This window comes from Heterocephalus glaber, unplaced genomic scaffold (genome assembly GCF_053883595.1).
Source record: "Heterocephalus glaber isolate CG9 unplaced genomic scaffold, H.glaber_assembly_v1.0 deba00001689, whole genome shotgun sequence".
Lineage (NCBI taxonomy): Eukaryota > Metazoa > Chordata > Mammalia > Rodentia > Bathyergidae > Heterocephalus > Heterocephalus glaber.
In genome coordinates, this window is record NW_028258414.1 from 147,679 (window position 1) to 219,767 (window position 72,089).

The 72,089-nt window shown below is 37.3% G+C and overlaps 1 protein-coding gene across 1 annotated transcript; it reads right to left on the reverse strand.

The window, feature by feature from the left end:
• Positions 1 to 1,030: 1,030 nt before the first annotated feature.
• Positions 1,031 to 36,093, reverse strand: Mns1 (meiosis specific nuclear structural 1). The gene is made up of 10 exons (XM_021237190.2): positions 36,074 to 36,093; positions 35,477 to 35,698; positions 32,085 to 32,212; positions 22,807 to 22,909; positions 10,066 to 10,295; positions 9,280 to 9,496; positions 9,073 to 9,180; positions 6,402 to 6,659; positions 3,149 to 3,274; positions 1,031 to 1,458 (listed from the first exon to the last, which is right to left on the reverse strand). The coding sequence occupies exons 2-10, from the start codon at positions 35,600 to 35,602 to the stop codon at positions 1,384 to 1,386; spliced, it is 1,371 nt and encodes a 456-aa protein (XP_021092849.2). The 5' UTR covers positions 35,603 to 35,698; positions 36,074 to 36,093; the 3' UTR covers positions 1,031 to 1,383.
• Positions 36,094 to 72,089: the final 35,996 nt, after the last annotated feature.

Below are 72,089 nucleotides of genomic sequence, written 5' to 3' on the forward strand. Positions count from 1 at the left end.
GGGACACCAGGCAGACCAGGCTGACCTTTGACCAATGCTGAGACCCAGGCAGAGCTCCAGTGAGCGTGGGACTGGCCTAATGCACTGGGTGGTTCTGGGCCACTCAGCCGATGCTCAGATGCACCTTGGATGTGCAAGATGTGGCGTAGTGCAAGATGAGACTCCAAAGTTCCCAGGGACAGGCAGGGTACCTGGCACTGAGTGGGGACTCTGGTAGGCCCAGAACACTGGAGGGACACTCACATGGGCCTGGGGCTCCCCATGGACTGGTGTTGGACACCAGACAGAGTCCTGGGCAGGTCTAGGAATGGTGAGGGGCAGTGAGCACTAGGTGGGAACTCAAGTGATCTCTGGGTACCAGGCACAGACTCAAATGATCCAGTGTCAACTCTGGGTGTCAGATAGAGGTCCTAGAGGGCATGAGAACAACTCGAAGTCCCCAGTGATAACTCAGACATGTCTAGGGCACTCAGCTGGGACTGAAGTGGGCCCAGTACTGATGCAGGGTAACATATAGTGACTCCAGGCACAGGCAGCGGGGGATGACTGCCACTTGTTTATCCTCTTGCTTCCTGAGGTTGGGTGAGAGAGGAAGGAGCTTCCCCTGCCCTTAGTGAGTGCCGGCATGGATGCTGCAGGGTTGCAGCTTCCTCAGTGTTTGCAGAGGGGATGATATCCTGTGAGACTGGTTTCTACAGCACTCCTTGGGTCCCTCTGGCTATTTGAGAAGTTCTTGAGATGGCGATTCCTGGGGCGGGTGGCAGTGAGGCCCTGGTGAACCACTTCTCCTCTTTTTGACTGCTCCCTGGATCTATACGTATCTTCTTTCAAACTGATTTTCTATATCTGGGTATATGTCCCTCCCTGGCTTCCAGTTACCTGGGTTTTTAGTTAATCTTCCCTGAGTCCCATGTGACTCCTCCTCTATTTAGCCAGGTTGAATCCCTGTTCCAAAATGTGCTTTAAGACCAAATTCTAAGTATCTGTTTCCCTGGCCAAACTAAAGAAGTGAAGTTCTTAAACATAGAGAGCAGTTCACGGTGGCCCAAAGCCTTTATTAGTCAATGTGAACAGACTGTCTTGAGGATGCAGATACAAAGTTAGCCTCCTGGGTTTGGCCTATACTTATAGAGAGTGTGTTATAACACGAGGTGGTGTTATGGTATCCTGATCTTCAAATTATCAGTACAATAATGAAAGCTATTTAATTTTTATCTGACAATTGTTTATAAATTATGAAATAAAGGAATGTTTTAGAAAAGTCAAGACAATGGATTCCCACTGCCAGTAAACAGTAAAACAAATGTTACACTGACATCTAGTGGTTACATACAAAAGAACGCAGGTTTTACCAAATCTTGCCATCACTTCTTTTCACAAATTTCACTTCTTTTCTGATAACGCTTTCCTAAACTCTTCACCAAGCATATCAACATCATCTTCTGTTTTAAATACTCCCTACAAGAAAAATATTTTATGGGTTACTTCTAAATGTCAGAATATTTCACTAAATGCTTTTTAGACTAACAAATACACAGATATAAGGTAGTAAAATCACTCAAGATGATGAAATCTATTCAAGAGCTTTATGAAACTTTTAAATAAAAATCAGTATTTTCTAAAAATTATGAGCTCCAGGGCAGGAACTTGTGATAGGACTGTGAGCTCTTCTACTTTACAACTGCAGATACTACTGTTTGGATTGCCTAGAAAGAAAGGAATTGAATCTATTTTGTACTCTTCTTTTAAAATAGCTCTATAATACGATATGAAGAAGGTTAGGGGTGAAGAGACTGAGCTTTAGTGGATTTGTGCAAGGATTTGTTCTTCTTGCCTCAGTTGTAGAGCTAATCAGCAAATATTCAACCTGGCAGCAAAGAGTCCAGGTTCGGAGTTAAACTATTTAAACAAGCTCTTTGAAATTTTTCATTCTTCTTTTTATTTTTCTCTTCCTCCACAGAATACAGCAAAAGGCTTTTTAAAACAAAGTTAAACATAATATTTATCTTGAAATCTGTAAGATTTAAAGGAACGTAAGGGTCATTTGGGGCCACTGAATAAAGGGTTATCAGGTTTACCAGATTGTCCTCCAGCCTCCACAGTTGTTTTCTCCACAAAAAAACAAAACAAAACACTAACACCAAAGATCCTCCTAGAATTTGTAAACTATTTTATGAGATTGATCAATTACATACAGATTTTATCATTAATATATTATTTTTAATTTATTAATTCTATGTAGCCAATTAGACTGTAAGGTCCTATGGCCAGACAATTCTTACATATTTCTTTTTCTACTTTCTTAGTACTGGCCTAATACAGAGTGTTCAAATTAAAAAACCGAACAGCATGATTTCTATATGTGAATGATGATAACTTTACATGAGTCTAGATGATTATGCAACTATGAAACTCATTTTATTAAGAGTCACAATGTATCTCAGATAAACATGAAAATTCACCATTTTTTGGAATTATAGTCAAATCTTGGATTAAGAATAACTAGGTCTGTGAGTGTTCTGGAAGATGAGCAAACATTTCTAAGAAATTTTAACTCGATAAATGAGTGATGTCTTGTAATACGAGCAGTATAATCAGGCTGAATGTCACAGGATCACAACTGGTTTGTGTCTCTCTCTTGCTACTTTGATATACAAATGCTTTGGATTATGAGCAGAATGAATTACTTTCACAAATCAAAGTTTTACTAAGTACTTTTTAAAAGTGAGGCTACCTAGTACCTAGGCATAACCTTCTAATCAAGAGCATAATTCCTCTGATTCAATTCAAACATGAATTGCTCATACAGTTTTTTCATGTAGCTATTACCTCTGGTATACAAAGTATAATGGTTGTTCTAGGGTAGCTTATTTTTAGATATATGATGAAAGGGGAGAAACGAATCTTTAAAATACAAACATAATGCATCAATATAATATAAACTCCACATGTCAATGTGTAAGAACGACTCTCTTATTTTAGAGATGTTCAAATGGGCCCAGTAAGGTCTAAAGCCTAGCCAAATCCTGCTGCTGCCCATAACAGAGCAAGAAGTGTGTGACGATAACACCCTCTAGTATTCTAATGTCACCTACTTTCCACTATTCAAGGTCATGGCGATTACACCTGGAGATAAAATTTCACTTACTTTAGGGAGATATCCTAGTAATTTTGTAGCATGTTCTTTGAGAAGTTTTAGCCTTTCTTCTTCAATAATCGCATTGACACACCCTTGTCTTCTTTGCTGCAACTGCCATTCTTCAAGTTCACGTTGCTGGAAATACAAATCAAATTTTATTGATTGTCACAAAACATTAATCTTTTAGGGAAGTTTTCAAATAAAACTATTTTGCAGTGAATTACAGTATAAAATTGATTTGTGACACTAAGTTCAAAAGATATTAGTGTATATATATATAATATATATATATATATATACACACATATCTATCCCTTACCATGGCTGCTTTAGTTGTAAAAACAATAGTTATGACTGTAATTTTAAGGCGATTCACAGATATTAACTCCCTTAAGTGCTAGAGTTAGATCATGATTGGTTTATATCAAGACTAAGAAACAGATTTTTATCCTGTAAGCGTTCACTGAGGTTTAAGCAGGAGAAGGAAATGATGACATTTTTTTAAAAAACACTATTACTTAGGACTGGGGATTTAGCTCAGTGGTTCTGCTGCCTGCCTCAAAAGCACAAGGTCCCAAGTTTGATCCCTGTAACCAAAAAAAACCCCAAAAAACAAAAAACAACCCACTATAACTTGTATGACAGTTAAAAGGATACCAGTTAGAAGACACTTTCAGTAGTTGATGGGAATTCTATTGAATGTCTGAGCAAAGTTATGAAGAAGAGAAGCTGGATGTAAGCAATTACTGAGGAATCAATGGGGTTTGGTGGCTGACTGAAAGTCTTTCTGTGAGAAAGAGGAAAACTTCAGGAATGCTTCCAGGATGACAGATCTGGGTGACTAAGTGATTACATTCTTTAGCCAAGATTCAGGCTACAAGAATTAGAAAACATTTGTCTTATTATGTTCACCTATGGATACCTAACTCCCAAAGCCCCTCAAGATTTCCAACTATATCTATATCTCTGGATGCTACTTCAGATAAAAATTTCTAAGAAAATGTAGCGTAAACTTTACTCTTCTGAAGATATTTTCAACTTGCATTTCTATTGTAAACTCAACACTCCTAAACCAGAAGTTGCTATATCTTTTAACTCCAACCCAAAATATACTGTAACAGCACTTCTGTTCCTTGAGCTTTTTATATTTGAAACCTTTGAATAATTTTGACTCCTTCTTTCACTCTACCCTATATGAAAAACAAGAATCATACAATTCTTATCTATTCCTCCTTTAAAAATAAATTCTTGGGGCCGGGGATTTAGCTCAGTGGTTTCGCCGCCTGCTGCGCAAGCACAAGGACTCGAGTCCGATCCCTGGTACCAATAAATAAATAAATAAATAAATAACATTCTTTTCTTTCTCTTCCCCCCTATTATTCTTTTTATTGCCTATTTTAGGTCATCGCCTCACTCTTGAATTACTATTTTCTCTTATTAATGACGATATTATATTGAATACCACATTAGTCCATTTCTGTATTCTGTCTAATCCTCTACCTATCATTCAAGTTTCTCAATGCAGTATGTTGCCATATGCTGCCAATGCAGAACACCCTTCACCTGTCTCCTTTTATTCTCTTATATATTTCCAGGTAAACCCACAAAATTTGTCATAAATGTATTGTACAACGAGTAAATTATACACCACCAAACTCTAGCAATGTTTACAATGTACATTTAAAAATGTATTCTTAGTATATCATGGAGTTTTATATATAACCCAGTACACTTGGCATCTATTTATATCTATTTTTGGCACCAGATCAGAAGCTACCAGACATTTGTTTTGGTTACCTTCCCAACACATACAAAAATATTTAGCAGATCAGAATCTGTTGATTATAAAAACAGCCTGAGAATCTATTTTAGTCCACTTGTGAATAAAAAGATCAGCATTTTGATATTAACTTATTGATCCCAGCTCTGCTACCTATTTTCCATGAACTGTGAACAATAAACATGATTTTTCTATGCCTTATCTTCCATATCTTTAAACTAAGATGGTAACAGCACCCAATTTAAAGGGTTAAAAGTTTTTAAAAAGTTATTCTTTTGTTTATAATGAGATTAGAATGAATTATATATATAAGAGCTCAATAAAACTTATTGTTGCTACCATTTCTGTTACTTTTTTTTTACCATATGCCTAAAAACTCTACTTCTCATATTTAAAGCTCTTTATCTTTTCAAAGGACTTTCATATGATCTCATTTGGGTATTGGGGGGGGGGTGTTTGTCTGTTTGTTTTGGTACCAGGGATCGAACTCGGGTCCTTGCACTTACGGGGCAAGTGGCGGAACCACTGAGCTAAATCCCTAGTCTCATTTGGTTTTTAGTACAACCCAGAGACACACATTATATAAATATTACTTCAGTTTTATCAGTGAAACATAAATAGATAAATTACTGTCCGAAGACACAAAGCTAGTTCTCTCTCTGGCTCCTAAATCCACATTTGCAAATAGAAATCTTTATCTTTGACCTCAAAATCAATATAGATAAATAGAATTATTTACTCTCTCAAAGTCTATTTTTCCTTCTATGTATTCTTCCTTCAGGACATCACCCACTCGTTAAAGACAAAAGGAGCAGTATTACTAATGGGTAATAGTAGCCTTATGTCTTCTCTCACCCCTCCAGATGTAACTATTCACCAAGCATTATCAACTCTATATCACTAATATCTTTTGGTTGGGTCCCTTGTACACATGCATGGGTTTCATCTCTTACCACTGCAATTTAATAGCTTACTACTGGTCTCCCTGTCTCAAGTACGACTTCCCTATATTTGGTCTCAATGTTACTATTTAATCATCTTCCAAAAAGTAGATCTTAGCATATAGCTTTTCTAACTCATCTGTGGCTCCCACTGGAAAAAGTCCACCTTCTTAAAATAGCACTCAGAGAATTCATGCTGTCACATACTAATACATTCATACCTGTATAATCATAATCACATGCACGACATATCTTTATAATTAACTTTTATATCTGTTCTTAGCCAAGAACATAAATCCACAGATGACATATGGACCTAGTTGTATTTGCCTTTATGTTCTCAATATCAACCAGTTTAGCACATAAAAACCATCCACAAGTAGATTTTAGATGCTATCATAAATAATTAGAAAATTTATATATCATGTGATTGGTAAACAGATAGCTAACACCGGCACATAAAAGTTCTCAATAAATATTCAACAGATGAGTGGATGAGCCGGTTACTGTTCAATGATAACTCAAAAACATTTTTTCTTACCTTGTCTGCAAGGAACTGGTTACGACGCTCTTCAATAAGTTTTTCCACAGCCCTTCTGTGTTCCAGTTGCTTCATTCTTTGCTTCTGAGCATTCATTAATTCTATCCGATCATCTTCAGCAAGTTTAGCTAGCATAGTTTTTCTAAAGATCGCCTCTTCTTCTTTTGCAGCCTGTTGTACTAGTTCTTTCAAGGCCATTTGTTCCTCAAAATCTTGCTTCATCTCTTTTTGCTTTCTTAATTTCTCTTCTGCTTCTTCCTAAACAACAATATAGATAAAAGTTAATTTAGTAACCATTTCTTTGCAACCAATTTATAAAGAGAAAGTGAGACAGTTTGGTTAAGCATGGTATTACAATATGCAAAAATACAAAATAAAAACTTACATCTTTGGGGTTGGGGATTTAGCTCTGTGGTGCTGCTGCCTGACTCAAAAGCACAAGGTCCTGAGTTTGATCCCCAGTACCAAAAAAGAAAACTTACATCTTTTCATAACCTTTTGCCCTACCCTTTCAAAACTATTTGGATACAGCAACTGTTCTTTTAGATTGCCTTGTATTACTTATTTTTAAATTTTTAATTTATATATATATTTACCATCTTGTGGGTATACTCTTAATTAACATGAAACTATGCTGAAAAGAGCAAATATGAAAACATTTTGTACACCTAATTTTATTAATTTGTCATCTGTGATACTTGAATTAACTGTGAATCATTCTAGAATCTTGCCTGAAAGAGTTGTCCAAACCAGCATATTTAGTTTCCAACTTCCTTCCTTTATGTCTGGTTATCTAATACCACTACCATTCTCCAAAATTCAGTAAAATTTAAATAATCTAGCAATAATTAGAAGTTTTTCAGGGAATTCAAATTTACTTGAAACAGTTAAAGTACTCTCTGGCAAGCTTTATTTTCTGAACACTTGGGAAAATTTCAAACATATCAAAAAAAATAAAGAATGTGACAGTAATCACACACTTGCCTAACATAAAAATTCTACAAATTACATTTTCACTATTATTTTATTATCTATCAATTCAATTAAGACTGAAGTAAATTGTAAATCCTTGTCTTTTCTAATCTAACCAGCTTCAAACGCAAGCTTTAGGCACATCCCCATTCTCAAGGCTTCCAAAATATGCCTTCATACTTTTATGAGTTAGTGTTCTTACAGATAATGGCAACTCGGGGATTTACCACAGGCCATTTGGTGCATAAAGAACTCCCTTTATGAGGGCCAAGATGCCACAGTGATGTTTCATTATTTAAACCCCATGATGGCAATGCTACCAAAGCAACCCTGAAAGAACAGCCATTCCTGTATGTGGATACCATTTCACTTTGCTCACTGTTATCTTCACATCTCCAAAGGGGAAACACAACTATTGGAGATAACACAAGTCATATGAAGAACATTAGCTAAAAGAGGAAAATGTAGTTTTGACTGCACAGTAAATCCCCAACTTATGAACAATTGAGTTGCAAACTTTCACAGGTGTAGTGCGAACTTTTCCAGGTGTACCATGTAAGTAAGACTCACTTGTGGGACTTAGGAAAAAAATCCGTGCTGCTAACATTCTCCTAGAATGTCACTGACATTCGTAAGTTGGGGACTTACTGTACAGTCTTTATAATATGGGCAGGAGTGGGTAACAGCGTTAACTGCTCGGTTTTTGCTTCATTGAGTATTCAGCCTCTTCTTCATTATCCCCTTTCAAGCCCTATGCCCTCCACAAAGTCTCCTCCAAACAGATTAATATTCACCTTTTTTTTGTCTCTTAGTTATTTAATTTCTCCATTACTTAATTTTATTTCATATATACATGCTTTATCTCCTCACTGAAAATAAATTTCGAGAGGACATATCCTTTTTTAAAAAACTACAATCTTTAAGAATTTTGAAGATACATTTTCATACTGATTTCTAATTAATTGCCCTGTAGTGAGAAAACCTATTTGGTATGGATTTAAAGCCTTGAAAATTATTGAGACTTACTTTACATCTAGGATGGAATCTGTCTTTGTGAATGCTACATGTGTACTTGAATACAATTTCTAGTCTACGGTTCTTGGGACCAGTATTCTCAAAATGTCAAGTCAAATTTGTTTATACTGATGTTCAGTACTATATCTTGCGGTTTTGACTACTTGGTTTATATTAATGACAAAAAACGTATTGAAATCTACAACTCTGTGGATTTGTCTATTTCTCCTTTTATCCTTTTGTTTCATGCTGAACCTTTACTATTTAGGTTCACATACCTTTAGGACTTTTACATCCACCAGATGAATTTATTCTGATAAAAAAAAATGTCTTGTCCTAAAGTTGACTTTGTCTCATTAACTGAACCACTTCAACTTGTTTTAATTAGTGCTCATATGGAATGTCTTTCTTCATCTTTTGCTTTTATACTGTGTCTTCATATTCAAATTGTGTTAACTGTACACAGCATAGCTGCATCGTGCTTTTTCTGATGCAGCTTGTAAACTGCTTCCTAGTTCTAGCTTTTCTATCTATCTTGAAAATGTCTGTCTTTTAACTGTAGTGTTTATACCATCTTACATATGATATAATTCTCAAAATTGTTGTGTTTACATCTTTCTACTGCTCTGTCTCAAAATTATATGATTTTCTATATTAATTTGTTCTTTCAATATCTGAAACTTACTTTTATTTTCCTCTTATAAACTTCAGCTGCTTCTTCCTGGTATAATTCTTGTCGAACTTGTTCCAAATCTTCATGCTGTCGCAGCATTTCTTCCAATTTCTGAATCAGCTGTTAAATTTTTTAAAAACAAAAATATTTATAGGACCCAAGTTTTATAACTAGTATTTTAGAATTTTACCAGTGTTAAAGAAGTGTTTATTTTAATACCTCATTTTGAAGCTGTAGCCTTTTCCCCTCAATTTCTTGAACTTTTGCCATCTTTTCTTCTTCTCTTTGCTGCTGCATATTGGCAAACTCCATGATTTTCCTGTTTTCCTCTTCCATCTCCTCATGTTTCTTTTTTCTCCACAGAGCTTGCTCTTTCTGAAACTCTTCAATGTACTTCCGAGTTGCGTTCATTTTTTCTAACTTTTGTTGCCTTTCTCTACAAAGCAATAATGGATAGTTTTATAGTAACAGAAATAATAATGAAATAACAAAGTAATTTCCTTCTGTTGATAATAATGTGGGGAAAGACACCTTTCCTATATATAATGTATTCATTCATTAGTGCAACAAATATTTTGAATGTCTACCATGTGTCACTAAACATAATGTTAGGTATGAATATTCTCTGGGTAAAATACTACTATGCCTTCTAACCTACTGATGAAATTTTAAGCATTTTCATTTCAGAAAGGTTACACCCTGTTGACACAAACCTTGCAGCACTCTACACTTAAGCTGTCTACCAAGGAAATTCACAAGAATATGATACAGGCATATTTAAGAAAAGGGTTTAAGTAACTCAGTCAAGCATTTATTATCAGATAATTTATTAATTACCATGCTGACAAAGATGATGAATGCCCTCAATCTATGTGATCATAACTACCATTTATTGAGCATTTATTATGTATCAGTCACTGGTGCCTGTGCTTTACCTCTTTACAACAAACCTATGCTCAATGTAAAGGAAATGTTTAGTCATTTAAAAAATTGGGATAAACTTACAATTGATCTTCTTCATATATTTTCCTAACAATTTCATCAATCATGAGTTTTTCTTTCAACAACTGCTCATAAGCTTCCTGCTTTCTTTTTTCTTGCTCCTCAAGTTGTTTTTCTAAGTCAAGATAGTATTGTGCCTTCTCTTTGTTTCGTCTGTCTTCTAGAGCATTCTCCTCCTTTATTACTCTCTCGTGTTCTTCCATCATGGTTTTGGCTATTTCAGCATCACGTCTCTGATATTAAAACAAAAATTTATCTTTTCATTTTCAAATGGGAGGCAAGTATGACAGATTATTTTAAGTAGACCAACTGAATATTTTAAAGCCTGTCTCATAAGCAAGTATTTGCATCTGTGTAGGTAAAAAGCAAAAGTAGATCACTGTATCCTGAGGGCTGAAGAATGGGTGAGACCCTGGAGAGGGGAGGCTTTCCTGTTCCTTTGAGAAGCTCTCTCACAGGGCAGTTATCTGATAGGATTAATTAATAAATCCACATTGGAAAACCAGAAGTAAAATTATAAGTTATTAGTAACTATTTAACTCAAAGCTGTAGTCATCTTTTTCCTTTATTTATAAGTTGATCTTGGCAATTTTCATAGTTTTTTGTTTTGTTTTGTTTTTTTGGTACCTGGGATCGAACTCAGGTCCTTGCACTTGTGCAGCAGGTGGCAAAACCACTGAGCTAAATCCCTGGCCAATTTTCATAGTTTTTAGCTCAAGTGCTTAACACTTGCTATTTGGTATAAAGATGGTATGAGCTCTTTCATACAAGTCTGCTATTAAATGACTACGAGCAACTCAAGCTTTTATCCAGCCAAAAATTTCTTTCCTGCCATGGGCCTTTGAGTGTCCCCTTTCTCAGTTATTAAAGGCCTTGTGTAACCACTTTAACTTAAAAGGCCCACATATGTTACTTTGGCTGCTTCCCACAATCTTTAATTCACTCACTCAGTACCATTCCTGCTAAGTTAAGAGACAAACATTTTCTTGGATGGGTTAATCTCCTTAATTCTTTTGAGTGTTTTCAAATAATTTAACAACATAAGTTTTAAATGAAACATACAGGAGCAATTTTTTAAATTACCATTTGCCTTTATGACCACATACCAAATGCAGGAATAGTTTGGCAGCATCAAATATAAAGAAGAAGTAGGTTAAAATATTAATGGGTAAATGTCATTCCTGATGTAACTGATCCCTATAAAATACATCCTGCTAACATGACTTAACCAAAATTTTCTCCCTTCTTTGCACATGTTGTACTGTCCTTTTTTTAAAAAAATGAAGTGACAAAACTTTTAAATATGCATAATTACCTACTTATAGAAATGCAATGTTCTCATTTTACAAATAAGAAAATCAAGGCTCAGAAACACTGAGCCAAACTAGTACCTAGATATCCTGACACCTGATTAAGGCCTAGACTATATAGCTTCAATTTTGTGGATCAATTTTGATTTAGAAATATCACTAAATTCTTTTAGGAGTCAGATTAAAATGTGTACAATGACCCTGAATAACTTTAACTATCAGAAATAATAAAACTAAAAACCACTGGATAAATAGTAAATTGTGTTCTATTTTGTTACTAAAAGGATAAAACTATATGGGTTATGAAATAGACTTCCCACTTTTTCTGCCACCTGCCACACCTAAGGTTATCATTAACAGCATGCTATAAGCCCTGCAGATATTTCCTAGAGTAACACAAATGCACACAAACATTAACACAGATGTGCCTCTTACAGCCTGTGCCTGTTCTTAAAAATACTCATATTGTACTGCATGGGTTAACTATTATCATACCATCTCTAAATTGGACACATATGTTTATGTTGATACACAAAATGTACATATATGTATACACACAACTGTCTCATCTTTGTGTGTGATAACGAAGCTCAAGGAATGATGTACAACCTGCAGTTGAGTGTTAACTTAGTAAAAGCTATTATATATATATTTACAATGTATAACACGACTAACGAGCACATCTGAGACACCTTTGCCCAAGAGCATTCCCTCAAAGCAGCTCTAAACCTAAACCTAATCCTAACACTAACCATAACCCTAAGCAGCAGGACCAAATTCCAATACAGATATACTGGAAATTCGACATTATCCCTAACACTCACCATGAACTTACGCTAATACTAAATTTCCAACACACACTTGAGGACACAGGCATTTCAATTTCAATGCTATCTATCACCGTAAACCTAACCACAAGCCTAACCCTAACCCTACCCTAACCCTAACCCTAAACCAAAACCTGATCCTAACTCTAACACTAAGCCCAAGCATCAGGATCAAATTCTGATAACTTGGAACTTGAAATTCGACATTATCTCTAACCCTCACCATGAACTTAAGCTAATACTAACTTTAAAACCCACACTTGAAGACATAGATATTTCAATTTCAATGCTATCTATCACCCTGACCCTAACCCTAACCTTAACTCACCCTACCCTAACCCTAAGTCATTTTCAGGTACCTCAATTTCAGCACTATCCATGACACTTACAAAAAGAAGAACCCTAACCCTAAAAATCATACCCACACTCCAAACAGCAGGTACATGAATTGGAAGAATAAACATAATCCTAAACCTAACCCGAACCCTAAGCAGCAGGACCAAATTCCAATACCCAGGTACCTGAAATTTGACATTATCCCTAAACATCACCATGAACTTACGATAATAGTAACTTTCCAACCCACACTTAAAGACACAGGCATTTCAAATTCAATGCTATCTTTCACCCAAATCCTAACCCTAACCTGAACTCTAACCCTACCCTAACCCTAAGTCATTTTCAGGTACCTCTATTTCAGCACTATCCATGACACTTATGAAAAGAAGAACCCAAATGCTAAAAATTGTACCAACATTCCAAACATGAGGAACATGAATTAGAACCCTAAACCTAAACCTAACCCCAACTGTAACACTAACCCCAAGCATCAGGACCAAATTCCGATACCCTGGTACTTGAAATTCGAAATTATCCCTAAACATCACCATGAACTTACGCTAATACTAATTTTCCACACCACACTTGAAAACACAGGCATTTCAATTTCAATGCTCTCTATCATGCTAACCCGAAACTGAAATTGAACTCTAACCCTACCCCAACCCTAAGTCATTTTCAGGTACCCCTATTTCAGCACAATCCATGACACTTACGAAAAGAAGAAAGCTAACCCTGAAAATCATACCCACACTCCAAACGTGAGGTACATGAATAGGAAAACTAGACCTAATTTGAACCCTAACCATAACCCAAAGCAGCAGGACCAAATTCCAATATCCAGGCACTTGAAATTCGACGTTATCCCTTGCTCTCACCATGAACTTGCACTAATAATAAATTTCCAACCCACACTTGAAGACACAGGCATTTCGATTTCAATGTGATCTATCACCCTAACATTAATCCTAACCCTAACCCTACCCAAACCCTAAGTCAATTTCAGGTACCACTATTTCAGTACTATCCATGAAAACTACGAAAAGAAAAAGCCTAACAGTAAAAATCATACCCACACTACAAACGTCAGGTACATGCATTGGAAGACTGAATCGACATCTAATCCGAGCCCTAACCATAACCCGAAGCAGCAGGACCAAATTCCAATATCCAGCTACTAGAAATTCAACATTATCCCTTGCCCTCACCATGAAATTGTGCTAATACTAACATTCCAACCTGCACTTGAAGACACAGGCATTTCAATTTCAATGCTATCTATCACCCTAACCCTAACCTGAACCCTAACACTAAAATAACCCTAAGTCATTTCCAGGCACCTCTACTTTCGCACTATCCATGACACTTACAAAAAGAAAAACCCTAACCCTAAAAATCATACCCACACTCCAAACGTTAGGTACATGAATTGGAATGCTAAACATAATCCTAAACCTAACCCGAACCCTAAGAAGCAGAACCAAATTTCAATAAACAGGGACATGAAGTTTGACATTATCACTAAACATCACCAAGAACTTACACTAATAATAACTTTCCAACCCATACTTGAAGAAACAGGCATTTCAATTTCAATGCTATCTATCACCCTAACCCTAACCCGAACCCTAACCCTACACTAACCCTAAGTTATTTTCAGGTACCTCTATTTTAGCACAAACGATGACACTTATGAAAAAAAGAACCCTAACCCAAAAAATCATACCCACACTCCAAATTTCAGATACAAGAATTGGAACACTAACCTACACTTAATCCTACCACTAACCCAAACACCAAGCAGCAGGAACAAATTCCAATACCCAGGTACTTAAAATTCGACCTTATCCTTAACACGCACCATGAGGGGCCCTAATACTAACTTTCCAACAGACACTTGAAAACAAAGGCATTTAAATTTTGATGCTATCTGTCACTATGACCCTAACCCTAACCCTAACCCTACCAGAACCCTAAGTCATCCTCAGGTACCGCTATTTCTGAACTATACATGACCATAAGGCAAAGGAGAACGCTAACGCTAACAATCCTATTAAGATTCCAAACAACAGGCACATGAATTGGAACCCTAAACCTAAACCGACTCCTAACGCTAACCCTAACCCTAAGACGCAGGACCAAATCCCAATACCCACGTAGTTGACATTTTATATTATCCCTCAGGCTCTCCACGAACTTACGCTAATACTAACATTCCAACCCACACTGGAAGAAACAGGCATTTCAATTGCAATGCTATCTATCACCCTGACCCTAACCCTAACCCTAGCCCTCACCCTACCCGAACCCTAAGCCATCCTCAGGGACCGCTATTTCCAAACTATCCATGACTCATATGAAAAGAAGAACCCCAACCCTAACAATCATACCCACACTCCAAACGTCAGGTACATGAATTGGAACCCTAAATCTAAACTTACTCCTAACGCTAACCCTAATCCTAAGACACAGGACCAAATCACAATACACAGGTGCTTGACATTTGACATTATCCCTCCCCCTCCCCACGAACGTACGCTAATACTCACATTCCAACCCACAGTGGAGGACACATGCATTTCAATTTCAATGCTATCTATCACCCTGACCCTAAACTTAACCCTAGCCCTAGCCCTACCCGAACCCTAAGTCGTCCTCAGGTACCGCTATTTCCACACTATCCATGACCCATACGAAAAGAAGAACCCCAACCCTAACAATCATACCCACACTCCAAACCTCAGGTACATAAATTGGTACCCTAAACCCAAAACAACTCCTAACCCTAACCCTAACCCTAAGCTGCAACACCAAATAACAATACTCACGTGCTTCACATTTGACATTATCTCTCCCCCTCCTCAAGAAATTATGCTAATACTAACTTTGCAACCGACACTGGAAGACACAGGCATTTCAATTAAAATGCTATCTATCACCCTGAACCTAAACCTAACCCTAGCACTAACACTACCCGAACCCTAAGTCATCCTCAGGTACCGCTATTTCCACACTATCCATTACCCATACGAAAAGAAGAACCCTAACCCTAAAAATCATACCCACACTCCAAACCTCAGGTACATAAATTGGAACCCTAAACCTAAACCAATTCCGAACCCTAACCCTAATCCTAAGCAAAAGGACCAAATCACAATACACAGGTGCTTGACATTTGACATTATCCCTCCCCATGCCAAAGAACTTACACTAATACTCACATTCCAAACCACACTGGAAGACACAGGCATTTCAATATCAATGCTATCTATCACCCTGACCCTAAACCTAACCCTAGCCCTCACCCAAGATGAAGCCTAAGACATTGTCAGGTACCGCTATTTTCGAACTATACATGACCATAACGCAAAGAAGAACCCTAACTCTAACAATCATCCTCACACTCCAAACGTCAGGTACATGAATTGGAATCCTAAACCTAAACCTACTCCTAACCCTAACCCTAACCCTGAGCTGCAAGACCAAATCACAATACTCAGGTGCTTCACATTTGACATTATCCCTCGTCCTCCCCACGAACTTACGCTAATACTAACTTTGCAACCCACATTGGAAGACACAGGCATTTCAATTTCAATGCTATCTATCACCCTGACCCTAACCCTAACCCTACCCCTCACCCTACCCGAACCCTAAGTCATCGACAAGTGCCGTTATTTCCGCACAATCAATGACCCATACGAAAAGAAGAACCCCAACCCTAACAATCATACCCACACTCCAAACGTCAGGTACATAAATTGGTACCCTAAACCTAAACCTACTCCTAACCCTAACCCTAACCCTAAGCCACAAGACCAAATCACAATACCCAGGTGCTTGATATTTGACATTATCCCTCCCCGTGCCCACGAACTTACACTAATACTCACATTCCAAACCACACTGGAAGACACAGGCATTTCAATATCAATGCTATCTATCACCCTGACCCTAACCCTAACCCTAGCCCTCACCCTAGATGAACCCTAAGTCATTTTCAGGTACTGCTATTTCCGAACTATACATGACCTTAACGCAAAGAAGGACCCTAACCCTAACAATCATATCCAGACTCCAAACATCAGGCACATGAATTGGAACCCTAAACCTAAACCTACTCCTAACGCTAACCCTAACCCTAAGACGCAGGACCAAAACACAATACCCAGGTGCTTCACATTTGATATTTTCCCTCCCCCTCCCCACAAATTTACGCTAATACTAGTATTCCAACACAAACTTGAAGACACAGGCATTTCAATTTCAATGTTATCTATCACCCTGACCCTAACCCTAACCCTAGCCCTCACCCTACCCGAACCCTAAGTCATCCTAAGGTACATCTGTTTCTGCACTATCCATGACCCATACGAAAAGAAGAACCCTAACGCTAAGAATCATACCCACAATCCAAACGTCAGGTACATAAATTGGAACTCTAAACCTAAACCTACTCCTAACGCTAACCCTAATCATAAGATGCAGAACCAAAACACAATACCCAGGTTCTTGACATTTGACATTATGCCTCCCCATCCCCACGAACTTACGCTAATACTCACATTCCAACCCACACTACAAGACACAGGCATTTCAATTTCAATACTATCTATCACCCTGACCCTAACCTTAACCCTAGCCCTCACCCTAACCGAACCCTAAGCCATCCTCAGGTACCGATGTTTCCGCACTATCCATGACCCATATGAAAAGAAGAACCCTAATCCTAAGAATCATACCCATACGCTAAACATCAGGTACATAAATTGGAACCCTAAACCTAAACCTATTCCGAACCCTAACCCTAACCCTAAGCAAAAGGACCAAATTACAATACACAGGTGCTTGACATTTGACATTATCCCTCCCCCTCCCCACAAACGTACGCTAATACTCACATTCCAACCCACAGTGGAGGACACATGCATTTCAATTTCAATGCTATCTATCACCCTGACCCTAAACCTAACCCTAGCCCTAACCCTAACCGATCCCTAAGTCATCCTCAGGTACCGCTATTTCCGCACTATCCATGACCCATACGAAAAGAAGAACCCCAACCCTAACAATCATACCCACACTCCAAACCTCAGGTACATAAATTGGAACCCTAAACCTAAACCAATTCCGAACCCTAACCCTAACCCTAAGCCAAAGGACCAAATCACAATACACAGGTGCTTGACATTTGACATTATCCCTCCCCCTCCCCATGAACTTACGCTAAAACTCACATTCCAACCCACACTGCAACACACAGGCATTTCAATTTCAATGCCATCTAAAACCCTGACCCTAATCCTAACCCTAGCACTAACCCTACCCGAACCCTAAGTCATCCTCAGGTACTGCTATTTCCACACTACCCATGACCCTTATGAGAAGAACCCTAACCCTAACAATCATACCCACACTCGAAACGTCAGGTATATGAATTGGAACCCTAAAGATAAACCTACACCTAACCTTAAACCTAACCCTAAGCTGCAGGACCAAATCCCAATACCCATGTGCTTGACATTTTATATTATCCCTCAGGCTCTCTCCACGAACTGATGCTAATACTAACTTTCCAATGCACACAGGAAGATACAGGCATTTCAATTTTAATGCTATCTATCACCCTGACCCTAACCCTAACCCTAGCCCTCACTATAGATGAACCCTAAGTCATTTTCAGCTACCGCTATTTCCAAACTATACATGACCATAACGCAAAGAAGAACCCTAACTCTAACAATCATACTCACAGTCCAAACGTCAGGTACATGAATTGGAATCCTAAACCAAAACCTACTCCTAACCCTAACCCTAACGCTAAGCTGCAAGACCAAATCACAATACCCAGGTGCTTCACATTTCACATTATGCCTCCCCCTCCCCCACGAAATTACACAAATACTAACATTTCAACACATACTTGAAGACACAGGCATTTCAATTACAATGCTATCGATCTCCCTGACCCTAACCCTAACCCTAGCCCTCAACCAAGGTGAAGCCTACGTCATTTTCAGGTACTGCTATTTCCAAGCTATACATGACCATAACACAAAGAAGAACCCTAACCCTAACAATCATAAACACACTCCAAACGTCAGGTACATAAATTGGAACCCTAAACCTAAACCTCCTGCTAACCCTAACCCTAACCCTAAGCCACAGGACCAAATCACAATACCCAGGTGCTTCACATTTGACATTATCCCTCCCCCTCCCCACGAACTTATGCTAATACTCACATTCCAACCCACACTGGAAGACACAGGCATTTCAATTGCAATGCTATCTGTCACCCTGACTTTAACCCTAACCCTAGCACTAACCCTACCCGAACCCTAAGTCATCGTCAGGTACTGCTATTTCTGCACTATCCATGACCCTTACGAAAAGAACAACCCTAACCCTAACAATCATACCCACAGTCGAAACGTCAGGTATATGAATTGGAACCCTAAACATAAACCTACACGTAACCCTAACCCTAAACCTCAGCCGCAGGACCAAACCCCAATACCCACGTACTTGACATTTTATATTATCCCTCAGTCTCTCCACGAACTTATGCTAATACTAACTTTCCAACCCACACTGGAAGACACAGGCATTTCAATTTCAATGCTATCTATCACCCTGGCCCTAACCCTAACCCTAGCCCTCACCCAAGATGAACCCTAAGTCATTTTCAGTTACCGCTAATTACGAGCTATACATGACTGTAACACAAATAAAAACCCTAACCCTAACAATCATACCCAGACTCCAAACGTCTGGTACATGAATTGGAACCCTAAACATAAACCATCTCCTAACGCTAACCCTAACCCTAAGCCGCAGGACCAAATCACAATACCCAGGTGCTTGACATTTGACATTATCCCTCTCCCTCTCCACGAACTTAGGCTAATACTCACATTCCAACCCACACTGGAAGAGACAGGCATTTCAATTTCAATGCTATCTATCACCCTAACCCTAAACCTAACCCTAACCCTACCCTAACCCTAACTCAGTTTCAGGTACCTCTATTTCAGCACTATCCATGATACTTACGGAAAGAAGAAACCTAACCCTAAAAATCATACCAACACTCCAAACGTCAGGTACATGAATTGGAAGCCGGAACCTAAACCTACTATGAACACTAACAGTAACCCTAAGCAGCAGGACCAAATTCCAATATCCAAGTACTTGAAATTCGACATTCTCCCTTACCCTCACCATAAACTTTCAGTAATACTAACATTCGAAACCACACTTGAAGACACAGGCATTTAAATTTCAATGCTACCTCTCACCCGAACCCTAACCCAAACCTAAACCCTAACCCTACACTAACCCAAGGTCATTTTCAGATACCTCTATTTTAGCACTATCCATGACACTTATGAAAAGAAGAACCCTAACCCTAAAAATCATACTCACACTCCAAACGTCAGGTACTTGAATTGGAACCCTACACCGAAACCTAATCCTAACCCTAACCCTAACCCTAAGCAGCAGGACCAAATTCCAATATCCAGGTACTTGAAATTCGACATTATCCCTGACACTCACCATGAATTTACTCTAATACTAACATTCCAACCCACACTTGAAGACACTGGCATTTCAATTTCAATGCTATCTATCACCCTAACCCTAACAGTAACCCTAACCATACACTAACCCTAAGTCATTTTCAGTTACCTCTATTTCAGCACTATCAATGACACTTACAAAAAGAGGAACCCAACCCTAAACATGACACCCACAATCCAAATGTCAGGTACAAGAAGTGGAACCCTAAACATAATCCTAAACCTAACCCTAACCCTAAGTAGCAGGACCAATTTCCAGTACCCAGGTACTTGAAAATTGACATTATCCCTAAATATCACCATAAACTTACACAAACAGTAACTTTTCAACCCACACTTGAAGACAGGCATTTCAATTTCAATGCTATCTATCACCCTAACCCTAAACCTAACCCGAACCCTAACCCTACACTAACCGTAATTCATTTTCAGGTACCTCTATTTTGGCACTATACCTGATCCTTACGAATAGAAGAACCCAAACACTAAAAATCATGTCAACATTCCAAACAACAGGTACCTCAATTGGAACCCTAAACCTAAACCTAATCCTAACCCTAACACTAACCCGAAGCATCAGGACCAAATTCCGATACCCTGGTACTTGAAATTCGACATTATGCCTTAACCTCACCATGAACTTATGGTAATACTAACTTTCCAACCCGCATTTGAAGACACAGGCATTTCAATTTCAATGCTGTCTGTCACCCTAACCCTAACCCTAAACTAACCCTAAGTCATTTTCAGGTACCTCTATTTCAGCACTATCCATGACATTTATGAAAAGAAGAACCCTAACGCTAAAAATCATACCCACACTCCAGACATCAGGTACATGAATTGGAAACCTAAATCTAACCACAATTCTAAACCAAACCCTAACCCTAAGCAGCAGGACCAAATTCCAATACCCAGGTACTTGAAATTTGACATTATCCCTAAACATCACCATGAACTTATGCTAATACTAACTTTCCAACCCATACTTGAAGACACAGGCATTTTACTTTCAATGCTATTTGTCATCCTAACCCTAAACCTAACCCGAACCCTAACCTAACACTAACTCTTTTCAGGTACCTCTATTTCAGCTCTATAAATGACACTTATGAAAAGAAGAACCCAAAAGCTAAAACTTACACTAATATAACAAATGGCAGGTACATGAATTGGAACCCTAAACCTAAACCTAATCGTAACCCTAACACTAAGCCCAAGCATCAGGACCAAATTCCAAAACACTGGTACTTGAAATTCGACATTCTCCCTAACCCTCACCATGAACTTACGCTAATACTGACTTTCCAACCCACGCTTGAAGACACAGGCATTTAAATTTCAATGCTATTTATCACCCTATCCCAAACCCTAACCCTATCCTCTTGTAACACTAAGTCATTTTCAGGTACCTCTATTTCAGCACTATCCATGACACTTACGAAAAGAAGAACCCAAACGCTAAAAATCATACCAACATTCCAAACGTCAGGTACATCAATTCGAACGCTAAACGTAAACCTAATCCTAACCCTAACCCCAACCCCAAGCATCAGGACCAAACTCCGATACCCTGGTACTTGAAATTAGACATTATCCCTGACAGTCACCATGAACTTATGTAAATACTAACTTTCCAACCCACACTTGAACACACAGGCATTCAATTTCAATGCTGTCTAACACCCTAACCCTAAACCTACCCTAACCTTAAGTCATTTTCAGGTACCTCTATTTCAGCACTATCCATGACACTTACGAAAAGAAGCACCCTATCCCTAAAAATCATACCCACACTCTAAATGTCAGGTACATGAATTGGCAGCAGCATATGAGGAGTTACAAAAGGGGATAAAAACACAGAAAAACCTGGGGAAAAGATTCCTTTTTAAAACAGGAAAGTTTCCTATGGACAAGTTATAATTTAAATATATGCTGAATGTTTACACTGTCATTAATTCTCCTCTCACTTGAAAGATGCTTATCTCATTGTTCTTGCTACTTTCTGAAGTGGTTCTGGAAGTCCTCTTTTGTGTTTTTATAACACTTGATAGAGAATATAGCGAATGTTGCTGTCAAGAATCATTCAGTGGAAAAGCAGGTTTGTAAAAACATTACCATATGTCTTCATCCATTTTATCCACCAGATGCTGGCACCATGCAACTTCTGGCTCTTCTCCAAAGTCAAAATGACCATGACAAGTAAATACTTTGAATCAATCCAGGCAATTGAGGCAGCCACAAGAATGCAATTAAAGACCCTCATGAAAAAGGACTTTAACTTTTAAAACTTTAAACTTTCATCATATTTTTCAAGCATGCTTCATAAAATTATCAAATTATAAAACACTTTAAAAATAAAAACATAACATTCTAAAATATAGTACTACTTGTTAACAATTAACACTATACTGTTTTGTGGAAGAATAACCAGGTAGAGGCCATAAAGAATGCTGGAAGTTACACAGACTCTGAAAAGCTTTGATAATAAGTTGAGGGAGGTTTCATATGAATTCACTGAAGATCCTCAGGATCTGAAAAGTGTACAAGTACTTGGGAAATCTAGCAGTGGGAGTTCTTTCTAGAATGTAACAATGTTAAAAAAAAACCTGTTTTTTAAAATTTTCTAAATGAAAATTTTATGTTTCTCAAAACAAAAAACATAATGACCAGAAACAATATTACCATTTGCTCATACTTAATGGCATCCTTTTCTGCAATCTGGGCTGCCCTCTCTTTATTCATGTAAGCAGCTCTTAATTTCTTCTCCAATTCTCTGAGCTCAATACTGTGGGGGAAAAAATAAATTAAATTTAAATGTGAAGTTCATAAGAAAAGTAAACTTCGCAAAAAACTGAGTTCCTTCTATATTTTTACTTTTTTGAAAAAGTACACAACTGGTACCACTTTAGATCCACAGAAGAAGTAACAATTCATTACATTTAATGGGTACCTTGGGGCATTACAGACTTAAATCTTCAGGCTAAGCTATTCTATTTTATTTGTCTATTTGTTTATAACAATGCCACACTATTTTACCTCATATAGATTATAATAGGTCTTTATAACCTGGAGCAATTGTCCCCAATTTTAGTCTTAAAAAAAGAAGCAATTCTCAGTACTTGCATTTCCATTTCTACTTTAGACTCAGCTTGTCAAATTTCACAATAAACAAAACTGGCAAGGATTCTGATTAAGATTGCACTGAATTCATAAATCAATTTGGAGCGTACTGATATCTCTACAGCACTGAGTCTTCCATTGCTTAAACATGGTATCCTTCTACTTTTTTAGGTTTTTTTGAAGTCTATCAATAATGGTTTATATTTGTGGGTTGTGTCTATTTTACAAAGCTGGAAATCCAACTCAGCCCCTCACACATTACCACGGCAAGCACTTTACCACTGGGCTACAATCCCAGACCTTTGTGTTTTGTTTTGATACAGTAATTTATATCTTTCATTAGATATTTGTTTTTTATGTTCTTGAACAGATTACAATTTTTCAGATTTCATTTTCTAATTGCTGCTGATTTATAGAAAATGTTTATATAATAACTTCACATTTAACATCCATTTAGCACTAATTTGAATTATCTGTAAATTCTTTTTAATTTTCTACATAAAATCAAGGCATCTGTGAATAATTAAAGCTTTATTCTTTTACTGCCTTATCATACCTTTTGTTTCTTTTGTTTTATTGTGCTGGTTAGTGTGTACAATGCATTAGCAGAAGTTGTTTTTCATTTTTTTTTAGAGCAAGCATCCCTTGTCTGTCAGAGGGAAAGTGTTTCACGTTTTACCACTAAATATGCTGTTTCCATAAGATACCTTTTATTCTTAGTTTGTTAAACTTTGTTTTAATCACAGTGACACTGATTCATATCCACTGTTTATATATATGTATATATATATATATATATATATTCATATCCTGTTTATATAATTGTGTTAACAGATGAGCTACATTTATTGGGGGTTTTTTCCATTAAGTTTATTGGTACATTTTAGGTATACAATACAGTTACATTCATCATTGGGATCTTGTACCTTTACATGATCTACCTTGGTTCTTATTTTTTCCCCATTCCCCTGCCCTCACTTTACCCTCTCCACCTTTCCCTATTTACAATGATTTTGTTTCCACTTTTTCCTTTTCTCATATTTTTTTTCCTTCTTTCCTTCCCCCTACCCCTCCCACTTCCCCTACTCCTTTAGACCTTTTCTATTTCACATTATCAGTTATACATTTTGATCCTTATTTACACTTTTAGTTTTTCATACCAGAGAAACTATTTAGTATTTAGAAGTATGTTCTACTTATTTCACTTAAGAGTATGGCCTCAGTGTGCATCCATTTAGCTATAAATGTCTCTAGTTTCTCATTCTTTATGGCTGAGTAGTACTCCATTTTATTAAAAAAACACATCTTCGGGCCAGGGATTTATCTCAATGGTTTCTTCACCTGCTGCACAGCACACAGACCTGAGTTCAATCCCCAGTACCAAAAAAAAAAAAAAAAAAACCCACAAAAGAAAAACCCCACTTCTTTATCCAGTCTCCAGTTGATGGTCAATTGGGCTGTTTCCAAGTTTGAGCTATTACAAATTGTGCCACTATAAACATGGGTATGTATATATCACTATGGTATGATTCTTTTAACTCTTTTGGGAAGATACCCAACAGAGAAATAGCTGGGTCAAATGGGACCTCTAATACTAGTTGTCTAAGGTATCTCCATTTGATTTCCACAGTGGTTGCATCAGTCTGCACTCCCACCAACAATGGAGAAGGTTCTTTTCTCCTCACAACCTCACCAGCATTTGTTATTGGTTGATTTCTTGATAGCAGCCATTCTTTCTGGGGTGAGGTGGAATCTCAGCGATGTTTTCATCTGCACCTCTTAAATGACCAGTGATGTTGAACATTTTTTCATATGTTTATTTGCTGCTTTTACTTCATCTGAGAAATGTGTTCATCTCAAATGCCCATTTTTGAATTGGGTCTTTATATTTGGGGGGCCTGATTGTTTTTTTTTTTTTTTTTTTAGTTCTTTATGTATTCTAGATAATAGACCTTTGTCTGAGGAACAGCTGGTAAAAGTATCTTTCCCGGGCCAGGGATTTAGCTCAGTGGTTTCACTGCCTGCTGTGCAAGCGCAAGGATCCGAGTTCGATTCCTGGTACAAAAAAAATATTTTTCCCACATTGTAGGTTGTCTCTTAGCTCTGTTGGTGGTTTCTCTTGCAGTGCAGAAGCTTTTTAATAAGATGAGATCCCAATTGTTGATTCTTTTTGCTAGCATTTATTGGTTTTTAATGTTAAACCAAATTTACATTCCTGAAATAAGTTAAATATGGTCAGGATGGGTAACCTTTCTTATATGCCACTGGATTTGATATTAACTAATACAATATTTCAGAACATAACTGCAAAATTATGTAAAATTGGTGTTGCTTCTTCCCAAATGTTTAAAATTCATCTCCACCTATAGATTTCTTGGCAGACAAGATATAGATACACTATCTTTAAAATTTATAGGAATATTTAGGTTTCTACTTCTCCTTGTTTTCCTGAATATTCCTTGAGTACTTCTTGTTCTATTTGCTCTTGTTTGGTAAAATGTGGTGTCTAGCAATTTATTCCATTTAATTTTTCAAGCATCTGCATAAACTGTTCATCATATTCTGCTATCATCTAGTAAATGTGTCTATGACCTATACTGCTATCCCCTGCCCATTCCTAAAACTGTTATTTTGCATTCTCTTTTATTCTTTATCATTCTTGCCAGGAGGTTATCAATTTTACTAGCCTTTTAAAAGACATAATTCTTGGCCTTTGTTTATTCTACTTTACGTTTGTACTCTAACTCCTTTATTTCAGCTTTTATCTTTATCTTTTCTCTCCTCCTACATTCTTTCTGTAATCATTTCAGAAGGGAATTTGCTGATTATTTCCTAATTCCAACTAGCACATTTTCTAATGTAGTCATTTCAGATTAAAAATTACCCTACCGGAACAGCTTTAGCTACATCCTGAAAGATCTAGGGTGTACTTTTTTAATCCTCCAACTTATTTAGTGTGAAAAAATACAATAATGGGAAAATTTTCATTTTAACTATTTCAAGTATAACATTTACTGGTGTTAATTACATTCACAATGTTCTGTAACCATCAACAGTATTTCCAATGCTTTTTTCATCACCCATTAAACAACTACTCCCTCTTCCATGCTTCCCCTGGCCTCTGGTAATTACTAATCTACTTTTTATATCTGCCTAGTTCAAGTAAGTGGAATTATACAATATTTGTCCTATGTCTGGCTTACTTAGTGTAATGTGTTTTATATAGTCATTCATGTTGTGGCCATGAACTAGAAGTTCATTCATCCTTATACTGGATGATACTGCATTTGTGTATCTGCCACATCTGTTTACCCACTCATCTGTTGATGGATAGATACTCAGCTTGTTTCTACCTTTTGACTACAGTAAACAATGCTGCACTGAACACTGGCACACAAGAATTCATTTCAGTCAAGTACTCAATTCTTTTGTAGATAAACCTGGGAGTAAAATCTTTGGGTCATACGGTATCTGTTTAACTTTTTCCACATTTTATTTTCATACTGGCAGTGTTTACAGGTTCTAATTTTGCACTTTCTTGGCCACACCTGTTATTGTCCACTTGCATCAACAGGTGTGAAACAGTTTCTTGTTGTGGCTCTGATTTGTATTTCTCTAATGGCTAATGATACTGAATAACTTTCCATGTACTTATTATCACTGTGTATTTTCTTTGGGAAAATGTCTATTTAAATGGCATGCTCATTTTTGAATTGGGCTATTTTATTATTGAATTGTAGCTATTTTTTTATATATTCTGCATATTAATCCTTATCAGAGCTACAACTTGTTCTTGCCTTAGTGAGTTCTTGCTAGGTGAAAACAATCTATCAGTCTCAGTGCTCCACAGAGGTGGTTAGAACAGACATATACAAAAGGTGTACACTGCTTCCTCCTGAGCCAGGGACCAGGGTCTCAAACTCAGAACAGAACATGAGCTGCTATCCTCAAGACTGCTTAAGCTGAGATGGGGGTCCCACAAGAGCAAGGAAAACCACCACCTTTTCTTGATTCAGCATTTGGCTGGTTACTGTCACCTTTGGGTGTTATCCAGGGTTCTTACACAGTTTGTTCTTATAGTTTCTCCTTGGTTGTTTTTGTTTGTGTTTTGTTTTTATTATTGTTGTTTTACTGTTGTTTGTTTTAATGTTTCTCACAGGGAACAGGGGTGGGGAAGGAAAGGGGCCTTGAGCTGCCTACACTGCTATTTTACTGACATCAACCTTACAACTTTTACCATGAGGTGTTCTCATTTCTATTCACTTAAAAATATTTTCTAATTTAAATTTTGATTACTTTTTGGCCCAAAGGCTATTTAGAAATGTACTTTTAAAATCTTTAAACATATAAAGAGTATCAGTTGTCTTTGGTTTCTGATATCTAGTTTAATTCCACTGAAGCCAGAGAACATAGTATGTATGAATTTGATAATTTCTTGATAATTTTATTCTGGTACAACATATCATCTATTTTGGTAAATGATTCAAATATGTCTACTGTAACAACTAATATAGTTAAGTTTAAATTTACAAACTTAGTACCTTCTATTTTCTTTTCTCTCTTTTTGCTTCTTTGGTGGGGTACCACAGCTACCCTCAGTTTAGATAGCTCACTAGGAGGACGCACAGGACTCAGCATATGACTATACACGTATTCCACTGAAAGAATAGAGACCAAAAGTAGCATAGAAAAAAAGGCACACAGGCAGAATTCAGAGGAAACCAGGTGCAGGCTTCTGAAAGACCTCTCCCAGGGGAGTTACGCAGGACACACTGGATTCACCAGTAATGAGTTTTGACAACCTTCGGGAAATGGCGTCTGCCAGGGAAGATCCCCAGGGACTCAGTGGCCAAGGTTTTTATTGGGGGTTGGTTACTTAGGCACCCTCTACCTAGCACTACCTAAATTCCAGAATCACAGAAGAAAAGCAATGTTCAGAATAAAGTATACTCTGCTTTCACAAACAGTTTAGGCACAAGGAGTCACTCTTAATTAGTCATTGTAATGTAAACTTACTTAAAATCCTAGTTTCTAGAAGCCTACCAAGAAACAAACTGAAGAGATGGACTTTTTAAGGCAGATCTCAAACCTATTATATTAACTGTTTTCTGCACAGCCTCCTTTTGGACTCATCGTTTTTTAGTTTTCACATTTATTGCCCTATATGATTAATTTGTTATGTATTTTCATACTTTTATGATAGAGATTACAGCATGTTCTTTATTTCAACTCTGTTGAGATTGATCCATTATTTACTACACAATGAAAGACTCTTGACCACTGAAACTTTATTCATGCCCTCTTTCACTTTTGTTATTTTTTTAATTCTTTACATATTTTAAATCCAAAAAAAGGTTATATTAGAAGTTTATACATGCAAATTTCCTTAAATTTACTACACATTTACCTCCTGTCATTCTGAAATTAAGCTTGGGACAGTTTTTTCTTCTTTTACCTAAACAACTTGAAGTATTTCTTTTAATGCAGGATTCTTAGTGATCAATACTGTTTTTATCAAAAAATGTCCTTTTGTGTTGTTTTCTAATCCATCTCATCTACTTTTTATGAATTAACAGTTTGATTATCACTCTGAAACATAAAGAATCTGTAATGGCATTAATAAGAGAAAACTGTCTTTCTGAGCTGCTTTGGCTGAATTTAAATACAAATCATATATGAAGTACCTGTTTTTGCTTCCACAAAGTTATTTTTAACTACATAATAAATATATGGTAATAAATATAAATAATATAATCATGCGATGAATATAGTTATGAATTCTGCATTAACTATAATAAAAAGTTAATTGGTTGTACAATTAATTATAATTATTGATTAGAGGCATCATTAAAATAGGATTCCTTAAAATAGTTTCCCAACTCCAGTTAAAACTAGTGATTAAACTGTCTTTAAATATTTTCTTAGATTATAATATTGTGCTCAAAATAGATAAGTCTCATAACTTCTGAACTTCATGAAATATTTTCAAGGGCCGGGGATTTAGCTCAGTGGTTCTGTCGCTTGCCTTGCAAGTGCAAGGACCCGAATTCTATCCCTGGTACCAAAAAAAAAGAAATATTTTCAAAATAAAGATTTGAAAAATTTATCCTGGGTTTTAAAAATTAATTCCTTTTGGGCCGGGGATTTAGCTCAGTGGCACCGTGCCTGCCTCGCAAGTGCAAGGTCCTGAGTTCGATCCTGGTATAAAAAAAAATTAATTCCTTTTAAATTTAAGGAGTCTAAACTTAACATAGGTGATTGTGAATTACTTAGGATACATTTTAAGTGTCACAGCAAACAATTCCTTGAATTTAGGCCTGCCAATTTGTAGTTGAATATACCAATCTAAGAAAGTCAATTCTGCATGTCATCCAAAACATTAGCATGACTTATGCAGAAAATTTATAAAATCTTGGCAATTTTGACACTGCTGAGAGGCAGTAAATTCATTGTGAAATACTACTAAGATTGCTAAATCGAGTCACTTTGCCTTAAGTTTGAAGAAAATTCTAGCAAGGTATAGAATTCTGCATGGGCTATAATTTTCTTTCAGCTCTTTAGATTCACTTATTTATTTATTTATTTTTAGACAGGGTCTTAACTATGTAGTCCAGGCTGGCCAATTCACTACATAGCTCAGGCTGGCCTCCAACTCATGGCAGTCCTTCTGACTCAGCCTCCTGTGTTCTGGGATTACAGGTGTGCACCACCAGACCCTACTACTTTCAATTTTTACTGTTCCTATTCAAAATTCATACTCCTTCATGTTGTTTCTTTGAAGCTAATATACTTTTTCTCTAGCTGCTTTATTGTTTTTATGATTTTTTTAAAAAACTGGATTTTATAAACTTGGATTTTGGAAGTTTGATAAGGATGAGTTTAGGTAGAGTATTATTTACTGAGTTTCATACCTATGGCTTTATGTTTTTTATTTTTATTTTTTTTGGTACCGGGGATCGAACTTGGGACCTTGCACTTGCGAGGCAGGCAGTGGAACCACTGAGCTAAATCCTGGCCTTGAATTTTTAATCATTTTCAGAAAATTCTTTGTCAGTGTCTCTACAAATAATTCTCTGCATCACCCTCTTTCACCTCTACTACCAGGACTAAAATTACTGTATATAAATCTGTTATTAAGGACTGAGAATTTAGCTCAGTGGTTTTGCCGCCTGCTGCGCAAGCACAAGGATCCGAGTTCGATCCCTGGTACCAAAATAAATAAATAAATAAATCTGTTAATAGCTTCCACCCTAGCCCATAACTCTTTTAAGTTCCCATCTGTATTTTTCCACCCATGTGTCTTTCCATGCTTTCTACTGTAGTTTACACTAACCTATCACAAAATATCTATTCATCAACATCTTATCTAATAAAACAAATCAGATTACTGGATAATATATACCAATGTGCAGAAATCTTACATGTAAAGCTTGAAGAAAGCTATGAAACATGTTAGCCATGTGCTTATTGGCCAAGTGCTGCCTCACATAAGTCAGCCATACTTTTAGAATCAGCAGAAACCTCCAGGAGAAGCGCAGCCTCCAATGCCAAGCTCATCATGCTAGTTTCCTTCCCGTCCCAGTTCTTATTTTTGTGTTTTCTTCAGATTTTCTGTTCTCAGAGGGAACATTTATCTGAATCAGTGTATAATGCTCTAAGTGGAAATTCTATTGAATTCATCATCAGTGAATTAGACAAATGAAGAAATATTTATTTCACCGTCAGAATACATAAAATCATGAATAATAAATAATAATTGGAGAATTAAGAGTCCAAAAGGATATTTTGAGACCAGAACAATATGCAGATTTTAGTAGTACTTTTATTTTTCTAAGGATAATTGCTTTGAGAATCTGATTAAAGTTGTAGACTGAGAAAAATACAGTGGCTGTATTTACTACACATATACAAGGAAACTCCAAACCCCCGAAGCTCTTCCATGGCTCTATAATGTTTTTCATAAGTTCTACTCAATTAAAACAAGGTAGAACAATTATCAAAGTAAATCTCCAACATATTCAACTGTACATATACAGGATGGGCACTTACTTGGCCCTTAAGTGTGGATCAACAGTGTGACGTGGCTGTCCCTGGGAAGTAATTCAGTCTTGGGGATTGTCTGTTTCTTTTTTCATTGCTGAGACAAAATATCTGACACCCACAAATGAAAGGAGGAAAGGTTTATTTCAGCTCATAGTTTGTAGAGGTTTCAGTCCATTATCGGCTGGCTCCAAGGCAGGGCAGCATGTCACAGGGGCATTGCAGAAGAAATAAAGTGCATGGCAAGGCAGGCAGAAAGCAGCAAAAGCAGCCTCCCTTTTCCTTTTATCCCATCCAAGCTACAAACTTTTTGGGTAGTGCCACCCTTACCCAGGGTGGGCCTTCTCATTATCCAAACCCAGAACTATGCCAGACCAATCAGTGGACAGTAGCACACACTCTTATTCCCAGGATCACAACCCCTAGATCTAACCAGCTCTGAAAAGCCCCATCTATGACGGCCTGAGGCCTTAGGGGGGACATCTAGATACAAGCCACAACAGATAGCATTAATAAATATATTCCAGGATTCCATGAGTCTGTTTTTTATAGTAAGGGTAAAAATTTACACTTACGGGAAAGGGCAAAAGGGACTGATATTTAATTTTCACTATAAATATTTATGCTACTATGAATGCAACTTATTTTCAAAATTGAATATTTCTGGACTAAAGCCAGCATTTCCAGGCAAAATAGTACGTAATAGTATAAACAAAGAGATTTTCATTTTCAGGTATTAAGGATTACATAATATTTATTGATAAATACTAAAGAAATGAAAGTAGTAAAAACTAAGATACCTGTTTTCTCTTACTTGCTGCCTCATCTTTTCATCCTTTAGATTTTCATGTTTTAGTCTTGCCAGTTCCAGAGCCAATTTTTCTTCTTGTTCAAGCTGGAGTTCCCTTAATCTCTTGTTTTCTTCTGCCTGAATAAAGAATATAACTTAGTTATTTTTTCTCCAGAATCAGATTTTCTCTATCAATGTTTGGATTTGTTTTATAACAAGAAACTACATATTTTAAGAGCAAGAGTCAACTATTTAACTATTTTTAAATATAAAATATTATTTTAACAAATACTTTTTCAAACATTTTATCATGGTAAAAATTTTAAGCATCACCAACATTAAGAAAATATTAAAATAAACCCTCCCCAACCACTGATCTTTTTACTGTTTTCCTAGTTCTGTCTTTCCCAGAATATCATACTGCTGGGATCACACAGAATGTAGCCTTTTCCAAGTGACTTTCACTTAGTAAAATGCATTTAAAGTTCCAACATGTCCTGGTATCTTATGTCCCATCCACACTGTCTAGATGTGCAACAGGAATGGCCCAATTCTTCCAGAAGATACTTTTCATTTATTTTTTTTCATTCTTCCATGGCTACCCCAAATGCCTTGCAGCTGGCCACAGCTATGGCAGATGCCCCATGGCCACTCTAGAAGACATGTGCTTCAGCAACTGCAGGCTTCAATCACAGGTCTACCACAGATGACCTCACCCTACAGGCGCTCTGGATGACTCTGCCTCTCTGTAGCCATCCTTAATGAGGTCCATGAGAAGCAGCCCCCACCCATGATTAAAAAGAAAGTCTGACACTGCGCATGCAAACATCCACCCTTTTCTTCTAGATAAGCAACTTCCCCCCATATCTCCAGTGGGTCAGTCCATGCACTAATACCTCTTATGCTGCACAGCAAGTCCTAATAAAGTCTCTTTTGCATGGCGTATTTTTCTTCATTCATGCTTTCTACCTCAAGGAGAGCAAGCTGAGTTGTTCTACTAAGAACTGCTAACACTAAAGGCCACTGGCACCAAAAGCAGCCAGGAGTGGAGGCTGGTAACACTGAAGGTAGATAGCATACAGAGAACAACGGAGAACAAGAGACTTGCCTGGAGCTGCTATCTTTGATGGGCAGAGGAGTCTCTCAGGTCTGCCGATAGCTGCTGACTCCAAGTGGTAAAGATCACTAAGCCTAAGAAATTACAGCTACTGGCATTCAGAGATCAGGGCTGTCAATACTAAAAGAGCTGCACTTTGCCTGTTTATAATTTTTATTTGCACTGAGCAAAAAAACTTTAAGCCAATGAGTGACAGATGTAAGTTTATCAAGACATCTTGATTGCTTTCAAGTTTTGGCATTTACAGATAAAACAATTTATAGTTACCAAGTGTTATAAATATTATGTATTGGAAGATATACTGTAGATACATGAAATATGATCAAAATATACAGTGAATGTTTAATTTTTTAAAAATAAAAAAGTTATTGCACATGTGTAAGACACATTACTATTAATCCACCTCCAACTATTTCCCCTTGCTTAAAAATCCCTTATCTTATTGTTACTGCCATTTTCTGAAGGAATTCTGGAAGTCCTCTTTCATACTGTGATCAAAGCAGATGACATGTGATCAAAAACAGTGAATGTTGCTGAGTGCCATCCAACAGAAAGATAGGCTCATGAAATCATGACGGTGGTCCTCATCCACCTTATTCACCATTCTCTGGTACCATAGCACTTCTAGTTCTTCCTCAAAGTGAAATGGCCGTGAAAAATAAATAGTTTGAATCAATTCAGGACATTGAAGCAACCATAACAGCACAACTAAAGACACTCATGAAAGAGATCTTCCAGAACTGCTCAGAACGTGGCAAGAATGATGGGATAAGTGTGTTCATAGGGCAGGGAATATTTTTGGGGAAAACTGATAGCAATGTGTCCTTTACTGTAATAAATGTTTCAATTTAAACATTCACTGTATTTTCAATCACACCCCATAAATTTTCAACATTCCGGAATGTTTACACTACTTCAAAAAGAAACCTATAGAGTACTTGTTAATATCACTTGGCATTCCTCTCACCCACCCCCTTCTGTAACACCTGGCACAGACTAAACTACTTTCTGTCTTTATAAATGTACTTGTTCTGGACATTTCATATAAATGAAATCATACAGTATGTACCTTTTTATGTCTTTCATGTAACATAATGTTTACCAGGTTCAACCTCGTTTTAGCATATATCAGTAATTTGTTGTTATAGCTCTATAATATTCTCTTGTTTAGACATAACATATTTTGTTTATTTACTCATCAGCTGATTGGCATTTGTTTCCACTTTCAGGATCTCATAAAACTGCTATGGATAATCATCTGTATGTTTTTATGTGCTGAGTAATATAGTAACTGCACTTAACTTTTTGAGGAACTTTTAAACTACTTTCCATAGCCACTACACCACTTGACATTTCCACTCGAATGTAAAAAGGATCATATTCTCCACATTTTTACAAATAATTATTTTCCTTTTTTATTATTATAGCAATCTTCATGGATCCCAAGTGGCTTCTTGTGTTCATGTCTAAACTCCTGAACTTGGAAAGGAGAGGAATGGATTCCATTTTTAAAACCTGCCTTTGCTACTCCCCACATCATCCCACAAAATGCTGAATGAATAGCAGGCACTCAAATAATGAAATATGTGAACACCTTTTTCACATTTAAGAGAACTCATTTCTTTTGTATATCTCCTTCTTGTTTCCTTTCATCTACTACTCTGATCCCCTAAAATATTCAGACATACCATTGATAAATTTCTTCCATATTTCATGGTACCTGAATTCTTCAAGGAGTGTTTCAAAAATTAAAAAATATAAGTAAATTTACACTTAATACATAAATTTTCATTTTGTACCACTTAAGAATATACTTGTTTAATTTTAGTAATTCAAAAAGGCATCCTTCAGTTTTTGTTCTCAGAAATTTTAAAGCATGATAATTGTACTTACATGAATAAAACTGTAAATCAATAATTACAAATTTCACAATTATGTTTTAAAAATGCTTATTCTTGTAAGGCACTATTCTAAGGGCTTTATACATATTATTCATTAAAATAATCCTAAGTAGGAGGTATCATTATTATTTTCCATGTTACATATGAAGCGTAAAATGTAAAAGCAAGTTACCTATGGATCCACAGCTAAAATAAACCAGTACTACGATTCAAAGACAGTTTGGCTCCAAATAGTCAGCTCTCTACCACTCACCTGGAAGGACTCAAAATGAAGCACATTTACCTGCTATTGGTCTCTCTAGCTTCTCAATTCCAGTACTAACTTTGTCTTTCATCATTGCCAATATACAAATGATAAAATTAACAGGGAATATTAAAACTTACTTTTTGGATGGCTTCTTCCATATCCAACTCAAACTGCTCATCCTGTAATAATCTGAGGAATCTCTTGTGCTCAACACGTTCATCATTTTCATTCTGCACAATTTGGTTCCTGACTTGACTCTCCATCTTTTTTAATGCTTCCACATGCAATTTTTTGCAGTAGTTTTGATCTACTAATTTTTGATGCCTTTCACTAAAGCTCAAAATTCTCCTTTTGGAAGCCTATAATAGAAAAAAACAAAGGTATGCATACTCCAATATTCCAAAGGCTCATTTGAAAAATCACAATGATGTCTGTACCAAACGATACAAAAACAGGTTAAGTTTTGGTTTCCTTCAAAATATTAAACGTGCCTGATCAATACATTGATGAATCAAATAGGTACTAATACTCCTTATTTTATAGGTGAGGCATGAAAAGTAAAAGTATTTAAACAAAAGTACTACTAGGATTCAAAGACAGGCAGCCGAGCTCCACAGACCTCACTCTTCAGCACCACCGAAGGAATTCACCCCTCCTCTCACTCCAACCACCACCCCACCCCAGGGCCACAAAGTCCTGTTCAGAGACTGGTCTGGTGCCTAATATAAACCTACTGGGTCAACCGCTGCTCTCTCGGACTTTCATTTCCATATATTTGAGCCGATAATCTATAGGCAGATTTAATGACGTATCTAACGAGTGCAGAAGAGGAAGCGAACCGCGGAGAGAGTTTCTATAATGAAAGCAAATACAAATTTCCAGCTTCATTCTCACATTAGGCACTTCGAATCCTTTTTAAGAAGCAGGCAAGCTATAAACAATAATTAAATACACTCAGTTTAGAGTCCCCCAAGTGGCTCACCATCTTGGCTGACGAAAAGGCAGGTTCCTCCACTCACATATCGAAGCACCGGGCTTCAGCCGCGGTCGTGGTCCCCTCTCCCGCCGTAAATTCGGTGTTTACGCGGTGTCCCGGCAACGGCCGCCGGCGACCCGCGCATGACGCTGCTTCCCATTGGACGAGGCGAGACCCAATCGGCATCGAGCTTCTTCGGAGCCGCCGGAGGGCTACTTCCACTGGCCCAATAGGTCAGATCGCCCCAAGTTCAAACTAAGGGACGCGTGTCCTCCGCGGGCTGCTGGGGGGTTGAAGATTTTCCACGGACCGCCTCCCTCTGAGGCTTAGGACCCAGTCGAGGCCTGTAGAAACTATTTTCAAATAAATACTCATCTGCAGCTCAGTACTGAGGCGAAGCCAGTTCCCACGCGAGTATCCTGCTCCCTCCGGCCTCCCCGCTGGGCTGGGGACCGGTATCCCGGTTCCGTCCCAGAGCCCCAAGGGCGGCCTTCCTTGCTGCATCCCAGCCTTCACAGAAGCTGTCTGTACGCTTTGGGGGACAAATGTCTTAAGGTACGTGCATCTTTGCGCTATGGTCCAGGTGCCAAGGAAGAGAGCCAAATGCATACATAGTGGCAGGATTTGGGGCTGCTTTATTTCACTGGCAAACTCTAAGGTCCATTTTAAATGGAATTTAAGAACAAGAATGGGTCCAAAAAGTCAGATATACTGATACACTTTGAGAACTCTTGTCAAAATTAAATTTGTTTTAAAACGTAGTAGTATAACTTGATTTAATTTGTCATCCCAATTTGAAGTCATGTCTGTTTAAAGATTGATAACATGTTGGACTTTTAAGTTTTTACATGTATCAAAAGCTTGGAAGTTATCACTCTCAACCTTAAACCCAAAACCAAGCCAAAATGAAACAACCACGACAAATTAAAAAACAGTGAATTTTCTTGCTTCCCTCATAAACATGAGGTTGTAGGACAAATTACCACCCTGAAATTTGGACAGAGTAGAATCCAGAGAGTCGGAGACAAAATGTACTTATTTGAAGCAAAAGCCACTAGAACCTTCAACTAGTGTAAACACTTAAATGATGATTTTGAGAAGTTGCTGATGATTTTCTGTGGACTAGCATGAGAGAAACTACTGGGGGCATATTCTTAGGGGGGTCTTCACCCTTCCATAAATTGTGCCTCCAGGTTCAAGTAGTGAAGAACCAAGAAACATTTTCTGTGGCTCTAGTGAGGATTGGAAGAATAGTTGTGAAATACCCTCAGAGCTTTCTCATAATAAAGGCCTACTTTCAGGGGAAAAGATTTTAGCAGAGCTAATCTTATCTCACCTGGGCAAGGACAGTTTTCTGACTACAGTTTCCACTAGATTTTCTGCCTCGTCTAAGGGAGGGTGGTGGTGCAGAGCAGCTAAGAAACACTTGTGAAGGTCAGGCTCGTACTAAAAGACTGAGAATGAATCTTAAAATCATAGTAGAACACTTCCTCTTTCCCACACACCACACCTGTAAGGTTCCAGTATAGCAGTAGATTACTGCTAGAAGATTTGACTTTGTTTCCATTTTTTCCTTTTCTCATATTAATTCCATTCCCTTCTTTCCTTTCCCCTCCCCCTCCCACTTCCCCTTCCCCTTTGCCCCTTTTCTTCCTATTTCACATTATCTATTATACCTTTGAGTCCTTACTTACACTTTCAGTTTCTCACACTAGAGAAACGATTCAGTATTTACACATCTGTGTCCTATTTCACTTAAGAGTATCGCCTCAGTGTGCATCCATTTAGCTATAAATGTCTCTAATCTCTCGTTTTTATGGCTGAGTAGCACTCCATTTTATTTTTAAAAACCTCACGTTTTCTTAATCCAGTTGATGAGCAATTGAGCTGCTTCCAATTTTAACTATTACAAATTGAGAGGGCTGGGGATTTAGCTCAGTGGTTCCATCACCTGCTTCACAAGCGCAAGGTCCTGCGTTCAATCCTCTGGACCAGAAAACAACAACAACAACAACAAATTGTGCTTCCATGAACATGGGTGCACATATATCACTGTGGTATGATTCTTTTAATTCTTTGGGGGAAGATACCTAGCAGGGGAATAGCTGGGTCAAATGGGACCTCAAGCCCTAGTTCTTTGAGGTAACTCCATACTGATTTCCACCAGCAGTCTGCACCAGTCTGCACTCCCACCAGCAGCAGAGCAGGGTTCCTCTTTCCCCACAGCCCCACCAGCATTTATTATTTGTTATTGGTTGATTTCATGATAGCAGCCATTCTTTCTGGGGTGAGGTGGAATCTCAGCGTTGTTTTCATTTGCATCTCTCGATTGACCAGTGATGTTGAACATTTTTTCATATGTTTCTTTGCTATTTCTATTTCTTTGTCTAAGAAATGTCTGTTCATTTCAGATGCCCATTTTTGGACTGGGTCTTTAAATTTGGGAGGTCTGATTTTTTAAAGTTTTTTATAGATTTTAGATAGAACTTTGTCTAAGGAGCAGCAGATGAGTTTTTTTCCCCCACATTGTAGGTTGTTTCTTCACATTGTTAGTGGTTTTTGTTGCTGTGTGGAAGGTTTTTTTTTTTTATTTTGGTACCGGGGATCGAACTCGGGTTCTTGTGCTTTCGAGGCAGGTGGCAAAATCCCTGAACTAAATCCCCGGCCCTGCAGAAGCTTTTTAATAAGAAGAGATCCCACTTGTTCATTGTGCTAGTTCATGTGCAACTGAGGTTTTTTTCATGAAATCTTTTCGTATGCCAATCAGACAAAGAATTCTTACAAAAATCCAAAGACAACAACGAGCGGCAAAAACCAAGATGAGTTTGAAGTCTCTGGCATCTACAGCTACAGCAAACATTAAACAGACCCCAACGCTTGGTCATATGTAAAACCTCACGTCACACTAAAAGCCTAGGCTCATGTTGTCCAGTACCTCACATTCAGCTTTAAACAACAACAAAAACTACAAGGCTAAAGGTAATTTGCTAAAAGACAAAGTAGGCATCAGAATCAGATTGAACTATAACACATTTGAATATTGTTAGGTGGGAATTTTAAATAACTGACAAATACACTGTGGGCTGGAAAATGTTGATAATAGGGAAGAACAGATACATAATATGAGTAGAGAAATTTTAAAAACACTGTTAACAAAGAATGACTTGGGTGGGCTTATCAGTAGATAGATACAACCAAGGAATCAGTATGAAAGTATATCAATAGAATGTTCCCAAACTGAAATGTAAAGAGATTAATAGCAAGTTAGATAATCTTTCTGGGCCTTTAACTCACTTTAGACTCAAATTTTTTTGCTACATGAGAAGAAAATTTGTAAGAGATGTAGTAGAAGGGAGTTAGCAATATTTCTGTCTTTCATGGGTCTTATATGTACAGTTACCACAAATATAAAATTGACAGTAGCATGTCTACAATGCAAAACATTGTGAATCCAAGATGTAACTACTACATGTGTTTAATCCCCTATTAATCTAACAACCTTAGGAACTCTACAAAAAATGTATATCTTCTTATCTAATGTCTAGGTACATGTATATATTGCATAATGCAAAATAGGTTAAACACGTCTATCTCCTCAAACATCATTTCTTTATTGTAAAAACTTTCAAAATCCTTTGTTCTAGCTTTTTGAAATATACAGTATACTATTGTTATTTACAGTTGCCCTGCTGTGCACTCCAGAACTTCTAGTTTAATTTAGTACCCCCTTTCCCCAACCCTCCCACTCCATCTCGATAATCTCTGATAACCACTACTCTACTCTCAACTTCTCTGAGGTCAACAATTTTAGATTCCACATCTGAGTGAGACCATGCAGTACTGTCTTTCTCTACTTGATTTATTTCACTTAACATAATGATCTCCGGTTCCATCCATGTTGTTGCTGAATAGCATTCTACTGTGTATATGTACCATTCCTCACTTGCCCATCCATTAATGGAAGTCAAATTGTTCCCATTTCTTGGGTATTGTGAATAGTACTGCAATAAAAATAGGAATACAGGTGTCTCTTCAACATACTGATTGCATTTCCTCTGTAGATGTAACCAGTAGTGGGATTTCTGGATCATGTGATAGTTCTATTTTTAATTTATTGAAGAATTGCCACACCATCATGCCATTTTCTACAATGGCTGAACTAATTCACATTCCCACCAAGAGTGTGCAAGGGTTCCCTTTTCTCCTCAGCACTTGTTTTCCGTGGTCTTATCAATCCATTTTTACTGGGATTAGGTGGTGTCTCAGCAGAGTTTTGATTTGCATTTCTTTGATCAATGATGTTGAGTATTTTTTCATGTACTGTGTTGGCCACTCATATATCTTTTTTTAAAAAGAAATATCTGTTTCAATCTATTTCCCAGTTTTTTTCCTTTTTTATTGAATTTTTACAGTTCCTGATATATTTTGGATATCAACCTCTTGTTGGAGGTAGAGTTTGCAAATATTTTCTTCCATTCTGTAGGTTGTTGCTATACTCTGTTGAATGTTTGCTGTGTAAATGAAACACTGTCCGTCTGCTATGCAGATGTTATCCCATTTGCCTATTTTTGCTCTTGATTCCTCTGCTTTTCCGGTCTTATCCAAAAAAATCTTGGCCCATTCAAATATCCTGAAGCATTTTCCCTATGTTTTATTCTAGTAGTACCATCATTTCAGTACTTACCTTTAAGACTTTAATCTATTTAGAGTTGATATTTGAAACTGGTGAGAGCAGTTTCTTTCTTCTGCACATAGATATCCAATTTTTCCAGTACCATTTATTGAAAAGACTCCCTCCAATATATGTTTTTGGCACCTTTGTTGAGAATCAGTAGACTAGATGTGTTAGCTATTTATTTCTGGAATCTCTGTTCTATACCATTGGTAAATGTATCTTTTTATGGTAATACCACACTCTTGTTTACTACAACTTTGTAATATGTTTGGGTTTTTTTGTTTTTGTGGTACTGGGGATCGAACTTGGGACCTTGCGCTTGTGAGGCAGGCACGGTGCCATTGAGCTAAATCCCTGGCCCATGTAGTATGTTTTAAGGCAGGTATTCTAATGCCTCTTGTTTTGTTCTTTTGCTCCTGAAGAGTCTGGCTTATATATAGCTTCTCATAAGGTAGCCCTTAATTAAAACTTCTTCACTGGGCTGCTATCAGAAATTTTTTTGAACACTGATGTATCCCAACCAGGTAAGATAGCACTTAGCGTATAGTAAGTGCTAAATATTTGTTAAATTAACAGATGGTTGAAATAATATTATTGTGGTGCTCATAGAGAAACCTCTAACAAGAAATTACTTTAGAGAATTACTGTTCTTTATCAGTCCAGTAAAAGTTTTATCAATTTTATTTACATTTTCAAAGAACGAACTTTGCCTTTACTAATTTTCCATTAGTTTTCTATTTCAGAGTCCATTGTTTTCTTCATCTGTCATCATTATTTTCTTCTTTCTGTTTGCTTTTGGTTTAATTTGCTCTTTTCTTTAGCTTCTTTTTTTTATTACACAAGAGGCAAATCATTCCATTTCTTTTTTTTTTATTAAATTCTTTTATTGGTACATTGTAGGTATACAACACAATTACATTTCTCATTGGGAATTGTACCTTTACATGATGCATCTTGGTTCTTATTTTTTCCCCATTCCTAGCCCTCCTTTCATACCCTCCACCCTTCTCTATTTACAAAGACTTTATTTCTATTTTTTCCATTTCTCATCATTTTTCCTTTCCCTTCTTTCCTTTCCCCTGCCCCTCCCACTACCCCTACCCCTTTGGACCTTTTCTTCCTATTTTGCATTATCGATTATTCATTCTACTCATTGGTACATTTTAGGTATACAATATAATGACATTCATCATTGGAAATTTGCACCTTTACATAGTCTCTCTTGGTTCTTATTTTTCACCCTTGCCCAGCCCTCCCTTCAACCCCTCCATTCCTCCGTATTTATAAAGATTTTGTTCCTAGTTTTCCATTTTCTCGTATTAATCCCATTCCCTTCTGTCCTTTCCCCTAGTCCTCCCACTTCCTTCCCCTTTGCCCCTTTTCTTCCTATTTCACATTACCTATTATACATTTAGTCCTTATTTACACTTTCAGTTTCTCACACCAGAGAAACTATTCAGTATTTATACATGTGTGTCCTATTTATTTCACTTAAGAGTATCACCTCAATGTGCATCCACTTAGCTATAAATGTCTCTATAATTTCTCGTTTTTTATGGCTGAGTAGTACTCCATTTTATTAAAAAAACCTCATTTTCTTTATCCAGTCTCCAGCTGATGGGCATTTGGGCTGTTTCCAAGTTTTAGCTATCACAAACTGTGCTGCTGTGAACATGGGCGCACATATATCACTGTGGTATGATTCTCTTAATTCTTTGGGGAAGATCTCCAGCAGTGGAATAGCGGGGTCAAATGGGACTTCCAGTCCTAGTTCTTTGAGGTATCTCCATACTGATTTCCACAGTGGTTGCACCAGTCTACACTCCCACCAGCAGTGGAGCAGTGTCCCTCTTTCCCCACAGCCCTGCCAGCATTTGTTATTGGTGGATTTCATGATAGCAGTCATTCTTTCTGGAGTGAAGTGGAATCTCAGCATTGTTTTCATTTGCATCTCTTGAATGACCAGTGATATTGAACATTTTTTCATGTATTTATTTGGTATTTCTACTTCCTTGTCTGAGAAATGTCTGTTCATTTCAGATGCCCATTTTCGGATTGGGTCTTTAAATTTGGGAGATCTGATCTTTTTAAGTTCTTTATAGATTCGAGATAGTAGACCTTTGTCTGAGGAAGAGCAGGTGAAGATTTTTTCCCACATTGTGGGTTGTCTCTTCACAACGCTGGGGTTTTCTTTTGCTGTGCAGAAACCTTTTAATAAGAAGAGATCCCACGTGTTGATTGTTTGTGCTAGTTCACGGGCAACTGAGGTTTTGTTCATAAAATCTTTTCCTACACTGATGTCTTCAAGGGTTCTACCTAACCTCTGTTCCAGCTGGTTCAGAGTTTCTATTTTAATATTTAGATCTTTAATCCATTCTGATTTTAGTTTAGTGCATGGTGAGAGATATAGGTCTAGTTTTAATCTTTGGCAAGCTGAAGCCCAGTTTTTCCAGCACCATTTATTAAAGAGGCTATCTTTCCTCCAGTGAGGGTGTTTGGCTCCTTTATCGAAGATGAGATGGCCGAGTGTGTCTGGTGTTGTTTCTGCATCTTCTAATCTGTTCCACTGGTCGTCAGGTCTGTTTCTTTGCCAGTACCATGCTGTTTTTATCACAGTAGCTTTGTAGTAGAGTTGCAGGTTGGGGATTGTGATACCCTCTGGCATGTCTCTGTTACCTAGAATTGCTTTTGCTATTCTGGGTCTCTTCTTGTTCCAAATGAATATTTGGCTTGTTTTCTCAAGGTCCATGAAGTATGCTGCTGGGATCTCAATTGGAATTGCATTGAATCTATATAGCAATTTTGGAAGTATGGCCATTTTCAGTATGTTGAACCTTCCTACCCAGGAGCAGAGGATGTCTGTCCATTTTCTGATATCATCTTCAATCTCCCTTTTCAGAGTGCCATACTTTTCACAGAAGAGGTCTTTGATTTCTTTCATTAGGTTGATTCCTAGGTATTTCAGTTTTTTGGATGCTATTGTGAAAGGAATTATTTACCCTATTTCTCTCTCAGTGAGTCTGTCATTTGTGTAGAGGAAAGCTATTGACTTTTGTGTGTTGACCTTGTAACCAGCTACTTGACTGAATTTGGTTATTAAGTCTAGAAGACTTTTGGTGGAGTTCTTGGGGTCTTCTATATAGAGTATCATGTCATCTGCAAATAATGACAATTTGATTTCTTCATTTCCTATCTTTATTCCTTTTATTTCTTTCTCTTGTCTAATTGCCGTGGCTAATGTTTCCAGAGCTATATTGAACAGGAGTGGTGATAGAGGACATCCTTGTCTTGTTCCTGATTTTAGTGTGAAGGATTTCAGTTTTTGACCATTTAGTATGATATTGGCTGTTGGTTTTTCATAGATGGCTTCTATCAGTTTGAGGTAGAGACCATCTATTCCAGTTTTTTGTAGGGTTTTTGTCATAAATGCATGTTGGATTTTGTCAAATGCTTTGTCTGCATCTGTGGAAATAATCATATGGTTTTTGTCCTTGGCTCTATTGATATAGTGTATTACATTGATTGATTTGTGTATATTGAACCATCCCTGCATCCCTGGGATGAATCCCACTTGATCAGGGTGTATGATCTTCTTGATGATCTTCTGCATTCTATTTGCCATTATCTTATTAAGGATTTTTGCATCTATGTTCATTAGTGAGATTCGCCTATAGTTCTCTTTTTCATTTGGGTCTTTCTCTGCTTTGGGGATCAAGGTGATGCTTGCTTCCAGGAATGAATTTGGGAGTATTGCTTCCCTTTCAATTTCATTGAAGAGTTTAAAGAGTAGTGGCAGCAGTTCCTCTCTAAATGTCTTGTAGAATTCAGCAGTGAAGCCATCAGGGCCCGGGCTTTTCTTAGTTGATAAGTTTTTAATTACATTTTCAATTTCATTGGTTGATATTGGGTTGTTCAGAATTTTTAGGTCTTCTTCGTTCAACTTTGGTAATTCATATGTATCTAGGAATCTGTCCATTTCTTCTGTGTTGTCCATCTTATTGGCATATAGGTTCTGGAAGTAGGTATTGATGATCCTCTGGATTTCTGCTGGGTCTGTTGTAATTTCACCCTTTTCCTTCCTAATTGCATGGATTTGGGCCTCTTCTTTCCTTTTTCTGACAAGGTTGGCTAAGGGTTTGTCAATTTTGTTGATTCTTTCAAAGAACCAACTCTTGGCTTCATTGATTTTTTTGTATCATTCTCTTAGTCTCCATTGCGTTGATTTCTCCTCTGATCTTTATAATTTCCTCCCTTGTATGAGCTCTGGGGTTGTCCTGTTCTTCTTTTTCTAGAAGCTTGAGGTGCAGCATCAGGTTGTTTAATTGGGCTCATTCTGTTTTCCTAATATGCATATTCACTCCAATGAATTTCCCTGTTAAGACTGCTTTCATTGTGTCTCATAGATTCCAATATGTTGTATTGTCATTGTCATTTAATTGAATGAACTGTCTGATTTCTTCTTTAATTTCCTCTGTGACCCATTGGTCATTCAGAAATGTGTTGTTCAATTTCCATGTGTTTATGAAATTTTTCCAGTTTCTTTTGCTATGGATCTCCAATTTCATCACACTATGGTCTGATAATATACAGGGGATAACTTCAATTCCTTTGCACTTACTTAAACATGTTCTATGTGTGAGTGTGATTATGTGGTCTATTTTTGAGAATGACCCATGTGCAGCTGAGAAGAATGTGTATTCTGATTTTGTGGGGTGGAAGACTGTGTAAACATCTGTTAAGTTCATTTGTTCAAGAGCTCGATTGAGTTCTAGTATTTCATTACTTATTTTTTGTCTAGTTGATCTATCTATTTGTGACAGTGGGGTGTTGAGGTCCCCCACTACACTTGTATTAGTGCATGTATGACTTTTCATGTCCGTTAGTATTTGTTTTATATAGTTGGGCACACTAGTGTTTGGTGTATAGATATTTATGATTGTCATCTCTTCCTTTTGGATTGTGCCCTTTACAAGGATGTAGTGTCCTTCTTCATCTCTTGTAATCTGTGTTGGTTTGAAATCTACTTGATCTGCAAAGAGGATAGCTACTCCTGCTTTTCTTCGGGTTCCTGTCACATGGAGTATTGTTTTCCACCCTTTAACTTTCAGTCTATGAGTTTCTTTTTGAATTAAGTGTGTTTCTTGTATGCAGCATATTGTTGGATTTTGCTTCTTGACCCATTCTGCCAGTCTATTTCTTTTGATTGGTGAATTGAGACCATTAACATTGATGATTATAACTGAAACATATTGACTTGTCATTGCCATGACTTTTTCTTTTTTGTTGGGTTCTCCCCCTTTACATTTAATTTCTTGTCATGGCAGATGGGTTCATTCTGCTTTGCTTCCTGGGGTTGTGATCCTCAATGTCTGTTCCTAGGCTATTGTGTAAAATTCTTTGGAGTGCTGGTGTGGTATTCACGAAGTTCCTAAGGTGCTCTTTGTCATGAAAGTATCTTATTTCTCCATCAATTTTGAAAGATAGTTTTGCAGGGTACATCAACCTGGGTTGGAGGCTGTTTCTTTTAGGGCTTTGAATATGTCACTCCAAGCTCTTCTTGCCTTGATGGTTTGCGTTGAGAAGTCTGCCGTGATTCTGATGGGCTTTCTCTTGTATGTGATTTGTTTCTTTTCTCTCACTGCTTGTAGAACTGTCCTTCTGTTGAGTTTCTGGAATCTTAACAATTATATGCCTATGTGTAGATTTTTTTTTATCAAGGCTATTTGCAGTCCTATATGCCTCACTTTCCTGTATGTCAAGTTCTTCTCCTGTGTTTGGGAAGTTTTCTGCCATTATTTCTATGAAGAGATTTTTTATGTCATCTGCACTCTCTCCTGTTTCTTCATTGACTCCAATCAGTCTTATGTTATTCTTCTTTGCATCATCTAGCAGCTGCTGGATTGATTTCTCATGTTCCCTTTTAATTTTGAAGCAATTTTTCTTTTCCTGGTCATTAATTGCAATCTTATCTTCTATATCTGAAATTCTGTCCTCACATTGGCTCATTCTGCTGTGTAGACTTTCAGTGGAGTTTTTCATGTCCTGGAAATCTATTTGCATCTGTTTTATGGATTCCATTTGTTTCTTATGTTGAGATTCCATCATGTTCCTGAGCTCCTCTCTAGATTTATTAATCATGTCTTGCACTAGGGCCACAATTTCTCCTATTATCTGAGATTATTTCTGATTTCATTTTTTCCAGATCCCCTTTTGTTGCCAGTTCAGTGGGTCCAGGTGGTTGAGTATCAGAGTGTTCCATCTCATTTCCTTTTGGGGTTGCTGTAGGTGATCTGGAAGTCTGGTTTTGAGATCTATTTATGTGTTTTCTCATTTCAACTCGGGTGGGGGCTGTTGGCGCCTGAACGGATTGCCTCCTCTAAGCTGGGAGAGGTGGGACAGGGGCTGGGAGTAGCAGTAGGGATGGTGGCCCAAAAGCACTTTCCTGTGGGCTGGGAGCAGCGGGAGGGATGGTGGCCGGGAAGCCCCTTCCTCTGGTCCAGGAGCAGTGGAATGGTGGCTCAGCAGCCCCTACCTCTGGGCTGGGAGTGGTGGGAGGGATGGTGGCCCAGAAGCCCATTCCTTTGGGCCAGGAGTGGCGGGACAGAAGGTGGCCCAAAAGCCCTTTCCTCTGGGCTTGGAGCAGTGGGAGGGATGGTGGCCGGGAAGCCCCTTCCTTTGGACCAGGAGCAGTGAGATGGCAGCTCAGAAGCTCCTACCTCTGGGCCGGGAGCAGCGGGACTCAGTCCCATTGTCTGGTGGTCCGGTGCTCTGCATCTTTGCAGTGTGGAACCAGGTGGCTGTACAGAGGAGTGGGGGTGGGGTTCCAGTGGATTGTTGCCAGGGCGCAGGCTGATTCTGAGTGTTCCGCACAGCTCGGGACCTCGGTAGGGCGTGCGCAGACCGGCCTGTCTCTCTTTAGCTTCTTAATATGGAAGCTAAAATATTTATTTAAAACCATTTCTTTTAAGAATAAATATATAAGGGCCAATAATTTAGCTCAATGGTTCCGCCGCTTGCCTTGCAAGTGGAAGGACCTGAGTTTAATCCCCAGTACCAAAAAACAAAAATAATAAATATATAAAATTTCCTCTAATGCTGCTTTAGTTGCCCCTCACATATTTTAATATTTTGTAATTTTATATTCATCCATTCAAAATATTCAGACTACTTCTTTAACTCTTGGGTTATTTACAAGCATTTTGTTAACTTTCAAAATATTTCAGATTGTCTACATATCCTATTGCTACTGATTTCTAGTTTAATTCCACAATGGCCAGAGAACATTCTTTGTATGGCTTTAATTCTTTTAAATTTGTGGAACTTTGTTTTATTATGCAGAATATGGTTTACCCTCAAAAAATGGTCTATGAATACTTGAAAAGAATGTGTAATCTGCTATTGTTGGGGGAATATCCTGTAAAAGTCAGTAAGGTCAAATTTGTTGTGACTGTTGTTTAGGTATCCTTATAGTATTTGTATTTATTTTATCAGTTATTGAAAGGAGTGTTAAGGTCTTCAAGCATAATTGTGGATTTTCTTATTTCTCTTTTTAGTTCTATATTTTGTATATTGTAAATATATTGTAAATTTCTGTTTTTAGGTGTATTCACCTTTGATAATTTTTTGACATTAACATTTTAGAGTAATCCTCTATTTCTGACAATACTTTTGTTCTGAAATCTGTTTGTCATACTGTATCCATTCTAGATTTCCTTTAAGTAGTATTGTATAGTTTATCTTTCACTCTGTTTTTACTTTGAATCTATGCCATTATATTTAAAGTGACTTTCCTATAGAGAGCATATGGTTGGGGTTACTTATTATTCAATCTGACAACCTTTGTCTTTTGATTGGTGTGTTTATGACATTTATATTTTGTACTCATTAAGTTTATTGATATATTTTAGATATAAAATACAGTTACATTCATCATTGAGATCTTGTACCATTACATTAGTCTCTTGGTTCTTTTTTTTTTCCTCTTCCCCTGCCCTCCCTTCACCCTCTCCACCCTTCCCTATTTGCAAAGACTTTGTTTCCATTTTTTCCCCTTTCTCATATTTTTTCTTTTCCCTTCTTTCCTTTCCTCTACCCCTCCCACTTCCCCTGCTCCTTTAGACCTTTTCTTCCTATTACACAGCATCAATTACACATTTTAAAAATTACAATATCAAGATCTAGGAGACATTAACACAGATTTTACAGAATTTAAAAGGATATAGAAAGCATATTACAAAAAATCTTTTTTGAAATAAATTTGACAACTTCTAAGAAGTACCTTGGAAGACAAACTAATGAAACTAACTCTGGAGGAAATAAAAAATTTGAATAGCACCTATTAAAGGAAGTATATTCCTACCTTGAAAACCTACCTATATGCCAACAACAGGCTCATATACGTTTTAACTGATAAATTATTTCAAACATTTAAAGCAGAAAAAAGAAGGAACACTTCTCCCCTCATTTTAGGAAATCAACATTGTGCTAATCCTAAAACTGGATAAAGATAATAGAAGAAAAAAGTAGGAACATAGATAGAAATTTGTTTAATAAAGCAAACTATTAGAAGTCAGCTCTGGCAGTATGTAGAAAGTGGTTTTATTATAGGGATGGCAGTGTTGGTTCAGCATGGGAAGATCCACCCCCAAAAGTCATCATTTAAAGAGAGGAAAGGAAAAAGCCATATGATCCTGTCAGTAGTTACAGAAAAAGTATTGGACTAAATTCTACAGCTGTTCATGGTAAAAGCTATCAGGAGACTAGAAGTAGAACAGAACCTTCTCAACAGATCAAAGACATGCCCTCCATATTTCCAGCAAAAACACCTTATAGGAATGGAAAAGATACAATGCTTTCTCTCTAAGGTGGGGAACAAGGGCAGATATGCCTACTCTTCATCTGTCCATTAAACTTTGAAACATAGGCCCAAACCAAAATAGTCTGGCAATAAAAATAAACAAATAGCATAGGATTGGCAGAGTAGAAGCAAAATCTTTATATGTAGATGAAATGATCATCTACAGAGAAAATACTAAGAAATCTCTAGGAGCCCTGAGAACTTGTATTTGAATTTGGCAGGATTAGAAAACACAAGGTATATACAAAAATTCAGGTCTATGTATACTTGCTATAAATGAAGAATTGGATATTGAAATTTAAAACTTATGTAGGAGTGCAAAGGACCAAAAAAAGTAAAAAGAAAAAGAAAAAAAAACAGTGTTCGAAGACAATTATTACCTAATTTTAAGACTTCCTCTAAAGCTACAGTAATCAAGGCAGTGTTGGTGTAAGGAAAGACATATAGATCATTGGAATAAACCAGAGAATCTGGAAATAGAACCACACATATGGTCCACTGAGTTTTGAACGATTATTTAACATTAACATTTTATAGAACATAAACTTAATTCAAGAGCAGAGGAAAAGATAGTGTTTTCAGCAAATGGCACTAGAACACCTGGTATCAGTATATAAAAATTAACCTCAACCCTTTATTTCCATACATGAAAATAACTTGAAAGGATTTGTGAACCCAAATATGAAAGCCTAAGAGTATAAAACTTTAAGAAGAAATTATAAAGGAAAATGTTTATGAATTTAGAGTAGGTAAGAACTTCCTAGTATATAAAAAACATGATGTGTAAAAGAAAAAAATTGATAAATGAGATTCCATCGAAATTTAGAACTTTAAATGACATCATTAAGAAAATGAAAAGTAGTCCTTAAACAGACCATATTTATAATGCATATAACCTATGACCAGAATATATAAAGAACTCTTACAGCTCATTAATAGACAACCCAATTAAAAAGTAGACATGAGAAGATAATAAATAGCCAGTACAGCACAAGGAAAGGTGTGTAACACTAGAATCAGAAAAATACTAATCAGTACAATAACAAGATTGAATTATACACTCATTACGGAGATGAAGTTAAAAGTTTTAAAAGAACAAATGTCAGCTTCGGTGTGAACCAGTTAGAACTTTCTAATACTGCTAATGTGAATGTAAAATGATAAAACCATTTTGGAAAACAATATAGAAATTTCTTGTACTACCGTTAAGAACCAACAGTCCTATTCTTAAGTTTTTACTTGAGAGGACACATGTTCACAATAGTGTTGTACATACAAGTTGACTATCCCTTATCCGAAATTCTTGGGACCAGAGTGTTTCAGATTTTCATTTGAAATCCACTTGATCTGCAAAGAGGATACCTACTCCTGATTTTTTTTTCAGTTTCCTGTGTGACATTTATATTTAATGTCATTTTTGATGTGAATAGATTAGTATCCACTTTCCACTAGTTTTCAAATATTGCATCTGTTCTTTGTTCATTTTCTCCTCCTTTTCTGTCGTTTTATTATCAGCAGTTTCATTTTACTTTTACTATTGGCTTATTATTTCTATTTTATTATTTTATTTCTTAGTGATACCCTAAAACAATATACAGTTGTTCAAATACTGCAATTTGGTCACATTGTAAAAACCTTACGTTGCTCAGCTTATCTTTTGGTGCATTGTTACATACATTTTACTTTACATATGCTGTAAATCCATAATACATAGATTTTTATTTTTATTTTTTGGTACCAGCAATCAAACTCGGGACCTTGCACTTACAAGGCAGCCACCAGAACCACTGAGCTAAATCCCCTGCCCTATAATACATAGATTTTTACATACGTTTAATTGTTTGATATTGTCTCAGAGTTCTCAAATGCTCCTTTTTTTTTTTTTTTTTTTTTTTTTTTAGTTTTCTCTAATCTTTTTCTCTTTATGTTTCAGTTGGGTAATTTATATTTATCTTCAAATTTGCTAATTCTTTAGTGTGTCTTCTGATGAATCTGTCAAAGATGTTATTCATGTTCATTATGGTTTTTTATCTAACATTTCCATTTTACTTTCTTTTAGTTTCCAACTTCTCTGCTAAAATTACCCATCTTTTCATATATATTGTCCACTTTTTCATTACAATCTTATTATCCAGCATTTAAATTTTTCTGTCTAATAATTTCACCATCTTGTTCACACATGGGTTATATTTTGTTGATTGTTTTGTCTTTTTATATTTTTTATGGGTTTTTTTCTTGCTGTTTTGTGGGACTTACAGTTTTTGATTGAATGCTGGACATTTTGTAAAATAGGGAGGACTGAAAGATCTGTGTCTGCAAATAAGCATACCTCTTCTAACAAACTATCAATGCAGATTTAGTCAGTGTAGCCAGGAGTCGAGGCGGATTTGAATTTTCTACCATGGTTATTTTCAGTACTACTTTCAAAGTTCTCTAGTGTTATCTTCTGCTCATAACAGTTAGGACTTAACTTTCCAGAAGGCTCAGTGTTCCTGATTCTACCTTAGCTCTAGGATTTCCCTGTGTTCCTGCATTTTAGAGAGTCTCTCTCCACATTCTTGCTCCTCACATGTTAGTAACCACTTTTTTTGTTGCTTGTGCTTACCCCAGTGGTGGGAAGAGGGAAATTCTCTGTTGTCCTCAGTGTTAGGCAGGCCCTGGCTCACTGTTTTTTGGAGGGACAGGTCTTATAAGTTGGAAAAATATTTCTTAATATTAGTAAACATTCATTGTTTTCTTATTACCTTTAAAGAATGTTCAGAATCCTCATCCTTGTTTAAAAAATTGTAAGCCTGGGCTGGGGATTTAGCTCAGTAGTTCTGCCGCCTGCCTCGCAAGCACGAGGTCCCGAGTTTGATCCCCAGTACCAAAAAATAACAAGATTGTAAGCCTACCTCTTCAGGTTTCTTCTTCAAACCTTAACCAAATGTGGATTTCTTTGTGCTTCTATCTGCCAGAAAGCTTTTGTTAGTGTGAGCCAGTCTGCCTAGAAATCCCTTCCCAGTTTACCCCCTTACTAAGAGTATGTGATGACTGAACTTTTTTGTCCACTTGTCTATAAGACAACACATGTTATTCAATGCAGAGCAGAAAAAAATAGAAGGAGTCTTGGTTCTTTATAACCACAGAGCTACCATACCAGCTTTGGACTACCTAACTTTATGTAATATGAAAGAAAAATAAATGCCTAATTTATCTAAGCCTCCATGACCACCCCCCCTTTCCCTAGAAGTCTATTACTGTTAGTCTCATGCAAGTCCTACTGGATAAAACCATTATGCCCCTTTATCTTATGGCTGAAATGATTAAGAAAAACAAAAACTTTACAGCATTGTTTTTTAAACCAATTTTTGCTTCAGTATATCATTTCCCTTCTGTTAAGCCTTGGTCTCAGAGTCTGGATCACAACTTAATTCTTGCTTTTATTTTCCAAAATATCCATGCAGCATTTGCCTAGTAGCTTGGTACCTCCTAGAATCATGTCTTTTTTTTTTTTGGTCCCAGGGATCGAACTTGGGTCCTTGAGCTTGCGCAGCAGGCAGCGAAACCACTGAGCTAAATCCCCAGCCCTAGAGTCATGTCATTTTGAAATTGGGGAAGTGTTTTATATTTTCAGATATCTCATAGATAAAAATGTAGACAAGGACAGAAAGGACACAGAACCATGATATACTCAGAAAGCTCTATCAATAGAAACAGGTCAGCAGACTTTATATTTGACCATCGAACTAATTATCCACACATCAATTTTAATAGTATGCTACAAATAAGAATTTACTGGGAATATTTTCCAAAATCACTTTATTAAAGTTTAAATACATTATTATTTCTTTATTTCCCTTATCTGTCTTACAAGATCCTGTTGATTTATTGGCAAGCAAATGATAAATCATTTTGTTTGGATAGTTTTGGGTCAACAATATTTACCTGAAATGTTACAGATTAATAAATATAAATGTCTTTACAACATCAAGATAGAAATATATTAGCAATATTCTATCTTGTTAAACTTGAAATTATACTAGGCACATAGACTTCTAAATCACACTAATATATTTTTTGTCAGTAAATGTGTGTAACATAAAGACAAGTTCATTAATCAAGTGCACCAAGTACTTTACTCATCAATACATAGCTTAGCAATGTAGATGGGAAGTTAAATATATCAATAGCATTTGTTTCTTAAAACGTGCAATTAATATTTCAGAACACTATACATAATAATCAGTTGTTTAACTGCATCACTGATTGTTTAGCTTTACCCTAATCTGCTTAGCACAGACACCTGACATAGGATAGCTGAAGAAATATCCACTAAAGTATTGATTATATAGTTAGTATGGAGTTTGAGTATTAGGATGATCAGAAGGGTAAGTGAGAAAGAGAAACTACTATGTAGGTAGATGAAAAAAAAAGGTAAAAGTAAATTAAGGGAAAATTCTGTAGATTAGTCTGAATTTTTGGAGCAAAATAAACAAAAGAAGAATTTTTAAAAGGCTAAACTGTAGAATGGTTTGCTTGCTTTTAACCACATGAATGAGGAAAGCCAGACACTCAATAGGATCTGATCAGATAGAGTTTGAGCTGTTGGTCAAAGACTGCTCACACTCGCACTGGCAAAAGGACCAAGTTGCCTTGGCGAAAGATCCCACCTTAAGGTAATGGTTGCATTATAATAAGAAAAATGTGTACTAATGAAGCAAAAAGTGATTAAAGAGAAGGCCACACATAATCAGGTTAAAACATGCAACATGCTTGGTGACAGAAATTCTGTTGAAGAGTGTGAGAAATGTATATACACGGCAAAGATGGAGATCATGAGGAAAAAGAATATAAAGTGTGAGTAAAAAAAACTTAATCTGAGCCTTGAAAGAATATCAGAGCTGCAAACCTTTTGTTCTTCTCTCTGTCCTCGGGTCATTTATCACACAGCTGCATATCTCTGTTATCTCTACTGTTTGACTTACTGGCATTACTGTCTGAGGAGAACAGGGAAGGCATGAACTCACCCTCTTGGTACTGTGTATAAACTGACAACAGTGGTGCAAAGCTGCTGCAGGTTTCTCTTCTTGGCATAATCATCTCCCCAAAGTGGTGGACTTTTGTAAGGGGCTAGATGTGGGTAAGTTTGGGGTGACACAGGGTATAACACAGTCAGTAGAACATGAGTTAGAATTTAATTCCTAGTAACAAAATAGCAACATTGCAAAGTATTTTAACAAATGTGTGTGCTTCTTCATTATCAATTTTAATTGAAGATATTTGGCTCTAAAGGGAATTTTAGTTACGGCTCTGATTTTCAATCTATCCATGAGTATTATAAAAGGATTCATGTAATTTAATAGGTGGTCTGTCCAACAAAAAGAGTTTTTCAGGGGAAAGGCTATTACTTTATTTTTCCAAGTTAATAGATTTTGTAGTGATCTTAGGTTTACAGAAAAATTGACAGAGTACATCAAATTTACCTATGTCCCCACATCTACAGTTTCCACTACTATTAGCACCACATTAGGGTGCTAATTTATAACAATTGATGGACCATTATTAATACATTATTATTAATTAAAGTCTGTAGTTTTGTTAGACTTCACTCCTTTTTTGTACAGGTTTATGGGTTTTGACAAATGCATAATATTGTGTGTTCACCTTGATAGTATCATATGACATAGTTTCATCATCATAAAAATCCTCTATGTTCTACCTATTTATCCCACTTTAGCCCCAGTTTCCAAGCCCCTGGCAGCCACTTATCTTTCCACTATCAATATACTTTTGCCTTTTTCAGAATGTCATATAGTTGGAATCATATAGTATGTAACCTTTGTAGACTGGCTTCTTGTTTTTTTAGCAATAAGTATTTAAGATTCCTCCATACCTTTTTTTTTTGGTACGGGAGATCAAACTTGGGACCTTGCGCTTGTGAGGCAAGCGGTGGCACCACTGAGCTAAATTCCCAGCTTCTCCATATCTTTTTGTGTCTTGATAGCTCGTTTACTTTTATCATTGAATAATATTTCATGATATGGTACTTTAAGTATTTACATTTAAAATTTATTCCCAATGGTAAGTTATTACTATCATACATGATACTTATTGTTAAGCTAACATTTATGCCCTCCCAGGATTAAGGTGAAATCTTTGGTTTGGCTTTTTACCTGTAGGTCTAGAATAAATATCTAGAGTACTGAATAGAAAGGAATTTTCCTAATATTAAGCAATGAATTATACTGGTTAATGTTTCCCAGTAGTTACAGCCTAGCAGGGTTGAACATATCAGAGTTGCTGATCTGAAATAAAGTGTTGTGAGTAGGCATGCAATAACTTGTTATTATACAGTAAAAATTCCCAAATTGTATTGCTTTATAAAATAAAGCAATTAGAACAAAACAATTTTTCTTTCATTCAGAAAAATGCCCAAATCTAATCTAATTTGCTGCAGCTGGACACCACCTGCAGATGATTGTTCAAGTGTCTGAACATTACACACTTATCTTTTAAATATTGATAATGCCATTTTTCATTTCCTCGACAGGAAATCCCATAGGGAGTAATTATGCTAATAAACCTTAATGATTCTTGCAAATAAATGATCAAACCAAATTGCTACTGTTGATTTATATTAATGGATGCCTTTAGGATGAGATTTTCAGTGTGGTGCTGCCTCTTGAATCTCAATTTATCTTATTTAGCTGAAGAGTGTACACAGTTTGTTAAGTAGATGAAGTGTTTAAAATATAATGTGTTTGCAGTTTTCGCACTTCATAATGTTTGAGCATTACCATCTTGCCTTGTAGCAAATCTGCACTTAATGGCTTCATTGTATATAACTTCCTTTCACACTTTCTCTCTGTTGTATGCAGTTAGAAAGTGAGCCCTTTCTCATGGATTCAGAATAAGCCAGCTTCCAGATGTTGAATCTGATTTGTTTCATTAAGACAATAAAATGTGTTTCTGGATATTTTAGCCACCATGATCTGGGAATCAAATTGACTATGTGATGATGTGATCAAGTGCTAAACAATTTCTTGGAGGGTAAAAGGGCACATTAAATGGTTTGTCATCTAGATTAGTATATTTCTTTCCTACCCTCTCACTTTCTTTCTTGGTTTTACATCCTCATCAGGTCAATAAGAAATAAGATATTGTTGACTTTGTGAATTATAAAATAAAATTGGAAAAGAACAGCAGAATTATTATGTATCAATCAGTGTTCATTAGAGAAACAGATTTATATAAGACATATATATGGGTTTACAAGGTAGGCTTACAATGATCACTGGCAGGGTCAGGTGTGAAGAATGCAAAATTCCTTCTGTAAACTGGAGAGCCAAAGGATTCAGTCAAAAGCAAAAGGCCGAGAGCTCACTGTAGAGTCCCAGGCAAGGCTATGTTGGGAAGCTGAAGGGTCTGTGCTTGAATGCTGAAGAGTCTACTATGAATATAAATTCATCTGCATAGTTTTGTAAAAAAAAAAACAAGAACACTTTTATTTAAAATACCATATAACTGAGAAAAATTACCCTGATCTGGATAATTGCCTCATATTTCCATATTTGTGCATTGGAAGTCATTCAAAGCACAAGAGAGACACAGACTACAGAAACAACAGGTGTGGGCAGAGAACTGGGTCATAATGCTAGGGGAGTTAGTAAAATAGAGACTGGTGCATACATATCATGTATAAATACACAGGGTGTATTTAGTCAGGGTGAGGGATTTGTCATGTGGCACATAAAGACTATGGTTTGATTAGTGATGAAAATATCCTATTACATCTACTGTGAAGAGCAAAAGAGGCCCTTTTTGAATTATATAAGCTCTTAATGATTAAGAGAAAGCATACCTATATTGATGTATATATTCATAATACATGCTAACTATCCTTAGAAGTATTTTTTCTTGTTTCTTAAAAAATTAATTTCAACAAATTTAATCTGTTGGTGGCATTTTTTCCTAATGAAAAATTAACCAAAGCAAAAATGTAAAACCACTAAATGCACAATTTTATTACAGAGTTTTCTAATTCAGCAAAACAGGGAGGGAGGATGATCTGTGCAATACGAGGACCACTAAGTCAATCATGGATTGAGAAAGGAGGCCTATGCTTGAGAAATGTGCCACAGCGGCCTAAGCAGCATCACTGGAAAGGAGAGTAGCTGCACAGTCAGAAGCTGAGCACTGAGTCTGAGGACCTGGATGGAAAGAGGGAGGGATGCAGTACCCTCCGGGAGGTGCAGGCAGCTCCCAAAGAGGGAACGTCAAAGAGCCCAAGTTTGCTGAGAGCACAAAAGCAAGAAAGAGGAGAACTGATGCAAGACCATTCACACTGTTCTTAAACCCAGCCCCTATGAGGTGACAGGGCACAGTGAGAAGGCTGAATTATTTAACAGCAACAGCAAACAGACGGAAATAGCCTAGATGACAAGGTATATAGGGAAATGCACTGGGAAGCATCGTCCTACTACCTTAGCATTTATGAAAGAACTACTACATGCTAGCCACTTCAGATATGATTCTCTTTACTCATCAGAACAACTGCTTCCATTTTACATTTTTTCATGAAGAAAATGAGACATAAAGAAGTAACTAGCCAAATTCACAGAAAAGACTGCTGGTAGGACAATGATTTGCACCAAATCTGACTTCCCACTTCATGATCTTTATGAGTCCAGCATTTTTTAAACTATGGATTACAAACAGGATTTTTTTTAAACATGCACTTAAATAGTGCAGAGAATGTTAGAGTATATCAAATCTAGTAAGCCAGGAATTAGTTTTATATTTTTTAACCTTTTCAAAAAATTTTTCAATTTTATTTTTAATCAGTACATGTTATAGCATGTAATTTTCCAGTATTATTTTGTGAAGCTTTTTAGTGACAGATACCACATATCATTAAGAAGATAAACATACAGAGTGAAAACCTTTATTACTCTATGTCACACAAGAGGTTGCTGGAAGAAAAAATAACAAAGCAAGGTGACTGTGGCCTGCAAGGAAGCATCAGTCGTAAAAGTAGCAAAACATGTTTAAGGAAGAATAAAAGAGTGACTAAGGCCATAATGAGAAGAGCAAGTATCCTTGCTTTCATGGCTTTTTAGTGCTTCTGTGGATGTCTGTTTCTAGGTTGATGTATTCATACCCACAGTTAACTACTGTGCACTTCTCCATCATATAATCTTGTTCCTCACAAATGTCCTTTCCTAGAAGATTTACCTAGGAAATAGGCAAACAATAACTTACAAAGGCTAATCTAGCCCCTGAGTTCTTTAGAATCTATTTGAGAACCTGGATCTGGGGACGAATTTAGCTAATATATTTTATTCAGTTTATAACAACATAAATGATAGGATGCTCCATTATTTTACTCATTAGGAAAGAAGAAAAGTTTTGCCAAATTAAACTATAGTAAATCTGCTATTTTGAAATCCATGCCAATTTCAGAAATGTTAAAATATTTTTTAAAATGTATGTCTTGGAATCTGTGAGATATAGATTTTTTTCTCTTTAGAAGTAAAATTTACCACAATACATATATCCTAAAGCCATGCCCTCATGAAAGGGCACAAATAAGGGATTGTGAAAATGGAAACTGCAACAACCAAACAGAAACCATTGCTGTTAAACTCTCAGCAGCAGATGAGACCTTAACTCTATTTTTAAAGTTATAATTTTTTCTTCCTCGGCATCAACCAGAGCAATCACTATATGTGGCATCAGCTACGATCTTCTGAGATGCAAATGCCAAGGCAGAACCTGGTGATCAAGAGATTTCTTTGAGAAAAAGCCTGTGAAGGATAAAGGGAAACTGGAGTAGGGTTAAGCAAGTATTCTTCAGTCACAGTACAGGTCTGACGCCTGAAAAGAAGAGAATAAAAGGAGGCTCAAATTGCAACACAACCCTGAGCAAGTCTCTTTCAGGCGAACAGGAAGTCCCCAAATAAAGACTGTCCATTAGACAGGCCCTATATTGAGCCAAAAGTCCTGGCTGTTATCCAGGGTTGTGTTCAGTAAGGAGCACTCGGAGAGCTTATCTAAGTATGGATGCAGTAGCAAATCAGAATATGTAGCAACTGGAGGTTCTTGGATAACCTCTTTATTCACAGCAGGCTCACTAGGGGCAGATTTCAGCAGGGCGCCTCCAAGCTACCACACTGACACATGGTGTGCCACCCTGCTCCCACACTTACAGTGGCTGTCATTTCCTGTGTCCTCATATGTCATCTTTGTTATCATTGCTGACCCCACTGAGCTCTTCTCTAAAAATATTCTGTGTTTTTTCTGCTCACATCTTGGAATCGGGCACATAGAATCCTTAAGGGATGGGATAGCTGGCAACATACCACCAGGATTGGGCCTCATTTGTACTGTCAATTCATGACCCCTTTTTTTCCTGGAGTCCACACCCAAGGCTCCTCTGTTCCCAGATTTTCCCTGTGAGGTATGCATATCAGTCCCTCCCCACTCTCCTATTGCAACCCTTGCTACACAAAGAATATGGAAAAGGCTTCAGTTTTTTTTAAAACTGAAGGTTGAAAACCCTTGTAAGGAAATTTCATGAGATGAATTTTCAACTACTTTATGAATGACTAATAAAAGAACAAACTGTATTCAAATAATATTTCATGATCACACACATGAACACTCATAAAAATTTGAAGGATGCAATACTGAATCAATTTATAGGCTATAGTGACAAGTATAAAGCTTATCTTTGACCTTGAGCAAGTCATTTCACCTCTTTTATGTCTGTTTCCTCCCTATAAAATGAAAAGGGAGAGTTAGATGATCCTGGAGGGCTCTTCTAGCACTAACATTCTAGGAAATAAAAGTCAACTTAGAGATTAATTGGGTTTCTGAGCCTCAAGCAATTAATTACATTGCTGCTGCCCTTTAATGGACCCATCACAGAGAAGAATTAGATTCAACTGACAGATTTTAATCTTCACCAACTCATGTTGATTTTATGTCCAATATTATTTATTTTAGATTCGCAAATTAATGCTTTCCCAAAAAGGTTCAGTAAGTTTTTAGGCAAGGAATTTGACCTGATAACCAAATTGTAATACGAAAGCCATTCTTTTCCATTTGAAAGTCTCTGTGCTATATTCCCCACTTATATTCATAACTTCAGCAGGCACTCCACCAGAGTTTTATACACTGATAGACAGTGGTTTTATCAACTTATTTGCTAATTTTGAAAGTGCTGAAAGATATCTCTGATCAGGAACTTTAATTTCACCTGCATCTACTTTAATCTAATTCCATTATATTTTTCTCATTCTTCTCCTGCTTTCTGCATTCCCTTGCTCTACCTTTACTGTCCTTTGGTCAGTATTGAGTTCTTAGTGTAAAAATACGTTGGTTAATTTTCTAGAAAATTGTTTAGCAAACCCCAAAATCAGTTGTGAATTCCAGTTAGGGACGATTTTATCCTCCTTTTAATGCTAATCTATTTAAACAGTGCTGATATTTTCCTGTTTTTATTTTTAAATATTATAGGTCATATCTACTTAAAATTTAAAGAATCAAACTTCACAACTTTTAGTTTAATGAATATTGACTGAGTTCCAGTATCCAATTTATACCTCTGTGTCATGTCCAGTTGCATTGATGATGACAATATTTTTAACATATTTTCTGAAATGTTTTTCTGACATCCAGGAAAATATGGAGAATAATATGAATGCCCTATTTTGTTTAATAGTTTATCATTCCTGTTCATGACATTATACTTTCAGTACCATTTGTCAATCTCTAATTGATCTGATAACATTTTTCATGCTTTAACAAGATTAATTGAGCTATAAGTACTTCTATAAATTACTTTTAATTCCACATTGTTTGTGATATTACTTTATAGCAGTGATGATGAACCTATGACACACGTGTTGTTTTTCTTTTAAAACAAAAGATGTTAAAGTGGGAATTGTTTTCTCTAAATTAAAACCCCATTATTTAGATTTAATTACAGTGTTGTGCTCAATAAATGGGTTTTGGGGCTGGGGATTTAGTTCAGTGGTTCCACCGCCTGCCTCACAAGCACAAGGACCCAAGTTGAATCTCCGGTACCAATAAATAAATAAATAAATAAATGGGTTTTGGGTTGCAGTTTGGGCACTCTCATCTCTAAAGGACTTGCCATCACTACTCGATATTATTACATGCACATCTACTTTGTTTTCACTAAACTATGGCTTATATTTATACTTTTTCTAAGATGCCTTCTAAACAGAACATTTTAATGTCAAATTTATCAATTATTTCCTTTGTGTTTTGTTCTTTTTCAGTCTTATTTAAGTAATTGTTTTTAAATGTGAGATTTTAAAGCTTTTAATGATATACTTTTCATTCACCTGGGACTTAATATGTAATTTTTGTCTAATATGAGGTATCTGCCCACTTTTATTACAGGTATCCCTTGGATATGTTGCATGCTTGGTTCTAGATCATAATAATAACAACATCACAATAAGTTGATTCACAAGAATTATTTTGGATTCCCAGTGGGTTTCAAAATTACGTTTATGCTATAGTTCTTTAAGGGTATAAGATCATTGTTTAAAAATAATGCATATGCATTAATTTTAAAATACTTTACTCCTAAAAATGTTAATAATTATCTGAGCCTGACTGCTGACTGAAATTTAGAATGTCTGAAGTTTAGGGTGGCTATGGAAATTTCTTAAAATGAGACAATAAAGTTTACTCTTCCTTTCATGAAAGTTTTCTCTGAATTATGTGATGCCGTTTGATAGCATTTTACCCACAGTAGAACTTCTTTTCTAGAGTCAATCCTCTCAAACCTGCTCCTGCTTTCTCAACTAAGTGTATGTGCTATTCTAAATCCTTTGTTTTTGTAAAAATGTTCACAGAATCTTCACCAAGAGTAGATTCCATTTAAGAAACCACTGTCTTTGCTCATCCATAGGAAGCAACTCCTTATCCACAGTTTTATCATGAGATTTCAGCAATTCAGTAACCCCTTCAGGCTCTACTTTTAATCTAGTTCTCTTGCTGTTTTCACCACATCTGCAGTTACTTCTCCACTGAAGTCTTGAACCCCTCAAAGTCATCCACAAAAGTTGGAATCAAACTCCTGCTTGTGTTGATATTTTGACAACTTCCCATAAGTCAAGAATGTTCTGGGCCAGGGATTTAGCTCAGTGGTGCCACCGCCTGCCTCGAAAGCAAAAGGTCCTGAGTTCAATCCCCTGTATGAAAAAAAAAAAAAACCAACAAGAATGTTCTTAATAGCATCTCAAATAGGGAACAATTTCAAGAAGGTTTTCAGTTTGCTTTGCCTAGATCTAGCAGAGGAATCACTGTCTACTAAGGCTATCACCTTATGAAATGTATTTCTTCACTTGATCTTAGCCAAAAGACCAAGAAGTGATGCAAAATGTATTTCTTAAACAGTCTTGAAAGTAAAAAAATACTCCTGATCTATGGACTGGAGAATAGATATTGTTTCAACAGTCATGAAAATAATATTAATTTCATTATATGCCTCTGTCAGAACTCTTAGGTTACCAGGTGCCTTAACAATCAGCAGTAATATTTTGAAAGGAATCTTTTTTTCTCAGCAGGTCACAACAGTGGGCTTAGAATTTTCAGTAAGCTGTGTTGTTAGTAGATGTGCTGTCATCCAGGTCTTGTTCCATTTACAGAGCCCAAGTGGAGTAAATTTAACATAATTCTTAAGGGCTTTAGGATTTTCAGAATGACAGGTGATCATTGGCTTCAACTTAAGGTTACCAGCTGCCTTCACCCCTACAAAGTGTCACCTTGTTCTTTGAAACTTTTAATTCAGGAATTGACTTTTCCTCTCTAGCTGTGAGAGTCCTGATGGCATCTTCCACTATGTGGCTGTGTTGTCTACATTGGAATCTTTTCTTTAGTGGAACCACATTCATCAATGATCTTAACCAGATCTTCTGGATAACCTGCTGCAGCTTCTATATCCACATTTTCATTAAAACAGATACTGAAAAATTACTGTAGGAGAGGATCGTATTAAGTAGATTTTTACCAAAGGTGTATGTGAGCATACTCATTTCTTTATACTTTGCACTTTAGTATTATGGAAATGGCTTCTTTCCTTAAATCTCATAAACAACCTCTACTAGCCTTGAAATTTTCTACTGCAGCTTCTTCACCTCTCTCAGCCTTCATAAAATTGAAGCGAGTCAGGGCTTTGCCTTATATCTTAGTCAGTTTCTTATCAGCTGAAGCTGTAAAGGGGCCCTCTTGCATCAGGGGTGTAGAGGCCTCCAAGTACCTGGTTGGCTGAAGACTATGAAACAAATCCCAGAGAACCAATTCCCTAGGCAGCCCTTCTCAAGCAGGACACTCTGGCACTCTCTTCTCAAATAAAAGCTTTCCAGTTTTTGTACCCTTGAGTCTGTGAAGGGTGTGGTCTTGCTCATTCCCAAGATGCCCTCTATACATCTTTCCCATCATCTGATGCAAAGTACTTGGCTTCTATTTAATGGTAATCTTTTCAGGAACCATTTTCTCCTTTGATTGAACTTTGTAGGCACTTTCTTTCTGGCAAAACTGAAAACTTTTAAAATGGGATTTTTGCTTCAGATTTTCACTGTAGATCTTGCTAAAAGCAGCAAGAAAGCCGGCCATGGTGGCACCTGCCTGTAATCCCAGCATTCAGGAGGCTGACCCAGGAGGCTCACTGTGAGTTTGAGGCTATCCTGGGCTATACAGTGAGTTCAAAGCAAGCCTGAACTGCATAGTGAGACCCTGTCTCAAAAAAAGCCAAAATATGAATAAGTGAATGAATGCCTGCTTGCAGCAAGCAGTACCCATACTGCAGCATGAACGTTGAGCTGCCTTGAAATTTTTCTCTGCCAGATTAATTAGCCTGCCATCCCTAATCTCAGTCTTCCACAAAGTCTCGGGACATTGGCAAAATGTAAACAACTTTTCTGTCAGTGCATAACGCACGTGGTCTCAAGTCCAGCTGCCAATGGAGTCCTTGTTCCCGACTGAAACCTCCCAAGCCTAGTCTTTACTGTCTACATTTCTAAGACCATTCTGGTCTTGAGTTCCAACCAGACTCTCCCATCAAGCTTGATTTACAGTATTCTAGGGCTTCTCTAGCTGGCACCTCCAAACCTTTCCAAACTACTTCTGTGAACTATCCAAAGACTTCTAAACTATATAGTCAGATACAGCCACAGTGTTAATAGTTCAGATCAAGAATGGCCCCCAAGGACTCATGTACTAAGAGGCAGGGCTTTTGGAAGGTGGTTGGATCATGGGGGTGCTATAGCTGACTTGCTATTACAAAGTGAGTTCTGGCCAGAAGAGCTGGGTCAGTGAGGGTGTAACCTGCAAAGATATATTTCCCTCCTCAGCTCCTCCCTTTCAGTCTCTGCTTCATGGCCACTATGATGAGCAGCTTTCCTCTGCCAAACCCTTCCACATGCCAATTCTTCCTTAGAGGCTGCTGACTATGGACTGAAGTGTCTGAAACTGTGAGCCCAAATAAACCTCCCTTCCTTTAAATTATGGGCATCAGATAGTGTGTCCCAGGAATGAAATGAATAAGACAGATTTTTGGTGCCCAAAGTAGGGTTCTACAGTCAGTTCTACATTCAAAATCAGGAGCAAATACCAGGGCTGAATGATGCCAAGCTTGGCCAAAAGGAAGAGCTCACAAGTTGCTGCCTGGAGAGCAAAGTTGCTAAAAAGATTACCATTGAAAAGGAACCAGGTACTTTACATCAGGACAATGGGAAAGATGCCTTGAGGGCATCTTATGAATCAGCAAGGTCTCACTGTTCACAGACTCTAGGGTGCAAAAGTGAAAGACTGCTTTGAAAAGAGAGTCCTTGACCCACCCTTCTTGAGAAGAGCTGCCTAGGGAATTTGCTTCCTGAGATTCCCTTCATAGTGCTCAGCCATCCAGGCAATTGGAAGCCTCTGCAGCCATGTCCAAGGGAACCCAGCTACTGCTCGAGATGATGGCGGACCTTAGTGGTGCTGGTTTTATGAGTATGCAGAATATAAAAGTTGTCAAGTCAGGAAGGCTTCCACCCAGATTTCAGAGGAAGGTCTGGGAGACCAGGAAGTTCCTGAAGCTGTGAAAATAAAGCCGAAGTGTAATGGAGACCCCAGGAAGTTGGAGATGCCAGGAACTAAGGAAAGCTGCAGGGAGTAAGCAACACTACCCCAAGAGAGGGGGCATGAGGGCAACAACCAGCAATTCCATAAATGCAGGGCTGCCCAAGCCATTTGAAGTTCATATCTCACTAACTTACCCTGAGGACTGAATGCAGAGATATAGATTTTAATTTGTCTTGCTAGGTTTTGGTCTTGCCTTGGCCTGATTTCTTTTTATCCTTCTTTTTCTCCCTTTTGAATTGAGAATATTTATTTTGTACCATTGTTAGTAGGAAGCATTTAACTTGGGTGGGGGCGGGGCTCATAGGTAACAGCTTTCCTTGGGTCATGGAGGAGACTTAGACTTGGACTTTTTCAGCAATTTTGAAGTGTTAAGATTTTGACAACTTTTAGAGATGGGTTAAATGCATTTTGCATGAAGAGATGTCGGGTGTTGGGCCCCAGAGGCAGAATGTCATGGTTTAGGTCCAGAATGTTCCCCAAAGCCTCATGTGCTCAGAGGTAGAACTTTTTTTTTTGGTACTGGGGATCGAACTCAGAACCTTGCACTTTCAAGGCAGGCAGCAGCACCACTGAGCTAAATCCCCCACCCTCAAAGGTAGAACTTTTTGTAAGGTAATTGGATCATGCTAAGTTGCCCAAGCTGGGCTTGAACTTATGCTCCTTCTGCCCTAGCCTTCTACAGTGCTTGGATTACAGGGATGTGCCTCACTTGACCTTCTTTTTTATTTTTTTAAATTGGCCTCCTTTTGTCTCCACTCAGAACACATGGAAATAAAAGGAGGCCAATTTTAAAAAAGAAAAAAATGCCATTTAATAAATGTTTGTTGGATAAATAAAAGATTGAGCATATTCAATTAAAAAAGACAATATGGTATATAAAAAATACTTCTCTAAAACATAAAAGTCAATGAGGATTTCTAATATATAAATCTAACATTTCCAAATAAAAAAATCTAGAATATGGAGGAGGAGTACTAGAAATATACTAGGTTTCACAGAGACCCATTCCTCCTGCCCAGTTGGAGAGCCTCACAGTTGGCTAGCAGATCAAAAGTTAAAATGCTGTTCTTGAGTTCTTTAACAAATGAGTGAAGTATTACTTATATAAATAATACTTCTTGCCAGGCATGGTGGTGTACACCTGTAATCCCAGCACTTGGGAGGCTGAGGCAGGAGGATCACTGTGAGTTCGAGGCCAGCCAGAGCTACATAGTGAGACCCTGTCTCAATCAATCAAACTTCCTTTTGAGAAAAGCAGGTTACTGAGTTAGTGAGTGTACATCTTGTTCTGTTCATGGGCAGAAGAGGTGCTTTTTGGTGCAGGAAAGCCCAATTCCTTGGCTGATTTATATGTTCTATGACTGAAAAAAAGAACTATTCCTGGACTTTTAACTGATAGCAATAGTTTATCCTAATTTAGCATTTAATACTACCTTTGCTACTGTGTTTTCTAATTCAGCTCCCCCAGTTACCTCTAACTTTAAAGAGTAGATTATCTCATTGGTGTCAACTGTACGTGGAAAGTATTCTTTATTGGATTATTCTTTACTTAATTGTATGCATTCAAAGTATTTTCATCTTAACCAGGGATGGATGCTCCAGAAATGATCCAAATGATTCTTTACTTCATCTTATGTTTGTGAGCTCATTCCTAGCAAATAATGATACCTAATATTTATTGGTTTTACCATATGCTACTAGCACTTCACATGTTATCTAATTTCACCCTTTCAGCAACTCTAGGTGTAGACACTATGATTATTGTTAATTTAGAGACAAAGGCCAAAAATAGTTAACTTAGGATATCTAAGATAATTCAGCTTTGAAGTGATAAAGCCAGGATTTGAGGGTCCATGTGCCAAGCCACTGGCCCATTTTACACTCCAATCAAATACAAATGGCAATAAACTGAACCTGTAGGGAAGGAGATAACTTCTATCATCCCCAAGTTCTGGGAGTAGTGCAGTGAGAGGGGTGGACTCAGGAAGGACCTGATAGCATCTCTAGTCCCAACCACAATATTTGAACTCCAGACAACTAAAACACATCTAATAAGAGTCTGATCTTCCAAATGCTTGTTCAGGCACAGGCAGAAGTTACTAAAAGTAACTTCATTGCTCTTTCATGTTCATACTTTTGCAGAAAGATGAACATGATAATGTATAATTTACTCTTATTTCAAAGACTAACCTTGCCAGGGTAAAAAATCACAGTAGAAAGAGGGTCCTCCTTTTATTTGTATCCACTAGCCAGGCTTGAGAAATGAAAGCTACAGTCATCTGTCCTTATTACTGCATGGACACAAGAATCCACTTTTTCTTCATGTAGGCTGTCTCCATTTTATTTCCCACCTCTGAACTAAGGAACACATTAATTCTCAGTTATGCTTACTCAGGGCTTAAGCTGCAGATCTTACATAGGCAAAACTATAATGGGAAGCCTGAGTAATTAGTTCCTTCAACATCATCCAGGCTGAAGTTTTGCTTTTGTATATTTATTTTAAAGAAAACTCAAGGGACTTGGATTCAGATGAGTCTGCAGCATTAATCCAAGTCAGATCTTAAGTTTGTAGTCAACCAGAATGGCCACTGTAGATGGCTAAGGAACAATTTCAGAACCTAGAATTCTTCACAAAATGTTAAATAGGAATAATAATGAGAATCACATCAAAAACAATACCATTAGCTAAATATGATAATAGCATATTCTAGGGATAGAAAAGTATTTCAGAAACAGCATTGATAAGAAAGAGTCCTCGGCAACAAACCAATTCAGTGGTGACTCTTAGTACATAATTCATCCAACTACCTTGCCATAGACACACAGAACAATGTTAGCAACATGAAAGTGTAACATCAGTATGAAATCACAAGGACTTATGAAGGCTATCTTCACGCCTGAGGACCTATTTTCCTGAATTCTGAGAGTGCTGTTAGTAGACAGCCCTGATCTGTCTGGCACCTCCAGAAATTACCCTTGGTCCCAGAGCACTCTCACCTGGGGCAGCTTGTATCCAATGATGGCTGATGTGGGAGACTGGAAACCTAGATTGGAGGGGAGTAAATTCGGAGCAGACATCCAACTTTAAAAATCCCAAAGGAATGAGCCAAGGCGGAGGCCTCTGCTGAGACTCTGTTGAGCTCAGCTTTCCCCCTGCCTCCTTCCCTTCCACAAATGTTGATCCCAAGAGCAACTCTGTAATACATGTTTTACCTGCTGATCTCTGAATCTACTTCTTGGGGAATCCAAATTGCAAAATCAGGATAATCAAATTCTTTGTTTCTAATGTGTTATTAAGGATGTATATGTTTTTGATAATTACTTAATAGTATATTATATTTTTAAATTGTCTATAACAGAACTACTTTCCCCTGGAACATGTAGGGCAGGTTGATTTGCTGTAAGGGAAATAACAATCAGGAGGGAGAGGATTTTTTTTTTTTTTTTTTTTTGGTACCGGGGATTGAACTCAGGACCTTGCGCTTGTGAGACAGGCAGCAGAACCACTGAGCTAAATCCCAGCCCAGGAGAGGATCTTTTGAAGTAGACTATCAAATTGTCAAACCCCTATACTCAGAAAATTGTACTAGGGGCTGGGGAATTGAGTTGGAGTTACACAGGGGAGAGAGAAATTAAGAGATTGCAGTTCTAATGGAATCGACATAGTTTTTTGTTAAGACCTGTAACCATCAGCTTCCTAATGTTTAGGACTGATTAAAGCAATCTTAGCAGTTATCTAGTCCATGCTTGAATTCCTTTTATGAATCTCTATAAATGTTAAGTGGAAAGCTGAATAAAAACTCATCCACCTTAAACACCTCTAAAGATGGAGAATCCATTTTTTTTAAAGGATACAATGCATGTTCAAGAAATTGGAAATTTGAGTCAGGCATGGTGGTGCCTGCCTGTAATCCCAACACTTGGGAGGCTGAGGCAGGAGGATCACCACAAGTTTGAGGCCACCCTGAACTACATAACAAGTCCCTATCTCAAACAAACAAACAAACAAAAGAAACTGGAAATTTGTGTAAGTCTTGCCTTCAGTAGTGCTTCCTGAATGCCAATCAAGGAACAAGCTTCATGGCTGGTATTCAAAACCTTCTGTAGTTGAACCCTAAGCCATTCTAGTCTTAGCTTCGAGGATTGTCTGTTCACATTTCCTTCTCTGAAACACTTTCACAACACCACACTTTCCCCTGTTTCTGTAGTCAAATCCCACACATCTTTCAAGGTCAAGTTTAACAACCGCGTCGCATCTGGGGTGTACCTGACAGAGACCCCTAGGCCTTTATGTCTGCCTTCCTAATGGGTGTCGGCCTTTGGGAACTGGGACATATGTCCTCTTTGTCACACCTCACTGAAATGCCCATGACACCTGGGCCTATCTCCTGGGTGTCTCTATTTCCTCCACAGAACACAGCACTGACTTAAAAGTTTTACTAGACATGTGTGAAATGATTAGAACATCAATTCTCGGATTTGTTTCCTATTTTGTAAAAGGCAGAAGTTATATTAACATGCTTACTAACTCCACTACTGTGATTCTGAAATTGAAACTATTGCATGCCATATACAGAGTATTTCCCATTTCAAAGATACAATCTCAACATACAAATTAGTGAAACAGTCCATATTTAAAAAAAAAAAAGACACCATTGTGATTTGGGGTTGCAGAGGGGGAGACAATACACAAGAAATGATTAGCTTATAAATCAAATGCAGTAAGATGTTACTTGTAAGCCACAGCAAATAACAGAGTGGCTCACGGATGAGAAGCATGAAGTATAAAAAGGATGAGGAGTTCACTGAGCAGGGCTTGGAGTCTTCAGCTAAGAGCTTGTGTAAATCCTGAGCATTTTAAGTGTAGAATAAATGCTGAGCCAAGGACACTAGGGGGAGCCAGGGCCTTGATCTGGACAGACTGCTTTTCTGCCTCAATTAGCCTTGTGTTCACTGATTCCAAAATATTTGCATAGTAAATTGAACTGGATAATCTTTATCACACATTCAAATGCTTCTAGAGAACAATCACTAAAATGCAAACTATTTGAGTCTGTTTTTAGTTGAGACTAAAATAAGCCTCTTATGAGGTGATATATATTAAGTACTTAATATCTGTGCATTTTGTGTTGTTTTTTTGCCAGGTAGTATCTCCTGTACCTTAACCATGAGCTAATCAAAAACACTGAACAACCCTGCAGGGGATGAAAGAACACAAGGATCCAGAGGGAACCCATTCCATGCGCCTCCCCATTTTCCACTCAGACTGGGGGCCGCCCTGGGACCCACGGTTCCCAGAATACCAGGCTCTCATGCCCTTGTGGAGACCTACGGTGCTCCCTGTACTTTCCAGTACCACACCTGTGGGACCACTAAGATGCAGAGGCTGCCCCTCTGGCCTCTTTACATATCCAAACCCACAGAAAGTCCTAAGCTTGTAGAGTCTAAAAGTACCTGGATGTTCTGGGTCAGCGGAATGAGGTCAGTCTGGCCAACAGCCTCAGGTTGCCTCTGGTTCTCAGTCTATGGCTCAGGTCTAAGGCTGAGGCCCCTACCCATGGTTAGGTATGAATGAGGAGCAGCTGGAAGGTGAAGGAAACTAAATTGGGTAAATGTTTGACTCATTAACCTATCTCAATAGTGTGACATTCAATAATGTCAAATTATGCATCTACTAAATTGTATTTTTTGAGCCATGCATAAATATTAGTTTGTCCTAAAATTTGGGATACAAGAATTTAAGAAATAGAAGATAAAAGGATTCTGTGCCTCTAAAACAATAATAAATTGGAGCTTGCCCAGGCCTAGGAAGGAACAACCCTCAGGGGTAAGAAGAGAACATTCCAGAAAACCCTCACATGGAGGGTGTTCCCCACCCTAATTACTCCATTGGGTCTGCAGACAGCAGTTAAGGAAACAGAAGACAGAGGGCCTTCACAGCCACTACAGAGCCTCAAGGGGCAAGAGGAATTTCTGAAAGCTTCCCTTTCATCCAGAATTTACACCATACCTGTCACCCAGCTTCTGGTTTAGTGGAGGGCAGGAGACAGCATACCTAGGTCTGGAAGGAAGAACAGAAAGGGACCTGTGGGAGCA

What these genes read in the sequence shown, in the direction of transcription:
- Mns1 (XM_021237190.2), bottom strand. Translation starts at nt 35,602, where the DNA reads ATGGAGAGTCAAGTCAGGAACCAAATTGTGCAGAATGAAAATGATGAA. An exon ending in CAGCAAGTAAGAGAAAACAG is followed by an intron (nt 22,910 to 32,084) that starts GTATCTTAGTTT and finishes TTTCCCCCACAG; the next exon opens with TATTGAGCTCAGAGAATTGG. An exon ending in CCATTAAGTATGAGCAAATG is followed by an intron (nt 10,296 to 22,806) that starts GTAATATTGTTT and finishes TTTTAATATCAG; the next exon opens with AGACGTGATGCTGAAATAGC.